A 72089-nucleotide genomic window follows, 5' to 3' on the forward strand; every position below is an offset into this window, starting at 1 on the left:
AATTAAGAATGTTTTACAACAAAATTTCTAGGCTCTTTGTTGGTAAAGTGATTAGCTTCTTCTTGAGAGAGTTACAAGATTTTATATCTAAATTGTTACAACTGACTAAAGGACCAGTGTTAACTTTATAATTTAGTTAACTGTTGGTTTACACAGTGTACAATAAGACATGCTATTAGCTTTAGTAAACTGTCATTGTCATTTCCATTTTAGGAAAAGTGTATCTTCTATTTTTGGCTTAGCATATCTTAGCATTCTGTGTTTACTTTGACCTTCTTTTGTCAATTAATCTTCACCATTGGTCTTGCACATCCTTCAAGCTGCTTTTTGTAGACTTGTCAATCCAGCTGTTTGGATTGTTTGTTGATTTTGAATCTTGGATATTGAACTTGTCTACAAATTGTACTTTGAGATTTTACCTCGAGATCTCCATTTGGTCTATAGAGAATTTGACATCTCGATAAGTATATTGTATTATCGAGATCTCTAATACTCCATAGTTAATTTGACTTGTAGAGGTCTCTGAGTTCTTTATAAGAGAATTTGGCTTGTCGAGATCTCTAGTCTTCATATCTTCACTTTGACTTATAGATATCTCTGAGTTCTCTAGTGGTTTATTGACTTATCGATAACTCAGAGTTCTCTAGTCCAATTTGACTTGTCGATACCTCAGAGTTCTTCAGTGAATTTTGGCTTATCAATATCTCTGAGTTCTATAGTGGAATTTGACTTATCGATAACTCATAGTTCTCTAATGAATATTGACTTGTCGATAACTCTGAGTTCTCTAGTGAAGAAATGACTTATCGATATCTCCAATCCTCATGTCTTCAGTTTGGCTTGTCGATATCTCTCTATGAGTTCTCTATAAGCTTTTCTGACTTCTCTATAGGTCATTTAGAGTTCTCGAGTGACTTCTCTATAACACTAAATCTGTGACTTGTACAGATCTTTGACTTAGAATATTTTTATCCAAACAGATTTATTCAATTCCAAGCTTCTTCATAATTCTTCTGAGGCGTGATCTTCTTGATCTTCATCCAAATAGAATCCTTAGGCTTGATACTGTTTAAACAAAAAGACTTCAGTCCGCTCTTTTACATTTTTACAGACTTTAAATGTTACAAGTACAAATACAAACTAAGATTACAATATAACTTACTTAGGGTTGTCAATTTGACTTAGTCTTGTTAAAGTACAGGCATGTCTTGCACAACATAGGGCACGAGTCTTTGGCATCTCAAGTGAAATTACTAGCCACAACTGGAAATATATATAATCCTCTTTTCTTACCATTGGAGAAACATGAGTTGGAGTTAAAAATGGTCATTCGTTCAGTCATACATCTAAATCATCGTTAATAAAACATAATTTAGGTGTTAAAGGTTCCCCGGCTTACTAATTCTCACACGGAGATGTCAAATATTTCTTATATAAATTCAGGGCAATCAAATTCAATCTCATCTTATGGTGAAGACTTTACTTAGTCAATAATCTTATATGAATACGTCTTAGTATCTAGATCAGAGTATCCTTGGTATCAATATCCAAGATCTTGTACTTACTTAAAGGGTCATTATTAGAACTAGACCCTACAACTTCTCAAGAAAAACTAATCTTAACCTTATCACCGATAATGTCACGATATGGTCTTTAATAGATACAACATAATATATCTTACTGAGTCAGGGTTATCAATTATTTAGCTTATAATTCACTTTCGTAATAATAATATTAATATAACGATACTCATCAACTCTCTCTTAATTATACTTTCACTTTATATTATATCCCTAGGGTTCACGTAATCCTAGAAATATATATAACTACAGCTCTGATACCAACTCTGTGACGCCCCCAAATCCGCCTCCCGGAGAATCTGAGTCATTGCGGTACCATCTGCTGAAACCTGTATAAATACATAAGATAATCTACAGTGGACTAACACTCTACAGATCACAGAATCGATTTCACACTCTCACATAATTTACATCATAATAAAGTACTAGTACTAACTAAAGTTGGTTAATTCCAGTCTTATTATAGCTCCGACAAAGCTCGTAACTAGCGCAAGATCATCCATCGAGCAAGACGAAACTAATAAATTTCAATCCTGATAAGGCCCTTTCCCTTTTTTATCTCACTACTGCCCTGAACGATTTTTCTCTTCATCTTTGACTGTGAAAAATATTCATAATAGAAAGGGTGAGAATCTAAATGCTCGGTAAATTTATCTCGTGACACAACGATTTGTAAAAAAACTTTAAAATGTTCAAAAATAATAGAGTGCCAAAACAATTTCAATATTTTAAACTGAAAATAATTTCACATCAAAATCATATTTGAGTTGCTATATAAGTAAAAGAGAAGCAAACTCTTATCTAGCACTTGATTCCACAACGGGCACGAGAATAAACTGGTTATATTTCACCCTGGTACATCAGTGATGCGATCAACTACCACAGTGTGTCGTCCTCCTGTGTGTCTCACGTTCACCCAATCACGGCTCGTCGTAAGAACGTCCAACACAAACTTGCTAGCATTGAGAACGAGTTCTACCTTGAACCCACGGCCACACACGAGCCGATAAACAATCTCTGCATCTCAGATAAATAATAAATAAACCATGGGTATTCCCATGTTGATTAGTACAGATGAAAGAATCCTCCGATGATTAACCACATTCATTTAACATGAAGTTTTGAAAGAATATAAGGAAAACAATTTTAATCTGGTTTAAACAATAAACCATTTATGAAGCGAAATGAATTATCGACACGAATAATGTGTCGATCATGTGATTAGTAATGGTGATTTTTCTCGGATAAGTGAGAATAATCGAGAATCAAGCGAAAGTTGGGTCTCGAATAATAAACAACCCCTTAATTACTAATCAACCATAAAAGATCGTTAAAGCGAATAAAATTTTTTGTTGTTAAATAAATCAATTTTGGTGAGAAAGTTTTTTCAACGTGGGTAAAAGAATTAAACGATTTGAAACTTGAGGCTCAGGAAGATTACTAATGAAATATTTTTATTTTTAAACATATTCAATTCATAAATCACATTCACAAATTTTAAAAGTATAAATAACAGGCAGAGTAAGGGAGAGCGGAATAAACTTGCCTCTGATCTCATGTACACGCGATTTACAACAAAATTCCAATATCCCAAGATTACCAATTTCTCGACTTAAGATTCTAAATAAGAATCAATAATAAATATATAGAAACTCAAATAATATTTAAATAAAGCTTCATGTCGAATCATCTCAGAATAGTTATTGAAAGTCATTCATATCTATTTAATTACAATTCTAACAATTTAAGTAAATATTCCACATTTAATCAAGTATTCTCAATAATAAGAGATTAAAATATTTAAATATTCAAAAATATTAATCTAATAAAGCAATAAGTAATAATTATTCGGCAAAACATTATAATCAAATAGTATTATTGCCTAGCCTACTAAAATTATCATATTTAAATTAGTTCATATCTTTTTACTAAACTTCTAGTCAATTTAACAATATTGAGCTAATAATGAATCAATTAAACTTCTGAATTTGTTAATTCAAACATTAAAATAAAATATTTTAAATAAATAACAATTCTTTCGATACATTTATTTTTATTATTTATAACTTTTGACTAATAATATTTTAAATAAATATCTTGCTTGCATAAGTTCCAAATAAACACCTTTTCATTCCTTAAAAGAGTAAATGTTGAATTTAAAATTCGTAGTTATAGGAAAATCTTTTATTTATCCATCAATAATTGTCATTACATTACTTTAATTTTATTTATTAAAAATATTCACCTCTTAATCTTATTTGCAATCACTATCTCTTTTTTTCTTTTTCTTTTTTTATTCAAATAAGAATTTTATAACCCAACCGATTAAATTAAATCCAATATTTAATTAACTTTATTTTCCGACCTCATCTCTTTTATACCACTTCCATATTGTACTAATTTTCCAACACCCATTTACTTTATTTAGCACAAATTAAAACCCCATCTATTAAATTACCAAAATATCCAACCATATTCTTCACCAATCATCCTCTTCCTCACATACACAACCACCATCAACAATGGCAGCAGCCGCCGGTGATTACCGTCTGACCGGCGGCCGATCAAATTCCGGCCACCCCCCAAACTAGATTTATTTATCGATTAAAACTCACAACCTCCCGATATATCTAACTACCCAAGCCATTTTTTAGAATTCGAAGCCAAACTAAATTTCCGGTGAACTCCGATCAACTCTCTCTCCCTTCTTCGATTTTGTTTCCTCCGTGCTTGCCATAACCACAATATTTGGTGGTGGCTCTCCGTTTTTCCAATGGAGCCTCGATGTAATGCCCTCCAGACCCGGGGTATAAGTCTGGGGTTACTAGCTAATCATCAAACCTGTACAATCTAATTAATAAATAATAAAGAAATGAATCTAAACCCCTTTAACAGTAACCAGGAATCTTTTTAGGTTGAAGTATGAAAACAAGAACCACTAACAACTTATATTACAAACCAAATTCAAAATCCCACAAACTCACTTTATTACATACCATTTTCTAAACAGTTTTAAACTAAGTTCATCTTTTATTCAAAAACACACACACATTAACTATCTACACTCCACCTGTTCGGGCAACTCAAAGCTTTCTTCCTGGATTGGGATTAACACCTTGGGTATGAGAAAATCCCGAGACTTGACCCGCTTCTTTACCACTCGAGTCCTGATGGGTTTCATATTCCTTCTTAACTGAAAAAATAAGGTAAATAACAACAAAAAGGGTGAGCCAAAAATTGCTCAACAAGTCCGCAAAATATAAACAGTGTTAAAGCAATTTAAATAAAACCGTAACCCGGGTATATCTGCAAAGATATAACCCCGCGAGAATAGAAAGAGGGCCATTACTAGCGAATACAAATGAACTAAACCGGACTCAAGTTCACATCTATACCCTGCTGATCAGCCAGAATACAGTGCAGATCTATATCTCCCTATATAGATCCCGTCGGGCAGCCAGGCACTACGGCCCATCTCAAGGATTCGGTTATGTCCCGATCCTTAGGATTAAGTAAACTTAATTCCCAAAGTATCATTATCCAGTCCCTGGAATAGCAACCGGAACAATCGGTATGCTTTGACATATTCTAATCACCAGAATATATCAATAATTGTGAGTATTAATTGGAATATGAACAATAAAGTCAGATGAAAAGGATAAGCAAGAATCGAAATGAAATATGAACAAGAGAATCAAAAGAGTGCAAGCATGATAAGAATCTGAAGAAATATCACTATTCTGAAAATAGAATAGGGGAGAAACTTGTCTTCTGCGCGACTTACTGCAAATAAATCACCTTCGTCTATCACCTACTCAACCTGCCTCGCTGGCTTAACTTCTGTTAGCAAAAATAGACTGGTTAAGTCATTTCGTACTTCAATTGCATGTTGAATCGACTTCACATCGTTCTTATTGTCTACCCATACGCTTATGACTGACTCGTATATTATATATTAACAAATAAGACTCGATTAATCACATAATACACATAAGAACATAATCATTTTTATAGTTAAAATAATTTTTAGAATTAAAATCGACTCGCTGATCGCTTCACTGATCATCATCTGCCTTGTTTCCCATTTTTCTGAAATTTTTCGGACTCTTCTCGGCACGCATTTCGACTGATAATCAAACAAATAACAAAGTCAACTAATTTCTAGAAGAAATTAGGTCTTAACTTTATTTTTAATGAAAAGAATTCATTTTTCTGAGTCAAAGGGCTTTCGTTTCGCTCAAATCGGACTAAATAATTAATAAGTAATTATTTAATAATTTAAAATAATTAATCCCTAATTATTAGGATTAATTACAATTTATTACAAACATTTATAATTTACTATTACTTGCTCGATTAGATCGACTATTTATAAATAAATAATCGGTACAATTAGCTGTTACGTTATTTATCGAATTAGTAAGTTATTATTCGAATCATATTCCAATTCAACAATCAACTACTCGTATAAATACGAGTTACTCGCATTCCTCATATAATTATTGAACTACTACGATTATTATTACGATTTAATCGATTATCTGTATTTAATTATTTGATTAATATTTGATTAATTTTAATCCTTAATCCTTAATTAATTACTTAATTACTAAATAATAAATAAATAGATAAATAATTAGATAAGTAATTAAATAATTAAGTAAATAAATAAATTCGAATTTCTAAAATAAAATAATTTAGGAATTATTAATAGTAATTATCAAAATTTAAAACTGATTTTTAATTGATTTTTAGAATTAATAAAACTGATTTTTAATTTTTATAAAATATAATTGAAAAAAATAAAAATTCTAGAAACAGTTGTCAGAAAATGGCTTCTGACAAAAACGGATCAAAACCGGGTTCTAATCCAGGTTTTGATTCGGGTAAACGGGTTGGAGCATGGGTCGGGTCTTCAAGAACACACCGGAATTTTTCCAGATTCCGGTGACGTTCCCGGAGTCCGGCAACCCTGAAACCCTGTCAAACACGCATCGTTAAGCCTTGTTTTTACGGGGTTTTCATTCCTCATCGGCCCACAACACGATTCCAGCCATCAAATGACCAAAATCATCCCTGAAATTAGTTCTCCGATCCAAACTCAAGGTTTTCCGGCCAACTATCGAATTCACATATTTGTACATGAAATCACGAGATTAATAGCTCAAATCAAAGCTTGTTAAACACAGAATCAAAGCCCTAACACCCTATATACCTCAGCTTTCTCCAAATCAAAAACGTACAATTCAAAATTGACTATAAACCCTAGATATCGTTCTATCAATTCAAGAAATCGTCAGTAAAATTAATTAGCAGGAATCGATCATAAATCATCAAATAAAGTTATTTACAACATCAATTTCAACAAATAACCTCAGAATCAAAAAGTACTAAATCGGGAATAAACCCTAGAAATCGAAATTGAAAATTAACACATCAAAACATGATTTTAATACCAGAAACTGAAAGAATAGATCGAGAGGATCGATTTGGATACTCACATCGATCGATTTGATGCTCAGAAATGTTCAAAATCAGTGGTTGATTCTCGACCCAAAATCCGACCCGAATTGTTCTTCAGAGAATTTCCAGAAAATTTGCAGAATTTTAATGATTAATTTATTATAATTAAATAATAATTAGGCTATTTGTAGTGTGAAAATAATACCCCTAAATAAAATTAAGGGGCTAATTATACATCTAATAAAAATATTTGGCCATAATTTTTATAATTTTTGAGTATTAAAATTTAATTTATAAATATTTTATATATGCAATATATATGCCAAAATTTCCCAAAAATTGTGAATAATGCAAAAATACAAAGAAATGGTATAAATAAAAGTACTATAATTTTATAAAAATAAAAATGTGATTTTTGTAGGGTTTTTAACACCCAATGGGGCCCGGAAAAGTCATTTTTCGCAAAATGAGAAAATTTATAAAATATCTAGATGTTCAGAATAATGCGATGGTAAAAGCCGTTTGATGAAAAATAAGGCCCATTATTTTATTTGAAATACTGGCTTTGAAATCATGGTTTAGGTCGTAAAACGTTTGAAATGAAACTTATAAATGCAAAATAAAATATCTGAAAAATATCTTTAAAATACTGGAATAACACAGAATACACGTAACACGTAGCAATTAGGGTTTGACAGGTAATTACACATAATAACACATTAATACACATAATTTATTATAAATATGATATAATACAGACGTAAATTTCCCAGACGTTACATCCTTCCCCCCTTAATAAGATTCTGTCCTCAGAATCTCATTATGGAAACAAATGAGGATATTTCTCTAACATTTCACTCTCAAGTTCTCAGGTTGATTCTTCAACCATAGGGTTTCTCTACAAAACTCGTACTAAAGATACCGTCTTATTCCTCAACACTTTCTCTCGCCGATCTAAAATTCTTATCGGCTGTTCTACAAAAGACAAATTAGGTTGGATATCTACCGGTTCATATTCTATTACATGCCTAGAATCAGGATTATATCGCTTAAGCATCGACACGTGAAACATATTATGAATATGTTGCATATGAGGCGGTAAAGCTAATTCGTACGCAACCTTCCCTACTTTCTTCAAAATTTCAAACGGTCCAACGTATCGTGGTTTCAATTTACCCTTGTTGCCAAATCTGGTCAATCCTTTCCATGTCGATATCTTTAGTAATACGTGTTCTCATTCCTGGTAATCCATATCCTTCCTTGCTTGGTCTGCATATTTGCGTTTCCTATTTTGCGCTGCGTCTAATCATTTCTGAATAAGTTCTATCTTTTCTTTAGTCTGTTGGATTAATTCTGGACCCAAAATCTTGTGTTCTCCCACTTCATCTCAATGTACTGGTGATCTGCATTTTCTTCCGCATAATGCTTCGTACGGTGGCATTCCAATGCTTGCATGACAATTGTTGCTGTAAGAAAATTCAACCAAAGGTAAATGCTCATCCCAACTGCCTTCGAAATCAATCGCACAAACTCGTAGCATGTCTTCAATCATTTGAATAGTTCTTTCACTTTGCCCATCGGTTTGCGGATGATACGCGGTACTCATATTTAATTTAGTTCCAAGACATTCTTGAAATTGTCTTCAAAATCTTGAATTGAAACGGGGATCTCGATCAGACACGATAGATATTGGAACTCCATGTCGCATCACAATTTCCTTGAGATACAAGTGCACTAGCTTGTCAAGTGAAAATCTTTTGTTAATGGGTAGAAAATTTGCCGACTTCATTAGTCTGTCAATGATTACCCATATCGCATCATGATTAGCCTTAGTCCTTGGTAGTCATACCACGAAATCCATCGCTAAATGTTCCCATTTCCATTCTGGAATATCTAACGGTTGTAATAATCCGCTCAGACGTTGATGTTCCGCTTTAACTCTCTGGCATGTGTAGTATTTACTTACCCATTCTGTTGTTTCCTTCTTCATATTCGACCACCAAAAGTTTTCCTTCAGATCGCGATATATTTTTGTACTTCCTGGATGAATGGAATACTTCGAACTGTGCGCATCTCGCAATATTTCCTTTTAATTCTGTCACATTAGGGATCCAGATTCTCGATGCAAAGTGTAAAATTCCTTCATTATCCTTCTGAGTTGTGATTTCTTCTCCGGTTAAGTCGTCATCCTCACTCATCACTTCTTCTTGACAGTGGCGAATCTTCTCTAGCAACTCTGGTTGAAAAGTCATAGTGTAGATAGCTTCTGTAGATTCATTAGGTACACGAATTTCAATTTCCAACTTATCGAATTCCTTGTCTAATTCCTCGCATTAAGTTAACCAATTCAATCTTTCTTTCCTGCTTAGCGCATCAACCACAACATTTGCTTTCCCTGGATGATAACTGATCGTAACATCGTAATCTTTAATCAGTTTCAGCCATCGACGTTGTCTCATGTTCAGTTCCTTTTGCGTAAAGATGTACTTCAGACTTTTATGATCTGTGTAGATTTCGCATTTCTCACCATAGAGATAGTGTCTCCAAAGTTTCAATGCAAATACGATTGCTGCTAATTCCAGGTCATGCGTAGGATATTTCTGTTCATGAGGTTTTAACTGTCTTGAAGCATATGCAATGACGTTACCGTGCTGCATCAATACACATCCTAATCCGCGATACGAAGCATCGCTGAAAATGATGAAATTCCCATACTCGTCTGGTAATACGAGTACCGGTGCGGTTACAACCGATTCTTCAGTTCTTGAAACTTTCTTCACATTTGTCATCCCATACGAATTTTTCACTTTTTCGAGTTAACTTGGTCAAAGGCGTTGCTATTTTCGCAAAATCTTTGACAAATCTTTTATAATATCCTCCCAATCCCAGGAAACTTTGAACTTCTGTCGGTGTCTTTGGTCTTTCCCAATTTAACACAGCTTCAATCTTCGCTGGATTAACTTGGATGCCTTCCCTACTGATGATGTGTCCTAAAAATTGTAGTTCCTTTAACCAGAATTCACATTTCGAGAATTTTGCGTACAGTTGCTCTTTCCTCAAAATCTCTAAAGCTATCCTCAAGTGCTCAGCATGCTCTTCTTCCGTCTTTGAGTAAATCAAGATGTCATCAATAAATACGATCACGAATTTATCCAAATATTTCTTGAATACTCTGTTCATCAGATCCATGAATGCTGCTGGCGCGTTAGTCAAACCGAATGCCATTACAAGAAACTCATAATGTCCATATCTTGTACGAAATGCAGTCTTGAGAATATCTTCAGATTTAATTTTCAATTGATGATATCCTGATCGCAAATCTATCTTCGAAAACTATGCGGCTCCTTTTAGTTGATCGAACAAATCGTCGATTCTCGGTAAAGGATACCTATTCTTAATAGTGACCTTATTTAATTCCCGATAGTCAATGCATAGTCGCATACTACCATCTTTCTTCTTCACGAACAATACCCGTGCACCCCATTGGGATACACTAGGTCGTATGATGCCTCGGTCTAGAAAGTCTTGCAGTTGCATTGATAATTCCTTCATCTCGACTGAAGCCATTCGATATGGAGTTTTCGAAACTAGTTCTGTACCTGGTGCTAGATCAATCGTGAATTCAATTTCTCGATCTGGCGGTAACCCTGAAAGCTCGTCTGGAAAGACGTCCAGAAACTCACATACAACTGGAATATCTTCTAGTTTAGGACTTCTTTTTTCAGAATCTAACACGTAAGCTATGTACATCTCACATCCTTGTCGAAGCAATTGTTTGGTCTGCATCACTGTCAGAAATTTCTTTCGTTGTTTTTCGTCTTTGAACATTATCGTTGCATTTTCCGCAGTTCGCAATTTGACTTTCTTATTGATCTGAGCATTATGATAAGCTAACCAATCCATTCCCAAAATGACATCAAACTCTCCTAACTTAAAAGGAATTAAATCTACAGAAAAATGATGTCCAACTATCTCTATATCGCACGCAGGACATACTCGATCTACTAGAACTTGGTCGTCATTCGCTAATTTTATAATTAATGTCTCACCCAACCATTCGATTTCGCAGTGTAATTTATCAAGAAATTCTTCAGAAATAAATGAACGGGTAGCTCTAGAATCAATTAATACTTTTGAATCTACGGAATTCACCAAAAGCGTACCTGCAATACACTCGGACTCTGTACTGCTTCTTTCATTGTCATGTTGAAAGTTCTTGCTCTGGGTTGATTAGGCGGCGGTGGCGGAGGTAATGCCAATACTTTAGGAATACCAGCTGTCATTGCTGGTCCTTTACAATTCCTAACGATATGCCCTTTCTTTCCACATTGGTAGCAAGTAATTTCTGTTGTCTTTCCCGTTGGACATTCGTTAGAATAGTGCCCTTTCTGCTTGCATTTGAAACATGTCACATCCGCTTTGATACATACGCCAGTGTGCTTGCGTCCACAAGTTCTGTCGTACGACACTGGGACTCTGACAATTCCCTGCTGTTTGGGGGCTTGGAAATGATTACCTGTTTTCTGGGTACCTTGTCCTATTCTTTTGAAATTCAAATTTTTCCGGGCTTGAAATCTCGGCTTTCTGCTAGAGCGGTCTTGGAAACTTCCCTGTCCTCTATCCCTTTGAGATTTTTCATTTTCTCCTTCGATAATCAAGGCTTTCTGGACTACGGCGGTATACATTGTTAATTTAAAAACTGCAACTTGTCCACGGATCCACGATCATAATCCTTCTTGAAAATTTTGAACTTGTTTCTCGTCAGTATCCACTTGTTCTGGGACGAACCTAGCCAATTCAGTAAATTTGGCTTCATACTCTGTCACAGACATACTTCCTTGCTTCAGTTCCAAAAACTTAATCTGCATTTAATTTCTCAAATAGCGAGGAAAATGTTTCTCTAAAAACAACTCTTTAAACCTATCCCATGCAATAACAGCTTCACCCTCCAAAGCCTTTTTAGATTCCCACCAATAATTTGCTTCTCCTTTTAACAAATAACTAGCAAAGTCAGTCTTCTGGTCTTCACCTATTTTCACCAGTGCAAACGTTTTCTCTATTTCTTTCAACCAGGTAGTAACTTTAATAGGATCGGCTGACCCATCAAATTATGGAGGTTTAACTGACTGAAACTGTTTAAAAGTAACAACAGGTAGTGCTGGTGGTATCTGGGGCTCAGGACGTGGTGGCTGTTGTAACATTTATTGTTGAATCTGCTATTGTTGATGTTGCATCTATATACATCTGTATTCTGAAGTCACTGTCTCAAAACATTAGGCGGATTACGCCTCAGCTCATCCCTAAGTGTCTGGACCAAAGTTTGTGCCAAACGGAATATCCTGTAGAACTCTGCAAAAGAAGGCGGTCCCTCATGGGTCAAATCATCTAGCTCCCAAGTGGCACTCATCAAAACCAACTACAACCTCTGTCTCATATAGTAATCTGGCTGTAAGGCCGCTAACGGTCCTCTATCCCCCTGGTCAAATAAATGCATAATCTCTCGGCACTGTGCTCTCCAATACTCCACATCCTCTCTCATAACCCTGTACTCATGGTATGGTACCATATGCGGCTGTGCAACCTGACCTACTGACTCCTGTGATGGAATCCTCGGTATACCTGCACCCTGCTATGGTAATCCTAACTGTAGATCCACATCATGCTCTCCCATCCCCTCGACTGGAATCATCTGAAATACGTCCGGCTCTGGGGCATGCACTGGTATAAGAGGTAACACTGGTGGTGGTGGTAACTCTGGCTCAATCCCCTGTATAAACTGATACTCAACTGGCAAAGGAATCATCGGCTCAAAGAACTCAAATAGATCGAACATATTTATAGGGTCCTAGGCTATCCCCTGTACTGGTGGTACCGGCTCCTGTGGCAATGTTGGTGGAGGTGGTAGAGGAGGAAATATGTACTCAGATACTGGAGGTATAACTGGTGTTGTTGGCCCGGTGACTGTCCTCTCAGAAGACGCAGAATAACCTGAAGATGCCATCTGATAATATACCAAAGAAAAGAAAGGTCACTAAACAGTCCTAAGATTTATACTTTCCTATTCTAATCTGACCTAAATCCTAACACTACTCTTTCTATTTGACTATTCATATCCTATGTGATCTTCTTATCTTATCTTAACCCTAATGTTCTTGTTTTCAGGGACCAAACCTACAACTCTGATGCCAAACCTGTAACGCCCTCCAGACCTGGGGTATAAGTCTGGGGTTACTAGCTAATCACCAAACCTATACAATCTGATTAATAAATAATAAAGAAATGAATCTAAACCCCTTTAACACTAACCACGATCTTTTTAGGTTAAAGTATGAAAATAAGAACCACTAACTTCTTTTATTACAAACCAAATTCAAAATCTCACAAACTCTCTTTATTACAAACCATTTTCTAATTAGTTTTAAACTAAGTTCATCTTTTATTCAAAAACACACACACATTAACTATCTACACTCCACCTGTTCGGGCAACTCAAAGCTTTCTTCCTGGATTGGGATCAACACCTTGGGTATGAGAGGATCTCGAGGCTTGGCCCGCTTCTTTACCACTGGAGTCCTGATGGGTTTCATATTCCTTCTTAACTGAAAACAATAAGGTGAATAACAACAAAAAGGGTGAGCCAAAAATTGCTCAACAAGTCCACAAAATATAAACAGTGTTAAAGCAATTTAAATAAAACCGTAACCCGGGTATATCTGTAAAGATATAACCCCGCGAGAATAGAAATAAGGCCATTACTGGCGAATACAAATGAACTAAACTGGACTCAAGTTCGCATCTATACCCTGCTGATCAGCCATGATACAGTGTAGATCTATATCTCCCTATATAGATCCCGTCGGGCACCCAGGCACTACGGCCCATCTCAAGGATCCAGTTATGTCCCGGTCCTTAGAATTAAGTAAACTTAATCCCCAAAGTATCATTATCCAGTCCCTGGAATAGCAACCGGAACAATCAGTATGCTTTGACATATTCTAAACAGCAGAATATATCAATAATTGTGAGTATCAATTGGAATATGAACAATAAAGTCAGATGAAAAGGATAAGCAAGAATCAAAATGAAATATAAACAAGAGAATCAAAAGAGTGCAAGCGTGATAAGAATTTGAAGAAATATCACTAATCTGAAAATAGAATAGAGGAGAAACTTGCCTTCTGCGCAATTTACTGTAAATAAATCACCTTCGTCTATCACCTACTCAACCTGCCTCGCTGGCTTCGCTTCTGTTAGCAAAAATAGACCGCCTAAGTCATTTCGTACTTCAATTGCATCTTGAATGGACTTCACATCGTTCCTATTGTCTACCCATGCACTTATGACTGACTCGTATATTATATTTTAGCAAATAAGACTCGATTAATCACATAATACACATAAGCACATAATCATTTTTATAGTTAAAATAATTTTTAGAATTAAAATCGACTCGCTGATCGCTTCACTGATCATCATCTGCCTTGTTTCCCATTTTTCCGGAATTTTTCGGACTCTTCTCGGCATGCATTTCGACTGATAATCAAACAAATAACAAAGTCAACTAATTTCTAGAATACATTAGGTCTTAACATTATTTTTAATAAAAATAATTCATTTTTCTGAGTCAAAGGGCTTTCGTTTCGCTCAAATCGGACTAACGGTCTAATTAGTATCAATTAAACACTGATAATTCTATTTATTATTTAATATAAATAAATATTGCTAATTTATAAATCCTAAAATAATTTTTAAATAATTATTTAGGAAAAATCAGAGTCAAAAATAAATTTTCTATAATTTTTGGAATTAAAATGAATATGTTATGATTTATTGAAAACTGTTTGATTAATTATCAAAATAATTAATCATTTTTAAATAATGAATAAATAATAAATAACTAGTAAATAATTAATAAGTAATTATTTAATAATTTAAAATAATTAATCCCTAATTATTAGGATTAATTACAATTTATTACAAACATTTACAATTTACTATTACTTGCTCGATTAGATCGACTATTTATAAATAAATAATCGATACAATTAGCTGTTACGTTATTTATCGAATTAATAAGTTATTATTCGAATCATATTCCAATTCAACAATCAACTACTCGTATAAATACGAGTTACTCGCATTCCTCGTATAATTATTGAACTACTACGATTATTATTACGATTTAATCGATTATCTGTATTTAATTATTCGTTATGAATAATTATTCTGATATCCTTGGAATATTTAACTATCGCTCGAATAATAATAATCGAACTTATCGTTCAATCCCTCGTATTATCTAAGGAATTATCGAATCTTTAAATCATAATATTCGATTAATTTTAATCCTTAATTATTAATTAATTACTTAATTACTAAATAATAAATAAATAGATAAATAATTAGATAAGTAATTAAATAATTAAGTAAATAACTAAATTCGAATTTCTAAAATAAAATAATTTAGGAATTATTAATAACAATTATCATAATTTAAAACTGATTTTTAGAATTAATAAAACTGATTTTTAATTTTTATAAAATATAATTGAAAAAAATAAAAATTCCAGAAACAGTTGTCTAGAAAATGGCTTCTGACAAAAACGGATCAAAACCGGGTTCTAATCCGGGTTTTGATTCGGGTAAACGGGTTGGAGCACGGGTCGGGTCTTCAAGAACACACCGGAATTTTTCGAGATTCCGGTGACGTTCCCGGAGTCCGGCAACCCTGAAACCCTGTCAAACACGCATCGTTTGGCCTTGTTTTTACGGGGTTTTCATTCCTCATCGGCCCACAACACGATTCCAGCCATCAAATAACCAAAATCATCCCTGAAATCAGTTCTCCGATCCAAACTCAAGGTTTTCCGGCCAACTATCGAATTCACATATTTGTACATCAAATCACGAGATTAATAGCTCAAATCAAAGCTTGTTAAACACAGAATCAAAGCCCTAACACCCTATATACCTCAGTTTTCTCTAAATAAAAAACGTACAATTCAAAATTGACTATAAACCCTAGATATCGTTCTATCAATTGAAGCAATCGTCAGTAAAATTAATTACCAGAAATCGATCATAAATCATCAAATAAAGCTATTTACAACATCATTTTCAACAAATAACCTCAGAATCATAAAGTACCAAATCGGGTATAAACCCTAGAATTCGAAATGGAAAATTAACACATCAAAACATGATTTTGATACCAGAAACCGAAAGAATAGATCGAGAGGATCAATTTGGATACTCACATCGATCGATTTGATGCTCAGAAACGTTCAAAATCAGTGGTTGATTCTCGACCCGAAATCCGACCCGAATTGTTCTTCAGAGAATTTCCAAAATATTTGCAGAATTTTAATGATTAATTAATTATAATTAAATAATAATTAGGCTATTTATAGTGTGAAAATAATACCCCTAAATAAAATTAAGGGGCTAATTATACATCTAATAAATATATTTGGCCCTAATTTTTATAATCTTTGAGTATTAAAATTTAATTTATAAATATTTTATATATGAAATATATATGTCAAAATTTCCCAAAAATTGTGAATAATGCAAAAATACAAAGAAATGGTTTAAATAAAAGTCCTATAATTTTATAAAAATAAAAATGTAATTTTTGTGGGGTTTTTAACGCCCAATAGGGCCCAAAAAATTCATTTTTCGCAAAACGAGAAAATTTATAAAATATCTAGATGTTCAGAATAATGCGATGGTAAAAGCCGTTTGATGAAAAATAAGGCCCATTATTTTATTTGAAATACTAGCTTTAAAATCATGGTTTGGGTCGTAAAATGTTTGAAATGAAACTTATGAATGCAAAATAAAATATCTTAAAAATATCTTAATAATACCGGAATAACACAAAATACATGTAACACGTAGCAATCGAGGTTTGACAGGTAATTACACATAATAACACATTAATACACATAATTTATTATAAATATGATATAATACAGACGTAAATTTCCCAGACGTTACACTCGACATAACCGAAACACACCCCTTGTTTCCCTCGTTTCTGTTGGTTCTCTCCACCAAAACGACCGTATCGATCTCCTCATTCGATCTCTTCTCTTTTCCCCTTCATCCCGTCGCTAATTACCCCTTTCCCGCTACCTCCACCGTCACCGGAAACGAACGAGGTGGTGACCCTCGTTCCGGTGACTTTCCGGTAGCAAAACACCCATGGTTCCCTTCAGTTTTTAATCCTCAAGCTACTTACATCAATAATTTTACCAATCAATTATCAAAACAAAAAGGCCCAAATTTGGGCAATACCTGATCATAAACCAATTGGGTCGAAACCCACCCAATCAACCAATTGAAATAACCATTTCCAAATCTTTTATCAATAACACCCAATTAATTAATAGCCCTAAAACTTGTATTACTAGGCGCAAACTAACAATTTTCATATTCATAAAAAATATATAGGCGTACTCTTGTTTACCAAATAAATAAATCACTAATTAAAAGAGTACAATCTTCTTGATGATCATTTGCTTAGCACCATAAAGCCTCTTGAAAATACTTCATTGCTAAACTTCAATTTGTAGCAAAAATATTGATAGAGAAAACTTAGGAGAATATGTGTGTGTTTTTGTTGTGTGATATTTTTATGTGAGTGAAAATGTGGATTTTGGTTTCACCAACATATTTATACTCTTAAAAAAAGATAAGTGTAGGGGTTTCTAGATTCTTCTATCCAAATCCAAAATAAAATAAAGTAAATGTAAACTTCTAGAATGGTCTCCCCCGACTTTCTCTCTTTAATAGAAATAAAAATAAAAATAAGGATTGAATAATTCTCCATATTTATTGAGAAATAAAATCTTGCAAATCTTAAAATAATCAAGCCTCTAAAAATAATTATCATTAATTATAATATCAACGATAAATATTTATATATTTTAAACCGAATTTATCAAAAAAAAAGGAACGTGAATAAAATGCTAAAACGGAAAATTAACATACTCATATAAATTTCCCATTTATTCGTAGCAAGACCAAAAATTAAATTAATGATATTATCGAGTACAACTTATTAACACATTCTAATCTTTTAACCTCCAAACTAATTCGCACACCGAAAGCAAGGAAAATAGTAATACTAATAACGATAAATAATTTATTTATTTATTAGCATATTATTGTTTTTATATATATTGCGGTCCTTTCACCAAGTTATGAATAAGTTAATAAATTACCAAAACCTCAAACGTAACCAATATCAAATACCACATTTCCTTCATAAATAATTTAATTGAATGATATATTCATCATAATGATAATCATAACAATAATAGTAATAATAATAGGACTATTGGGTCACCTTTTGCTACAAAGCCACTTTTAATAAAAATCTAATATCGAAATTACTTGCAAAATTCTTAGTGCGTTCTACGATTCAAAAATTTATTAAAATATTGATATATTCAACAATCCACTTAGATTAACGAAATAAATTTAACTGAACTATCGAAATAACCTACTTAAAAATTTGTGGTCGGTACATGCTTCCTTATTTTTAAATTTCAAGACCAAATATATGTCCTCACATCAATTATCCTCGCACTTGTAAGTTGGAGCATAACTATTGCTTGAATTTCAAAAAATTTGAGTTTACATTTAATTTTTAATTTAAAACTTTTTTAGAAGGTTCAAAAAAATTATTATACTAGGCCTACAGTACATAAGAATCGGCCCGATAAGGTACAAGCTAAGAGGTAATTCGACGAATTAGAGACAAGACATAATGGGTTATAAACCCGCAGGACGTTTAAAAGGGCAGAATAAGAAAGACAAGGGCATGTGAATTAAAAATTAAATATTTTCTAAATATGTTAAAACTTGAGATAAATTTGGTAAATTTTACTTGATAGCTAAATACACGATTTTTCACCTTAAACAAAATATATGGATGAGTGAATAGATCATTAAGCTCGAAATATTTGTATAATGGATGAGTGAATATATTATTTAAACTGAAATTTATACAAAAGAAGAATATTGAACTGTTATAAGGTGTAATTTTCATAACAACCAAGTTTCTATATTTTGAACTTACCATAGTGTAAATTAGCCGGATAACTTAAACAGGCATTAAAAAATTAACGAATTCCTTTACAAAATCTTCATATTGGGTGAATATGCACACAACAATTTTTTTATAATAATTATGATATATTTTTTATAGGTCCCGCGAGTGGGTTCGATAAGCTAGAAGGGGGGTCTGAATAGCTTATCACCTTTTTAAAATTTAAGAGCTTGGCTTTTTGAAATTTCTTTTCTCCTCTTTAACGTTAACTACTTGTAAGCAAGCTAGTTAAGTGCGGAAAATAAAGATACGAAAAGAAGATGCACGACATGGTCGATTTATCCGGGTTCGCGGTGGCTAACTCAACAAACGGAGTCCACTCACCCCTACTCCAGTCCCCGAGCTCCTCCCCGAACTCGAGATTTTCTCTACTATAAAGAACCTCCTCTATAGTAGGAGGAAAAACCTTTACAAAGTAACCACTATTTAAATGTCTTGGAACGTTACACACACGTAACTTCCTCAAAATAAATAGCAACCCTACTACAAGACTATCTTGGAGCGTAATAACCTAGTCACCTCCTCAAGCACACGCAAATCCTTTTTCGTAGCCTTCATCCTTCTTCTTCTTGGCGGGTCTCGGATCTAGGTCTTAGATCTCGGGTCTTTCCTTTGCCTCATGGTGCAAAGGCTACTAACTCCCCATTAGTACGCCTAAGACTTGGGTCTTAACACAAGGATCACCTAACTTCACTTCACCTCACTGTAAAGAAAAGAAGACAAGCTACAAGCACACAAGCAAACAAGCAATATATATTTCACGAGAAAATATATAAATCGACGCTATTACGTGTTAAACTATTCGGCTTTCGCCATGCTAATACGCGTTACACTAGTGCGGAAACTATATAAAAGATTATCGGGATATGTCACGCAAGGGACAAATCACACAAACAAAATGCAAGACAAGCAAATAAATATGAATGCAAGTGTGTGCTCTATTCGGTCAAGGATGAACACGGAACACGTAAGGGCCGAATGAACAATTTATAGGCTCGTTCTTTAAGTCCTTTCAAGAGATATAATTAAAGGGTCAAGGACTTAAGAATACAAGTCCATACCTTGCTAATTGCACTTGGTAAATAGATCGAAACTATCGAAATGCAACCAATGTGCCTAGCAAAACTATTCGACCAAGAATACTGAAACCGAATGCTTTTCCGTCTCGTTTCTTTAAGTTATTTCAAGAGAAAGTATGAAAGGTTCAAGAACTTAATAACACAAGACTATAGATAGCTTAGTGCACTTGTTAAAGAAAGAAAAACAAGCAAGAAATGTAAGGCACTAGAGCTTTTGTATTCGGCCGAGTATAACAACTCGTATGGTCGAAAATTTGAACTTGCTTCTTCAAGTTCAAATGACCTAGTTTGTTATGTTCTTGTTCAAGATAACTCCTCTTGATAATCAAGATTTAAATAAAAAAATCAAGACCAAACTTAGACAAGATTTCGGTATTCAAAAACCAAGAATAAAACCACTTACGGTTTATGCTCGTTTAGGGACGTTGGTTTTAACCGAAAATCGTCTAAATGCCTTTAATCACTTCAAGCTCCTAATCTTGAGTGAAAGGAATTGAAAGTCAGTAGATATTAGCTACTAACTATTGGTATGTTCCTAATAAGACTCCAAAACACACTACACGAATAAATCAAGAACAAGTGCGTTTTTATGCCAAAGTTCACGGAACTTACACCAAAGTGTATCAAATGGTTGGATCTAACAAGGAAGGTTCAAGTACACTCAATACACTTAAAATAAAATAATCTTATCACTCTTGACCTTACAAAGGCTCAAACTCCTCAAAATAGAGAAGAAGACTACAAGAGATACGAGATGGTGAAGCCGAAAAACACACAAAACTAGTCGCCAGAAAAGTCACCGGAAAAATGGCCGAAGGGTGGCTTTGGCTACTGACTTTTCAAGGCTCAAGTGGTCACTCAAAGGCAGAAAAATAAGCCCAAGAAACGTGCCTAAGAGAGGGGGCCAAATGGGTGTGTGTTTGGGTGAGAAAGGGTGATAAAAACCCAAGCCAAAATCAAGTTAAAACATGAAAGAAGGAGGGATTAATTTCTAGAAACGTGTTTGCAATTTAGGAGCAGAAGAGAGAGTATTTCTAGAGTGGTTTTATCAGCATAAGGTTGGCTCACCAAGGGCTTGGGGAAAGAGGAGGGTTAGGGGTCCTTTTATAGGCCAAATATTAAGGTTTTTAGCTTTAGAATAAAGCTAACACATCTTCCAAGGCAAGGAAAAGTGGGGGTTGGTCCATACAACTCATTTACAGCTGTAGGAATTCAAATTTTCAGGCCAAAAAGTGGTTTGACACGTTTTTGTATTATTTAGACAAACCTGAAAACGTTCCGCGCGCTTACCGATGACCAAAATTGCGTATTTCACTAAAAATTGAAAAATCAATGAAATATTATGAAATTTTGGGGATCCTATAGAAATAATATCTTAGGATCATGGTCAAAATTTTACCTTGAAATAAGTTGACCATCTATGACTTTTAAGCGACCGATAAATCAATTTGGTATCGTTTTAGGGGTCCCAGAAAAAAGTCATGCTAAAATCACGAAAATAATATATGTGAAAGAAGAAAAGATACTAAAGAAAAATCCCAAGTTTCAAGTCTAAAAGACATTTGGAAGTATTGTTCAGGATTTTTACGAATGTTAAAACAGCCTTACGGAGCGCTCGGAAAATACATTTATCTTTACCGACGAGGCATACAAAATTTTGACTTAAAAACTATTCAATAATAATATTCCTTATAAAATAATGATTATGAGTTCCAAGGAATAATTATCTTTGAATTTTATATAATTTTAACCGGATAAATAAGGATTTAAGGGTATTTCGGAATAAAATCTATTTTGGGTCTTTTGGCATGGCTTTTGGCACTAAAAATTTGAACATAAATATTCAATAAATATATTAAATATACTTGAGAGTAAAACATTTAAGTGTGACATGATTTTAAATAATTTGATCATTTTTTGTTCGTAAAAGCAGTGTTCGAAAGTTCTCGGTTCCTATGCCTTTAGCCATAAGCCTAGGTTTGTTTGACAAAAACAACCTGATATAGAATATATCATTGAGTTGAAATATCTATCCCAAGTCATGTAATTTGAAGATGTGTCGGAAAGCATTTTAGTACGATTTATCCAAAATGACTTAGTTCGACTTGATTCCGGTAAGTGCCTCACATAAAACCCTAAGGGAGGATTCTACGTGACCTAGGAATCTAATTTAATTCTCACTTTTACTTTTGACAAATCACCAAAACCTAAAGGGTAAAAGCGTTCACCTCTCAGTTTTAATACATAATCCTCCTAAATCGGGTATAAATTAAATATAAAGATTAATTATACAAATTATTGATATGATATGAAAGGTTCATTAGTTAAGGGTACAATTTGATTGATTAATGGCATGATATGTTTTTTTGTGTATATGTACATAAATTAACAAACTTATTTGCACCATTCGGTTAGATGTTTATGACATGGCAATAAATTAGTAGAGATAATCTAAAAATTTATTGAACGTGTAAGGTTATTTATTCTGGTGGAGTTGGATATAATAATTGGCTATATTTTCAAAAATAGTATGTTTTTATTATTTCGGGTTGTTATAAATAGAATGTATAATTTGAATGTGGTAACAGATGATGTGTAATTATCAGAAATGTTGAAGTTGCATAATTGAAGCTGAAGATGAACAACAAAGTAATGAACAAAATAATATTCAGCTTAGCTTACTTGGTACAGAGATGATGTATTTATACTAGTCTAGATTCAGCTATACAATGTCTGTGTATTTATATTTTCTAACCGATTCTGTTACAGGAGTGAGATGAGAGATGCAAGCTTGCTGATGTGGTTGCTAGGCTGTCATTTCCTTTTCATCCTTATCCTTTGATATAAGACTTATATCTGTAACAGTAAATTTACATGTTGTTAGAGGTTGAACAAATATAGCTAACATAAAGAGATTGACTAAATTTTCTAACTAAAGGGAATGCACCATTAGAGCGAATAATTTTTTAAATAATATCTAAAATATATATATTTATAGTATATTTCACATTTTTAGCTAAGGACTTATAGCTAATGATATTGAAGATATTGAAGAAAGACTGGGAAGACTTCTCTAAAATGAAATTGTCATAAGTATCTTTTACATTTTAAAGTTTGTTTAGAGGTATTTTTGTAAAGACTCTTAAAATTAGTAGAATTTATTAACATACTTTTTTAAATGAATCATTCCAATTGTAATTTCATTTGTATCATAGTGTATGCAGGTGTACATAATGTACATGGGATTACTGATAGACGACACGTGAACACGATACGAAATGACACGAATAATTAATGTTTGGGTTTGAAAATTTGATACAAGAACACGAAAGTACACGAATACGAAAAAATACAAATATAATTAGTGTCGGGTTTAGGTTTTTAATATAGGTACACGACACGGAACGAAAGTACACGAATAAATAATTAATTAAAATTTTAAAAATATATAATATACATATATGTACTAAATACCAAATGTGAATTTTACCCATTCGAAATAACATATATATAATTGTAAATACTAAATTATATTTTATTGTTCCTTCAATACGTGAGTGAGCACTTCACCGTTTAATTATCTATTGCATTTTTTAACAATTAATATTTTTTTCGTATATAATCCGTGTACTTTAGTGTACTAAAACAGGTCAACACAAATATATTAGTTCCGGATTAGTGTCACCAAATTGGTATACGAATGCCAATCCGGGTCGGGCTCGGGTTTAAGATTTGGTACACGAAAACACGAAAGTACACTCATCATCTAAAATGGTTATTTATAGGTTATTAGTAAAATATAAACTCGTTATTTATAAGAGTTTTCTAACAACGGTATGTAACATTTATAATTGTACTTCTTTCGATCACCGGAAGGAAATACATAAACTATAGAAAATTTTGTTAATTAACAATACCAATATAATCTTGATCATTCAAGAATATAACCTTTTATCTTGGAAAGATATGGGAAGATATCGCTAATATTATATATATATATTTAAATTATCGGGAACACTTTTATATTTTTTATATATTTTCAAATTTACATGATGAAAGAAAATATAAAAATTTATTTTAGGGCAACGTATCCCATCCTCCTATGTCTCCATTATCCCTGATTAATTGCAAACGAAGGAATTGATAGATACTTGTTAAAAATGAAACTAAATTAACATATTAACGTTTTCATGTTGACCAGTAATCTTGCGCAAGCATCATTACTTTGGATCTACACGAGGAGTTTTAATGGCTTTGCTGTTTATCCCACGATCAGGAGCATCAAAAGATAGCCAATAACCGCTAATCTCTCACTATCTTCTAAATAAGTCATACTTCATATTATTAATTAAATATACTTTTATCATGTCAAATTCCAGCAAGGAGACCTACATACTTGCATCTTTAAAATTTAGCTTAACTTTAAAATTTAAATATAATGCTGGACAACAGACAAGTATTATAGCAGAGAGGAAGTAGCTAACCCCTAAACATGTTTATTCAGAACATAAAGCAGTGGTGTCAGTTTTTATAAGTAGGACACTCCATACACAAAAAACAAGGTCATGGGATTTCACGGGCTTTACTGAGAAGGTGCATCGAAACCCGAGCTATGAGTCCAATGTCATCATCGGCCTTATCAACTCAGGAATTTGGCCTGAATCAGAGAGCTTTAGTGACATAAACTTTGGCCCTGTACCCACCAAATGGAAGGGAGCATGCATTGGAGGAAGAAATTTTACTTGCAACAAGTATCTTACAAAATTTATTTTGCTTGTCTAAAATTTACTTTAACACAAAGCTATTTTACCAGTTTATCAAATATATATATATAAATATATATTTTTAATTTTGTAACATTTGTAGAAAGTTGATTGGAGCATTGTTATAACCACAATTTTCATTAACGACTTGACATGATGAGAAAACATGGACGTAAAGGCAAAGGAAGGTGTCTCTCTATTAGAAATAGTAGATACGACATCGGTGCTTAGATATCGGCATGTAATGCACCCGATGTTAAAATGCAGTTTAATATCGGTTTTGTAAAAAGCGATGTTGAATACAAATACTGACATCGGTTTCACTTAGTAGCCGTTGTCTATGTTCAGAAATTAAAAAGGCCACAAATATGCTTTTAACTTTGACATCGGTTGATTTTGTTAACCGTTGTCTATGGCCTTTTTAAAAAAAATAAAAATTACTTGTCTTCCCCCCCAGTTTCAGTACACTTTCCCCCCTTTAATTTTAACAAAAAATTCACTAACCTTATTCCCCCCTTTTCCAAAATAACTCCCGCGACCCTCATCTCCCCCCCCGACCCTCATCTCTCTCGTCTCTCTCACCTCTCATATCTCTCTCATCTATCCCCTAGTTCTCTCTTAGTCTTCTTACCTCTCATCTCATCTCTCATCTTCTCACCGTCTCTTCTCTCTTCTCGCCGAAACCCTAATTTTAGCCCCAATTCTAATTCAAGATTTGGAGCTTCAAATTAGAGCAAATTAAACTTGTAATTGAGCATCTGGAGGTTGGAGCATCTGAAGGTAGACGCTTTGGAGCATCTGGAGGTTGGAGCATTGCGGTTTTGGAACATTGAGGTTTTGGAACATTGAAGAGCATCTGGAGATATATTCTTCTTTACGGTTTATCTCCCTCATTTTTACGTTTAATATCCTGTTTATCTTCTTTGTGCATGTAAATGTTTTATGTTTGGGGGGGGGGGGGTTTAGGGGGGTTTTATGTCCTGTTAAATATTTTAGGTACATTGATGTAAATCAATGTTTCTGTTGATATCATGTAAATGTAAATGTAAATCAATATTTTAGGTACATTGATGTAAATCAATGTTTTAGGTACATTGATGTAAATGTAAATGTTTCTGTTCTGTTTTTGATTATGTATTTTCTGGGGGTTGTTCATACATATTAGTGTGTTTTGGGGGGGGGGGGGTTTGGGGGCTGCATTTGAACAAGTCTCTGATATGAACAAGTCTCTGCATTTCTTGTTTTGTATAATAGTCATTTCTCTGATATGAACAAGTCTCTGCATTTCTGATATGAACTATCTGTTACCTGTATTGTATAATAATCATTGTTTTGTATAATTATCCTTCTCCTAGATACAACAAGTAATAGATAATTTTAATTTATTTATTTATGGGCTGAATTTGTTTCAATACTCAACTCACTGGGTTTTATTTTTGTGAAGGAAATTTAACAATTGTCTGGGCTCCGAATGTTGGAATTATTGGTTTTTAATTATGTGATATTTTCAAATTTTTTGGTTTAATTTATTTTAAATATCTTGGTTTAATTTAGTCTAGTTTATAAATTTAGTCTAGTTTTGTAATTAATTGTGTATATGTGTAGGATCTTAGAGTAATGAATTAGTACTATAAATTATTAGGATATCAAGGTATTTACTCCTTTCTAAGTTTATATAATTAATCCCTATAGTAACCAACACAAATTTGATATACCTTTTATTAAATAATTATAAATAGGTATGTTTTGGATTTTTAATATTTATAGTGGCTATCAGGTAGGGAAATTTGATGGATAAGACATGGATTTTGCAAGATAGGGATTCTTTAGCATTTGAAATGGGGGTGGAAAACTTCTTGATATATGCTGAAGAAAATTCTGAAGATCGTAACAAAATTCCTTGCCCTTGTGGACGATGCGCCAATTTTAAAAAATTTTCTGTAAAAACAATCAGGGGCCATATCTATGACAATGGCTATTGTCTAGGTTATGCGCATTGGGTTTGGCACGGGGAGACTGCTTCTACGGGTCCTAAATCTTCAGGTGCTAGTTGTCCACCTGAAGAACAAGCTCCAGAGCACCTCCTGAGCAAGCCTCTGATGAAGCGTCAGAGCAAGATCAGGAGCATGTCGCTACTTCGGAAACTGTTGATGTTTGTGAAGCGGCATATAACTCGGGTCAATATAATAATGATTCATATTAATTTAGGAGGTTCGTAGCCGATATTGAGCAACCTCTATATATGGGTAGTGACTGTACTAAGCTAGAGTCGACGTTGAAGTTGCATAACTGGAAATCTAGGTTTGGTATTACCGATAGTGCCTTCACTAACCTCATTTCTTCTGTTGGGTCTCTACTTCCCAAAGATAATGTGTTACCTAGTAATGCATATGAAGCAAAAAAAAACCGCCTCCAATTTAGGTCTAGAGTATATAAAGTTCCATTCATGTCCGAATAACTGTGTACTGTACAGGGGTGTACATGCTAATGCAACCAAGTGTCCTAAGTGTCGACTTTCTCGGTGGAAGTTGACAAAGAAAGGTGAAGAGAGGGTTAATCTTCCAGCCAAAGTCATGTGGTATTTTCCAATAATTTCTAGATTTAAACGTATGTTTAAATCACCTTCCACCGCTGAACTATTGTGTTCGCATGCACAACAGCGGACACAAGATGGTAAAATGCGACATCCAGCTGACTCTCCATCTTGGAAAAATATAGATTATAGGTAGCCCTACTTTGGTAGTGAACCGAGAAACCTTCGCTTGGCTTTATCGGCGGATGGTGTAAACCCGCACAATAATGGCCTATCTAATAGATATAGTTGCTGGCCATTCATATTGGTGACTTACAATCTTCCTCCCTGGTTATGTGTGAAAAGAAAATTTATGATGTTGTCGATATTGGTCCCTGGCCCGCATGAGCCTGGTAATAACATCGACATTTACTTACAACCGATGATTGATGATTTGAAAAAGTTTTGGGAGGAAGGGGAACCAAATCTGTATGACGCGTATAACAAATCATTTTTCACTTTAAAAGCAGTTTTAATGTGGACGATAAATGACTTCCCTGCTTACGGAAATTTATCCGGCTGCGTCAATAAGGGTTATAAGTGTTGTCCAGTTTGTGGAGATGACACCGTAGGTAAATATTTGACTCGTAGTAGGAAAATGTGCTACCAAGGGCATCGCCGATATTTGCCTCTACATCATCCTTATAGAAGAAAAAAGGCTGCTTTTAATGGACAACAAGAGTTTGGGCAGCCGCGTCGAACCCTATCTAGAGAAGAAGTGTTAGCAGAGAAGGAACAAATAAAATTTGAATTTGGGAATAAAATGAAGAAGGCAAAGAAGGTTGAAATTCCATGGAAGAAAAAGTCAGTATTTTTTATCATATCCGGGATATGAATATTATGTGATTATTATATGAATTTTGGTAATTATCTGTGAAGTGGTATCTGTGTTTGGATATGCAAATATGATATAATTTGAGTATTTTAATTTTTATATGTCCAAAATAAAATATAGACAATTGTCATATTTTCCTATTTATTTTTATGATGATTTATGATTTTATTGGACATTTATGGATTTTATAATTTCTTTTTCTGAGTATCTATAAACTATTTTATATAATCGGGAACCAACCCACGTCACCCGTTTTTACGTTTTCATAACCGAAACTCTTCTAAAAACTCCTTCTTAACCTAATTGCAATATTCCGAGCATTTTCCATGTTTTGACTTTTTCGATCCGGCGTACGGTTTTTCCCGTGCGGGTCCCGGCGTAATATTTTCGATACAAAATTCGTTTCGGTGAATCGATAAAACCCGTATTTTCGATAAACGGGATCTTTTTATTAAACTATTATAATTATCACCTCGTAATACGTGTAACCAGGCGCTGAGACCAAGACCGCAATATAAATTGTACAGATTTGGATAATTATCTCGAAAATCGATACCGTTTGGATCTGTTTTTATAAATAAACGTACTATTTTATATCCGGAATGATCCAAAGGGATACTAATTTTCCGTAATTATAAATAGCCTTTACCGTATTTTATTTCGTACCAGAAATCATTTGCAAACAGTATTTACAGAATTTTTACAGAGAAAATAATGTAATTATATTTTGTTCTGCGTAATCAAACTCAAATCCGGAGGCGTTATCGATATCGGATTTTGGCGTGCTTATATTCATAACGAAGCTGTTGATTTGACCTTTCAGAATCTTTCATCAAACCACTGCAGAATCAAGTGGTAATTCTCTATAAACTATTTTTAATTCAAATTATTAATGATTTAAATTACGAATTTTTGTACGAATGATTGTTTGAATGATTTGATGCTTGCATGTTGTAGAGCTTGTTTTCCTGATGATTTTCATATGTCATACGACTGATTTGGAGTTCAATAACATGCTTAATTTTAAGTTTGATTTTTGATTTTCAGAATTAGGGTTTATATTACTTTGGATGTTTTCAATTCGATTTAGGGGAATCTTTGTTAGGGTTTTTCAGTTAATCTTGATGGGTGCTTTGTGTTCCTTATCAAATTTGCAATCAAACCATGTATTCACACATCACAAACGATTCCTGATAAGTATGGAGTTAACTTTTGAAATTGTCACCGGATTTTGTTCGGGTTTGGCTGAAAATTTGACTGAGTGATTGTCACGGGTGGATTGTTGAATGAATGAGTTTCTGGAAGCGATTAGAACTATTTTGCAGCAAAGAACAGATCAAACACAGTCGATTTGGATCTTAATTAAGGTCACCGGACTCCGGGAAGAGTCACCGGAATCTGGGTTCATCCGGTGTTCTTCCCGACCCGGCAACCCGGATTCTGACCCGGTCTCTGACCCGGTTTTAATCCGTTTTTACTCTGAAAATCTTTTAAAATCCTGTTCTTGCACTTTAGCCCCCAAAGTTTCCAGAACCTTACAAATTATGGATTCTTGTTTTGAATTCTTTCAAAATTCGGATTTCTTTTTATTAATTATTTTCAAAATTGTTTTTAATTTCCGAAAATTCTAAAAAATCATTATTTTAAATTCTAAAAATCATTTTTAATTCAAAAATAAATCTAAATTACTTAATTAATTAACTTTAATTAATAATTAATTAATTAATTGATCAATTAATTTAAATATTAATTGGTTAATTTGTTTAATTATTTATTAATTGATTTTAGTTAATTATTTAATTAGATTTTTATATTTTTTAATGATTTAAAAATTCCGAAAAATAATTTCGAGTTTTAAAATATTATTTTAAATTGTTTTCACGGCTCGATAATTATTATAAAATTATTCTGAAGCCAGATTTGGCCAACCGAACCCTGTTTATTGCTTTAAAATTGATCCAACGACCCGTTTTGACTCCGAAAAATGTTTTAAAAATTGTATTAAATATCTGAAAGACTGTTTATGACTCGAGACTTCCTTACAAATGAAATTTCATTGATTGTTTGACGTGTTATGTGTTATATGTGACTCGTTTGTTTGATTTTCAGACTATGTGATCAGTGTTTACTTGTTTTTAACATAACTTTTAATCCGTTAATCGGATTTGGGTGAAACAGAGGGTAGATGAAACCTTATAACATCCATATGGCGATTAGAATAATGTGAGATGAATATTGATAGATACTTATGATGCCTAGCAGAGTAGACAAGGCGTAGAAAAGGGAAACAGGCGATCAGAAAATGGAATCGATGCGTAGAAAATACAACATGTGTTCAGTGAATAGAAGCAAGGCATAGAAAAGTAGACGAGTGGTTGTTGAATAAAGTCATTAGACAAGTACAAGTGAAGTTGGAATCGATTGTGATAAGGCAAGTATTTCTAAGCCTTTCTCAAAATATGGTGCAAATATTTCTAAACTCTCTCGTGACATATTGTTAAGTATTCAAAATAGCTATATTTTATATTGTAAGTACTATTGAATCATCCAGCCTTGAACTTGAGCCACATCATTTGATCTTTGAACCGTAAGCCTTAGTCTTTGTGAACCATTTCTTGTTGAATTTCCAGATACTAACCCACAAAAATACGATACTACCCCACAAACATATATATTCATCATATACCAAACACTGGAACATAATTGTTTAAACATACCGAAACTTTTATACTCAACCATACCCTGTGACACCAAAGAACTAAACCTTGTAAAATCATTGTTCATCTCATACCCGATTCTCCTACAGGCTGAAGGCCATTTCCTATATATACTTTGTTATTCCCTCGGGATACTCATGCATTGTACCATGCTTTTATACAAATGTTTTATTACTGTTGATTATGATCTTGTTTTATTAAGTTATATTGTTTATTATATTGAACTGCTTTAGAATTGGATAGTTTTCTTTAGATGGACCAGATTCGTGGTCAGACAAGGTTCGTGGTTGAATTAGGCCAATGTGTGCCTTGGTTCTAGTTCATAGAGCAGAGCTGTGTGCCTTGCTCGGGGTTAGTGCGTGACTGATCAGCAGCCTAACCTTGTTTTTTTTTTAAAATTAAAATGAATATCCAATTCTAATGATTGTTTAACAAGAATCTTAATTTCCTCTGAATCATCCCGTTTGATCATTAATTAACCTCAGTTATTGTTATTGTGACTTGCTGAGCTAGTTAGCTCATTCTTGCGAATCTTTTTATGTATTCTACAGTTAAGAAGGATACGATTGTTAGCGAGGTTTCCCAGTTCAATGTACGAGCTAGGATTCCAGATTGAGTTGGATCGAGTTAGCAGGAGCTTGCTACGGTAGTGAGATAGTAAGATTGTAAGAATAATTTCATTATCAGTTGTAAGTTAAATTAGTTGGGATTTGGTACGTTGTAACAAAAGTTAAGGTTGTGGCTTGTTTTCATACTTTAACCTGTTGCGATCCGTGGTTATGTAAAGCAGGGTCATTGCAAATAATATTTCATATACAGGTTTATATATTGTGTATGTGTTGTGGACCCCAAATTTCTAACCCGAGTTTGGAGGGCGCCACAGGTTGGTATCAGAGCTACATGTTATAAGTCACTGAAACAAGCCTAGATTGTCGGGATTGGGTAGACGGTTGGGATTAGGAATAGGAAGTAGAAAGATAAGTCATCGTGAGTTTGAGTGCGACTGTATAGTAGGTCTCCGGCATGGTTCGTGTTGCGATTCGGGATTCTTAGCTTGCGACGTGATTTCCAGATAACGACAATGGCAAATCCTGATTTCCCTTATCATCTGATCGTTTGGAGCCTTCCGTTTGAGGATCGTCATCTTCTTCCAGATTTGATTTACACTTTGTTCTTCCATCGGTATTAATGGTATTACCTTCTGTTATGACAGTTGCGCCTCTCCAAGTTATTCTACATTATTCTATCACCTCTAGATACGAGACTACCTATTCAAGAACCTCCATTTGCTTATTCTTGTTCTTCTGTACTTTCAACTATGAATGTATCTTTTCAGTTTACTCTACACCATGTTCTATACCCTCAGTTTTAAAAAAAAAATGTCTTATAGAACAACAGTATTTACGAGAAGGGATGCGATAGCTACAGTAAATGGTAAGTACATGAGATATTAATAAAGATGAGAAGGAGTTTCGAAAGAAGATTCACGTGTTTCGGAGGATAGCTGTTACCAGATTAAATGGAGCACAAAAGGAAATCCAGCAGAAATTAAAGTTATTTTGAATGAAGAAAGACCAAAAGCACCAACAAAAGTAGGAAGTTTTATTATTGGCCAGTTATTATCGGAAATTTGTTCAAGGACTCTTAAAGATTACAACACCTTTAATGAATTTTACTAGGAATAGCGAGAAGTTTATATGAAATGGTAAAGTGTGAAGAAAGTTTCGCGGAGTTAAAGGAGAGAATGGTCACAACCCCTGTTTTATCATTTTGAAAGTATCAAAGAGATTTGGTAACTGGTAGTGATACTTCTCATAGGGGAATAAGATGTGTGTTGATGCAGCACAATAAAGTTATTGCATATACATCCAGACAATCGAAACCTTATGAATAGAAGTACCCTACTCATAATTGGGAATTAGCAGCAATAATAATATTCACTTTGAAAGATTGGGAAATATTATATGTATAGAGGAAGATGTGAGATACATACGGACCTTAAGAGTTTGAAGTGTGTATTCACAAGGAAGAACAAATGTAGTGGTAAACGATAAGCGAAAAGGAGAGAACAAACATGGAGACTGCACCAGAAGGATTATCTATGGAATTTTAGAAGTTGGAATTGGAAGTCAGGGTTCATGATCCAAAAGGAGCAAGAATGGATAGTATGACCTTTCAGTCGAAGTTGTTAAGAAAAGATAAAAAGATATCAAAAGAAGATGATGGATCGGGATATTAACAGTTAGCAAGAGAAGATAATGGATCACGATATTAACAGTTTAATAAGAGGAAATTTATGCACTTAAAAGAATGATCACGGTATCCTCAGATTTCTTTCAGAACTTGGATGCTACAAGTGGCAGAATTAAGGAATGAGATCCTAAAGGGAAATTTACAATCCTAAGTATTTAATTCGTTCAAGAAATATCAAATTATACAGAAATTTAAAGAAAAATATTGATAGCTGGATAAAAAGGGAAATTTCACAACGGATCAGGAGGTGTTAGGCATAATAAATAAATAAGGCAAGTGTCAGAGGCCTAGTGGATTATGACAACCATTAGAAATACAGAATAGAAATAGGAGTATATTAATCTGGATTTTATAGTCAGATTACCAAGAACGAAAGCAAACCACGATGATAATTAAGTTATGGTGAGCGAGTTGGCTAAATCAGCTCATTTCTTGCCCATTAATGAAAGATATTTACTGGATAAGTTGATTCACATGTATTTGAAGGAAATAGTAATTTTTCATGGGGTCCTTGCATCTATTGTATAAAGTCAAGATCCACGATTCGATTCAGGATTTTGCAAAGGTTTTCCAGAATGTTAGGCACCAAGTCAGATATGAGTACAGCTTATCGTTCGCAGACTGACGGCCAAGAGCGAGAAAATGATCCAAACAATTGAAGACATGTTACATGTTTATGCCATTGATTTCAAAGGAAATTGAGGCGAGCATTGCCCTTAGTAGAATTTGCTTACAACATGTATCGTGTCAGTATTCGGATGTCGCCATACGAAGCTCTTTATGAACGTAAATGTCGATCACCAGTATATTGAGATGAAGTTGGCAAACGTGAAATATTTGGACTAGAGTTGCTACAACAAATAAAGAAAGCTATTGAGATTATTAAGAAAAGGATAAATGCCACCCAGGATTGTTATAGAAAATGTGTAGATCAAGCTAAAAAGAGTACATAATTTAAAGAAGAAGATTTAATATTGTTAGCAGTGTTACCATAAATAGAGTCCGAGATACGTCAGACATTTTGAAATTTCGAAATATATCAGTGAAATAGTATACGAATTGGCGTTACCCATCATGGGTAGCATATTCATAATGTTTCTATGTGACAAGATTAGAAAAGTACGATATAGAATTTTAGACATGTGATAGGATGTGAGCCGATAGAACTTCAGGCAGAATTGTCCTATGTTGAGAATCCAATAGAGACTATAGAAATGAAAGAGAAAATATTAAGAAAGAAAGTTATAAAGTTAGTAAGATTATTGTGGAAACCAAAGGGTTGAAAGGATAGCCCAAGGTTTAGAAAGTGATATAAGTGAAATACTTCCCTGAGTGATTTGCTTAAGTGATTCTGAGGACATGATCCTTTTAAGAGGGGAAGGATGTAATATCCAGGATATGACGTGTAATTATTTTTGTTAGTAATAAATATTATGAGATTATTATATGAATTTTGGTAATTATCTGTGAAGTGGTATCTATGTTTGGATATGTAAATATGATATAATTTGAATATTTTAATTTTTATATGTCCAAAATAAAATATAGATAATTGTCATATTTTCCTATTTATTTTTATGATGATTTATGATTTTATTGGACATTTATGGATTTTATAATTTCTTTTTCCGAGTATCTATAAACTATTTTATATAATCGGGAACCAACTGACGTCACCTGTTTTTACGTTTTTATAACCCGAAACTCTTCTGAAAACTCCTATCTAACCTAATTTCAATATTCCGTGCATTTTCCATGTTTTGACTTTTTCGATCCGGCGTACGGTTTTTCCCCTGCAGGTCCCGGCGCAATATTTTCGATACAAAATTCGTTTCGGTGAATTGATAAAACCCGTATTTTCAATAAACGGGATCTTTTTATTAAACTATTATAATTATCACCTCGTAATACGTGTAACCGGGCGCTGAGACCAAGATCGCAGTACAAATTGTACAGATTTGGATAATTACCCGAAAACCGATACCGTTTGGATCTGTTTTTATAAATAAACGTACTATTTTATATCCAGAATGATCTAACGGGATACTAATTTTCCGTAATTATAAATAGCCTTTACCGTATTTTATTTCGTACCAGAAATCATTTGTAAACAGTATTTAAAGAATTTTTACAGAGAAAATGCTGTAATTATATTTTGTTCTTTGTAATCAAACTCAAATCCGGAGGCGTTATCGATATCGGATTTTGGCGTGCTCATATTCAACATGAAGCTGTTGATTTGTACTTTCAGAATCTTTCATCAAAACCACTGCAGAATCAAGTGGTAATTCTCTACAAACTATTTTTAATTCAAATTATTAATGATTTAAATTAAGAATTTTTGTACGGATGATTGTTTGAATGATTTGATGCTTGCATGTTATAAAGCTTGTTTTCCTGATGATTTTCATATGTCATACGACTGATTTGGAGTTCAATAACATGCTTAATTTTAATTTTGATTTTTGAATTTCGGAATTAGGGTTTATATTGCATTGATTTAGGGGAATCTTTGTTAGGGGTTTTCAGTTGATCTTGATGGGTGCTTTGTGTTCCTTATCAAATTTGCAATCGTACCATGTATTCACACATCACAAATGATTCCTGATAAGTAAGGAGTTAACTTTTGAAAATTTCGCCGGATTTTGTTCGGGTTTGGCCGGTTTTTGGCCGAAAATTTGACTGAGTGATTGTCACGGGTGGATTGTTGAATGAATAAGTTTCTGGAAGCGATTAGAACTATTTTACAGCAAAGAACATATCAAACACGGTCGATTTGGACCTTAATTAAGGTCACCGGACTCCGGGAAGGGTCACCGGAATCTGGGTTCATCCGGTTTTCTTCCCGACCCGGCAACCCGGATTCTGACCCGGTCCCTGACCCGGTTTTAATCCGATTTTACTCTGAAAATCTTTCAAAATCCTATTCTTGCACTTTAGCCCCCAAAGTTTCCAGAACCTTACAAATTCTGGATTCCTGTTTTGAATTCTTTCAAAATTCGGATTTCTTTTTATAAATTATTTTCAAAATTGTTTTTAATTTCCGAAAATTCCAAAAAATCATTATTTTAAATTCTAAAAATCATTTTTAATTTAAAAATAAATCTAAATTACTTAATTATTTAACTTTAATTAATAATTAATTAATTAATTGATCAATTAATTTAAATATTAATTTGGTAATTTGTTTAATTATTTATTAATTGATTTTAGTTAATTATTTAATTGGATTTAATTATTTTTAAATGATATAAAAATTCTGAAAAATAGTTTCGAGTTTTAAAATATTATTTTAAATTGTTTTCAAGTCTCGATAATTATTATAAAATTATTCTAAAGCCAGATTTGGCCAACCGAACCCTGTTTATTGCTTTAAAATTGATCCAACGACCCGTTTTGTCTCCGAAAAATGTTTTAAAAATTGTATTAAATACCCGAAAGACTGTTTATGACCCGAGACTTCCTTATAAATGAAATTTCATTAATTGTTTGACGTGTTATGTGTTATATGTGACTCGTTTGTTTGATTGTCGGACTATGTGATCAATGTTTACTTATTTTTAGCATAACTTTTAATCCGTTAATCGGATTTGGGTGAAACGAAGGGTAGATGAAACCTTATTACGTTCATGTGGCGATTAGAATAATGTGAGATGAATATTGATAGATACTTATGATGCCTAGCAGAGTAGACAAGGCGTAGAAAAGGGAAGCAGGTGATCATAAAATGAAATCGATGCGTAGAAAATACAGCATGTGTTTAGTGAATAGAAGCAAGTCATAGGAAAGTAGACGAGTGGTTGTTGAATAAAGTCATTAGACAAGTACAAGTGAAGTTGGAATCGATTGTGATAAGGCAAGTATTTCTAAGCCTTTCTCGAAATATGGTGCAAATATTTCTAAACTCTCTCGTGATATATTGTTAAGTATTCAATATAGCTCTATTTTATATTGTAAGTACTATTGAATCATTTAGCCTTGAACTTGAGCCACATCATTTGATCTTTGAACCGTAAGCCTTATTCTTTGTGAACCATTTCTTATTGAATTACCAGATACAAACCCACACAAATACGATACTACCCCATAAATATATATTCATCATATACGAAACACTGGAACATAATTGTTTAAACATACCGAAACTTTTATACTCAACCATACCCTGTGACACCAAAGAACTAAACCTTGTAAAATCATTGTTCATCTCATACCCGATTCTCTTACAGGTTGAAGGCCATTTCCTATATATACTTTGTTATTCCCTCGGGATACTCATGCATTGTACCATACTTTTATACAAATGTTTTATTACTGTTGATTATGATCTTGTGTTATTGAGTTATATTGTTTATCATATTGAACTGCTTTAGAATTGGATAGTTTTCTTTAGGTGGACCAGATTCGTGGTCAGACCAGATTCGTGGTCAGACCAGATTCGTGGTCGAATTAGGCCAATGTATTCCTTGGATTCAGTTCATAGAGCAAAGCTGTGTGCCTTGCTCGAGGTTAGTGCGTGACTGATCAGCAGCCTAACCTTGTTTTTTTTAAAATTTAAATGAATATCCAATTCTAATGATTGTTTAACAAGAATCTTAATTTCCTCTGAATCATCCCGTTTGATCATTGATTAACGTCGGTTATTGTTATTGTGAATTGCTGAGCTAGTTAGCTTATTCTTGCGAATCTTTTTATGTATTCTACAGTTAAGAAGGATACGGTTGATAGCGAGGTTTCCCAGTTCAATGTACGAGCTAGGATTCCAGATTGAGTTGGATCGAGCTAGCAGGAGCTTGTTACGGTAGTGAGATAGTAAGATTGTAAGAATAATTTCATTATCAGTTGTAAGTTAAATTAGTTGGGATTTGGTACGTTGTAATAAAAGTTAAGGTTGTGGCTTGTTTTCATACTTTAACCTGTTGCGATCCGTGGTTATGTAAAGCAGGGTCATTTCAAATAATATTTCATATACAGGTTTATATATTGTGTATGTGTTGTGGACCCCAAACTTCTGACCCGGGTTTGGAGGATGCCATATTTTTCGAGTTAGAATACTGGAAATTTCATCATGTTAGGCACTGTATTGATGTCATGCATGTCGAGAAGAATGTATGTGATAGTCTGATTGGCACATTACTAAATATACGCCATAAGACAAATGATAGTGCGGCAGCCCGTCGTGATATGATGGAAATGGGTGTTAGATCTGATTTGGCTCCCCAAGTAGGAGTAAAGAAAACCTATTTTCCTAATTCTCCCTTTACTTTGTCAAAAGCAGAACAAAAGACTTTCTTGTCATCATTAATGTCGATGAAACTTCCATACGGACATGCATCAAACATAAAAAATTGTGTTTCCATGCCTGATTTGAATATTTACGGGCTGAAGTCACATGATTTCCACATCCTTCTCCAATAATTTCTCCCGGTTATAATACGCTCCGTTCTTCCGAAGCATGTTAGGGTCACAATTATTAGATTATGTTTCTTTTTAATGCTTTGTGCAACAAAGTAGTAGACGTGTCAAAACTGGATAAGCTACAGTCAGATGTCATACTGACCTTGTGCGATCTAGAAAATGTTTTCCATGCATCATTTTTTGATGTAATGGTACATATAGTAGTCCACTTGGTTCAGGAACTATGCTTATGTGGACCAGTATTTTATAGGTGGATGTATATGTTTGAACGGTTTAATAAAGTACTAAAGAGTTAATCGGTTGAAAGAGAGTAGTCCCTATCGCATGTACTTCATGCCACATAATCATAAGTAAGTATTTTTAATTTAGACATGCTTTTAAAAATTAATATATTTAGGTAGTTTTTTAAAATTTTTTGACTTGTGCTTTTCTTTTTCTTTTTTTATAAACATAGTTGCCACTGGATTTTGGTTGTAATTTGGGATGACGACATTTATATTCTGAACCCTCTGCCACATCCAACACATTTTGACGAGTTGGAAAAATCATTAACAGAGTAATATATTTATATTTACTATATATAAATTTATATATATAATAAATATTCTCCCTTTTGAAAAATAATCATGTATGTTATTGTTCTTCTGTAATGTAGAGCGATGAAATCCTACAATGCTCAAACTGGAAGGGGAAATAAAGCTCCTCAGATAAAGAATCTTCTTGTAAGTTTTTTCTATTTTTTTATCACTTTGTAATTTTAATTAATTTCTGGAGCTAATTCAGATTTTATATTGTAACAGGGATCTCCCAAACAACCAGGAGGGGTTGAATGTGGCTACGTTATAATGCAATACATGAAAGATATCATTGCTGATAAGGAGCTTTCTTTTACTACCAAGGTATATATGCAAATCATTTCCGATAGATGGCATGTAGAATTTTTTTGTGTAGTTTTTCAGAACAGATGAAATATGAGTGCCATTTTTAATATCAGTTTTTATCTTTAGTGATTTCCAGATGGATCTTGTTTTTATTATTAGTAATGATAGATAACCATTAGTGATAAGGAACTATCTGATATAGTTTTGGATTGACGAAAAAAATTACGGTTAAATATAGAAAAGGTCCTCTTCTGGTTAAATTATAAATAGTTGGTTCTGTTTATATTTAATTATACATATGGCAATTCTGGTTAATAATATTATTGTTGCTAATTTTTACTTGTGTTATTTAGTGGGCAGCCAAAACTCGAAAGTCCTACACAAGGCAGGAGCTGGATGAGGTGCGGATGGAGGTGCTTGAATTTATCTAAGACAAGATGTAAAAATGCTAAGTATCTATATATATAGCTTTCCTCTGAACTATGTGAATTGATGTTATGTTTGCTGGTGGTTGGTGGTTAACTAACGGATGTTTGGTGACAATTACATCCATCATTCTGATTTATGTTTGGAATTGTCGAAATTTGACAAGTGGTACATATTAACTAGTCAAATATGTTTAGAATATTGGATGTAATAACTAGCGAATTTGGGTTTTATTATTTTTGGTTGGGATGTTTATTTTAGACTTGGAATGTAATGTCCGAATTGAGCTCTTATTGGATTGAATGTTAGTAAATTTGGTATCAATGTACCTCTATGTTTCTACAAATTTAGTTGGATGTTTTTTGTTGGGATGTATTGCATATTGTTGGTATTTTTCTGGTTGAAAATGCAATTTACAGTACATTAACATCACAATGGCAATTTAAAACCGATGTAAAAATGAACAAAAGACATCAGGTGAAACAATATTAAAAGAAAAAGAACTACAAAAACCAATGTCAAATAGTCATTTGACATCGGTTCTGTAAAGAAATCAATATATTTTAAGCCAAATAACATCGAATTTTCAATAGACGATGTCTTAAATTTTACAATATTAAAGATTAAACATCGGTTAGAAAAAAACACTGATGTTAAACAAAAGGATTTAACATCACCAAATAAAAGAAACCGATGTCTAACTCAGTATTTTACATCGGTTGATAAAAGTACCCGATGTCTGATGGAGCATTTCACATCGGTCAGGTAACTTAACCAATGTCTGATCTAGACTTTCACATCGGTTTGTTTGAAAGATTTTTAAAAAAATGCCTTTTAGAGCTTGTAGGTTTCATGTTTTAATGGATAATTACTCCATAATATACTCATATTCACCTAGAAATACTGTAATATAAGCTGAAATTTATTGCAAAGACATCAGAATTATTCTTAAAACTGATGTATAGCACTGTAATAGACATCGGCTGTGAACCGATGTCAAAGGCTGATGACATTTAATATCACACGTGAAGACATCGGTTCAGTTTTTTTTAACATCGGTTCTGAACCGATGTCTGATCCCATATATCTAGTAGTGTCTTGACAATATGTAGCAGGATAGAAGATTGACGGATAAGGATGAGACTTAGTCAGTGGACAAATATTTAAGTGATAAGTATGGAAAGTAGTTCCTATTTGCAGGGATAGTGGATTTGAATAATACGTTAGCTAGTTGAGGGGTGATAAGGAGACTTTTTTAGGAGATTAGTTGGAAAACATGTATATAAATATAGATGAATCATGTACAAAGTGGCACCACCACAGATAACTAGAATAGCAGCTCTACATTGTATCCGCATAAAAGATAGTGAAACATTTTTGGCTGGGATAATACCCACCCGCGATTTTTTCTTCTCTTTAGAAGTTTTCCGCATCACCACCTCTCTTAGCATTACTATTTGCTTTATTTTATATGTTTATTAATCAATTATAATCCATTTAGAATTAAACCCTAAAAAAATAACCCAAAACAGTTTGGCGCCATCTGTGGGAATTTTTCTAAAGATTGATTGATTGATAAACATGGCCGATGACACCCCACAGCAAGAAGGAGACTCATAACAGGAGGATAACATCGAATTACTGGCGGTTGTAAAGAAGTTGCAAGCAGACATGGAGATACTGAAATCTGTAAACAACAATTTGAAAAAAGAATTGATGATGATCAAATCTCACAATAAAAGCAAGAGCCGACTAAAGAGTAAACTAGTTGTGCCACGGCTGTTTGATGATGATAGAGGCGAAGAAGATCAAGCAAAGACTAACGAAGTTATTGTAATGGACAAAGACGGAAAGACCTTAGAGGTGCCCATTGACATTGATCAACAAGAAGAAAGTCATCACGACAAGCAATCTGAGAAGAACAACGATAAAAGGAAATCAAAGAATAGAAAGTCCAGATCAAGGACTGAGATAATTGAGTTAGTCAAGAAGTAAAAGATATGATTCAAAGAATTCCTGGTGTTTCGAGACCTCTCGAGAAGGCAAACCCGATGAGCTATATCGATTCTCCTTTCGCAGAACATATCCCCCTTGTCGAGATTCCGAAATAATTTATGGTACCTCACATGAAATAGTATGACGGGTCGACGGATCCTCAAGAACATATTGTTGAATACAAACAATGAATGTTTACGGTTCCATACCTGGAGTATAGAAAGCCTTGTATATGTATAGGCTTTGGATCGACATTAAGTGGACCAGCTTTACAATGGTTCATGGGGTTACCAAATGGGAGCATCAGGACATTTGCTGGATTGGAGGTCTCGTTTAATTTACAGTTCGCAAGTAGCAAAAAATTTGAGAAGACTACAAGTGATTTATACAAGGTTTATCAGAAATATAGAGAACCCCTCAGAGACACTTGACCAGGTTTAATATAGAAAAGGTCACTATAACAAAATCTGACACTCCTACGACAATTGAGGCATTTAGGAGAGGATTAGAATAAGGTTCACCACTTTACGACGAATTAACAAAATATCCATGCAAGACTATGGACGACGTCAAAGCTAAAGCTATGGCACATTTACGTCTAGAGGAAGATAAGAGGGAAAACGAGGATAAGTATTATCGGCCAAGCAGGAAGGTGACAACATCGAGGCTTAAAGACTACAAAGCAGATTATAAGCCATATTCACGTAGCTCGAGGGAAGAACAACATGTGAACGTGTCATAAACTCGAGCCGATTGGAGAAAAGATCCTAATTTGCCTCCCACATTTGACAGCTATGGATTCAACGTGACGCCTGTAGTATTGGTTAAAGAATTTGGGAAGTTGGGTAATGAAGTCAGATGGCCACCAAAGACCAATAAGCCCAAGTCAAATCCAGATTCAAAGTTGTGGTATGAATTCCACGGAGACTACGGGCACAGGGTTAATGATTGTGTGACACCGAGAAAAGAAATAGAAACCCTAGTCAAGAAGAGATACTTAATAGAATACATGTCGACGCAGAAGAGTAACCATGTTCGGAGAGAAAGAACGCCTACAAAGCTACCACCTCCACCGCCCCACCACAAAGTGATTAACTACATTGCTGGTGGATCTGAAATTTGTGGAGTTACATATTCTCAAGCCAAAAGGATAGCTGTAGGAAAAAAGTTACAAGTCTTAAGAGCCAACATCATGACGGATGATTCAATTATCCTGTAATTTGGTGAATCAGATATGGAACACGTCGTAGCACCCCATCATGACGGTTTGGTGATCTCACTACCCGTAGAAAACTGCCTCATAAAAAGAATATTAATGGATAATGGAAGTGCTTCTAATATAATGATGTTCGACACGTTACGCCAAATGGGATTAAGTGAAGTAAACATTGAGAAAAGATTTACAACACTCGTTGGCTTCAGTGGTGAGACAAAAAGAACTATATGGGAAATTTATCTACCTACGTACGCTGGAGAAATCAATTTGCTTCATAGATTTTTGGTGATTGACGGACGATCTACCTATAATATAATTTTGGGACGAGCGTGGATTCACAACATTAAGGCAGTCCCGTCAACACTACATCAGGTGGTAAAATTCCCTACACCTTGGGGAGTACAGAAAATTCGTGAAGATCAAGCTATGGCACAAGAATGTTACAAAACTTGTTTAAAACCCACTGTACAACACATTCAAAAGAAGCCACCTACCATTGAGTTAAAGGGACCAGAAAATCTAATAGAAATGAAGTTGACAAATGAAGACAAAAAGGTCTTGATAGGAGAAGACGTGTCACCTCACATAGAAGCCAACCTGGTTGAATTCTTAACTACAAGACTTGACGCGTTTGCATGGGGACATGATGATATCACTGGAATCAGCCCAGACATCATTACACACAAACTAAACGTTGACCCCAACTATGTTCCAGTTCAACAGAAAAGATGCAAGTTTGGACCAGAATGAAATAAGATAATTAACGAAGAAGTCGATAAGTTATTGAAAAATAGAATGATTCGCGAAGTCGATTACCCAGAATGGTTGGCAAACGTAGTAATCATACAAAAGAAGAACGGCAAGTGGAGAGTGTAAGTTGACTATACGGATCTGAACAAAGCCTTCCCTAAAGACCCGTATCCATTTCCACACATTGGCACGATGGTTGATTCTACAGCAGGACATGAACTGCTCACATTCCTTGACGCGTCAAGTGGCTTTAATCAGATTTGAATGGAACCGTCAGACGTAGAGAAAATAGCCTTTGTGACGGATAGGGGTATATATTGCTACTTGGTAATACCTTTTGGGTTAAGAAATGCGGGAGCAACTTTTCAACGATAGGTGAATAAAATATTCAAGGAATAGATAGGCAATACAATGAAGGTGTATATTGAGGACATGATGGTAAAGTCAAAAAATGCAGATGATCAAGTCCAAGATTTGAAGCAAGTATTCAATTAATTACGAGCGTACAATATGAAACTTAACCCATCCAAATGCAATTTCGCAGTGTCGTCAGGGAAGTTTTTAGGACACATGGTGACTAGAAGAGGAATAGAGGCGAGTCCGGAGCAAATAAAAGCTCTCTGAGATTAAAAGTCCGAGATCTGTTAAAGAGGTACAAAAGCTGACAAGACGAGTTGCAGCGCTCAACAGATTTATATCACGATCATCAGACAGATGCAAACCATTCTATGACGTACTCAGAAAAAATAAAGGGTTTGAATGGGAAACAAGGCATGAAGCGGCCCTGGTAGAATTAAAAAAATACTTGTCTACAGCTCCACTCTTATCTAAACCTATCCCGGGTAAAATGTTATATGTGTACTTGTCGGTAACAGATCATGCCGTCAGCGGTGTTCTTGGGCGAGAAGAAGATGGATCACAGTTTTCAGTTTACTACGTGAGTTAAAGTCTACTAGATGCAGAAACTAGATACACATCCTTGGAAAAATTGATATTAGCCCTGTCCATGACTTCAACAAAGTTGAGACACTGTTTTGAAACATACAAGATATGTGTCAGGATGAATTATCTATTGAAGAATGTGTTGAGCAAGCCAGAGCTGACAGGATGAATGGAAAAATGGTCAATACGTCTGAGCACGTATGATATTACTTACGATTCCCGAATAACCATCAAGTCTCAAGCATTAGCTGATTTTGTGGCCGACTTCAGTCCTAACCTGTTATGTCAAGTAGATCAGGAACTTCAACACTTGATTTCTACTATAAAGGTAGAACCCTGGTCACCACACATAGATGGCTCATCTAACGTCAATGGGACATGCCTAGGGCTAGTACTGAAGTCACCATAAGGGGACACCTTGGTATATTATATATGTTGTGAATTTAAAGCAACAAATAATGAGTCTGAATATGAGGCATTAATAATTGGGATGACGATAGCTCTGGACCTGAACATAGTATATTTAGAAGTCAATTGTGACTCTTTACTCATTGTGAATCACGTAAAGGAAACTTATGAGTATAAGGATTGCAAGATGATGGCATACCTATAAATTGTCAAGAAACTATAAAGTAAGTTCGATTCTTTCACTATACGACAAGTTCCAAGGGAACAAAACGTTCAGGAAGATGCCTTGGCAGGTGTTGAAGCAGTATCTCGACAAATGAAAATCATGAATATTCCCATTATTCACATTTTGAAACCAGCTATGGAGAGAAACGAAGAAAAACATCCTGTCATGGATATAGAGGAAGGAGAACGTCATGGTTGGATGACAAAGTACAAGGAGTTCCTCTCGAAAGATATCTCTTTTAACAACAAAACTGAGGCTCCGGCATTCAAGATGAAGGCGTCCAGATTCTATTTGATTGATGGTTTATTTTTCGAAAAATCTGTTAGTGGTCTATTACAGAGATGTTTAGAGAAAGTAGAATATGAACATGTCTTACGTGATGTACACAAGGGAGACTGTGGTAATCACACGGGAGGAAGGAAATTGTCATGTAAGATTCTTAGAATGGGGTACTACTGGCCTACGGTAAAACAGGATGCTATCGAGTATGTTAAAAGGAGTGATGCCTGCCAAAAATATGCACCAATCATACATCAACTGTCGGAATTACTACATCCTTCCATCCCGTCTGGGAATTCATGAAATGGGGATTGGACATAGTAGGGAAAATGCCCCCAGCTCCAGGACAAAAGGTGTTCATGTTGGCAATAACGAATTATTTTTCAAAATGGATCCAAGCCGAAACATTCAGGAAAATTAAATCTAAAGAAGCAATCTCGTTCATCGAAAATAATATATTGTGCAGATTTGGTATTCCTTCTGAAATAATTTATGACAACGGCTCGCAATTTATCTGCAACAAGACTAAAGACTTTTGTAGAAAATGGAACATTAACATAGTGAAATCTACACCAAGGTGCCCACAAGCTAATGGGCAAGCTGAGTCTAGCAACAAGATTATCATCAACAACTTGAAGAAGAGACTGACATCGCACAAAGGGAAATGGGTTGAACAACTCCCTTTAGTGTTGTGGTTAGACATGACAACACCTAAAATATCAACCAAACAGACTCCTTTTAGCCTAGTCTTTGGGACGGAAGCTGTCATGCCAACTGAAATCATTTCACCAACAGCCAGGTACGGTTTGGCAACTACAGAGACGAACTATGACGAACACATACATGATCTAGATGTAATTGACGAGCTACACGACAGGGCCAAAATCAGGATGTCATCTTATCAACAAGCAGTAGCTAGAAGTTACAACAAGAATGTACGTCTCAGGACATTTGCAGTAGGCAATTTGGTGCTAAGAAAAGTATTCCAAAACACTATGGACACGATAGCTGGAAAGTTCGCTGACACTTGGGAAGGCCCATACTTGATTGATGACATTATTGGATGAGGGGAATACAAACCCTCGACTCTTGAAGGCGTCCAAGTTCCAAGAAGTTGGAACGTGTTGCATCTTAAGAAATACCACATGTAATCACTTCACCATTCATTTAAAATCTATTTTCCTATTTGGTAGTAAATAAGTCGTTAGGATAAGTACTTGGTATTATGGTTCATTGGATTATTTAGGATTTGGTTCGTTTCGTAGTTGATTGATGCTTTCCTTTTATGTTCTACATTATGAATAAATACATGTGGTTCTTAGCTCATTTTTATTTGCTCATTTACTTACACTTGGTTTAATGTTAAGGGTTTAATATCTCGGTATCCTTTACTTACTTTACAAGTTTGCCATATTTGAATGATAAGCATACATGGCGAATTATACAATAGTTGAGAGCCTTAGATTCTCAACTCTATTACTATAAGAGGGCTGATCACCCCACGAAGTATCAAGGGTCAACCTTGATATTACAAAAAAAATATAAATATAAACAAGGCAAGTATGGGGCTTAGTATCTTGAGATTTGCCAACAAGAACCTTTAATCAAACTGACTTATTTCAAGAGGGTTAGGCCTCTTAATAAGGCATGATGATGCATGCATTAACGAGTACGGATTACAAAATAAGTTCGACGAGGAAAAAGCAAAGTAAATTGGATAACAATATATCCAAATAACAAAGAAGGAGAAATGCAACATGATATAAAGATAAAACAAGGAACATTGAAATAAAGATAATTGTTCACGGCAAGTGATAAATAACTTAGCTCCCCACCATGACAGGTGAAACAGGAGTCAACAACATAATCAAAGTCTCAAAAGAAAATCCAATACGATAAGATTCATGGTTTCAAAATAAAAGAAAATACAATCCACTTACATGAAAGATGTGGCCTTTTGTATCATCTAGGATTCTTTCAATAGGTTTAGAACTTTGGCTTTCCATAGACTGGGGCAATAATATATCTCCCAACAGATGAGCAAAGGAGGAAGGCTTAACCCCCACACTATAATAGTGAGCTACAAGGGGCATAAAATAATTCATATCTCCAAATGTGGATACGCTAGAGGGGTTAGTTCTAACTTTCTTAGCAGAAGGACTAATAACAGGGCTAAAAATCACCGGGGCTTTCGAATTCTCAGTCTCAACAGATTTATCCACATGTGCTCTCTTAAAAAGATCTTTACTAGAGATAATCAACAGCTTGATCACTGGTGGCTTAAATTCTACAACAAGGAAGAATGGGTCAATAATTGATAAAAGAACTACAAGAGCACTAAGAAGAATGAAAAGGCACAACAAGTGGGAAAGCACACGACAAATACCTCTAGCATACTTGCGTCCAGAGCTCATCTCAATATCATTCAAGGGTTTGGGACTCTCTCTAGATTCGGAGGAAATACTTTGTATGGACAAAGAAGGCTTAGGAGAAGGAGATATGAACTTACTTCTAGTTCTAGAGGAAGCACCTTTAGTCGTTGTAACTCCGGATGGGAGACTGGCATCTCCTTTTGTCGTGACTTTCTTCATGGAGGCAACGAACTCATCCACATCGATCGTTGAAGCATTCCTGATGGGTCTATTAAGACAATTCAGCCAAATCCTCTCGGCAACTGGTAAAGCCATAATCTTTCTAGTAATCTCCTTAGCAACATCATCATCCTCTTTTGCTTCAAACTCAACACCTAAGCAAAAAATGAGGACGGGTACAAAAAGAGTTAATAATTATTCAAGCGTCAAGACGTGTTGGGCCAACAAGTACAAATATCCTCAAAATAATAACGACATATAAAGCCACGGTTGTAACGAATAACATACGAATAATGAACAAGGAAAAATGGTGAAGAAGCAAGATCTAAAACCCGAACAAGGGTAAAATAATTTGGACGATTATCAAGAGACATTAAGAAAAATAAAAAAGAGGAGAACTGAAAGAGTAAAGTTACCATCTACGTTCCATTACTCCGGTAAGTAATCAACATCATCACCAAGAGTCGATTTCTCGGCATAAAAATATTCTCCCTTCCAACCACGATCATTCACCGTATCATTGTTTAAGATCAAGGGATTATGCTTATCCCTATTCACAAAACTAAATCGACAATTACTGAATTTCTTGATGGAGTAAGAAAACTTAACTACATTAGCATTAATTTTCAAGTTGTGTTTTTCTTTAATGAAGTCAAGACAAGCCAAGGTTCTCCAAGTGAAGGGCATCAATTGTGCGGGGGACACATGCAAAGTATTAAAAACATCCTAACGAGATCGGAGTAAGGAAGAGACAAACCGATGCTAAAATGGTAGAAACAAAAGCATATATAGCCCTCGCGGTACCAGTCAGCCAGTTCATCAAGAGAAGGGAGCACCATGTTGAATTTATCCTTAAATAAAGCCATAGCTTCAGCAATCCTGTCGTCTTTCCAATTTTGCTTGCCATTATCTCGAGGATCAAGAATATTGGTGGGAACCCATTCGATTTTTTCAATCGGTTTAGTCATTGATACAGTTTAGGCATGGATATATGAAGAGAGGAGTACGAAAAGTGATATACACAAAGTTGGGAAGATAAATTAGTTTTTCCTAATAAAGAGGAACGTGAATCTAGAGGAAAGGAATGAGAAGAGACCGTGACTTATCAATTCAAGATTGCATTACACTTCTACACGCTTCTGGAAGATTAAATTAATAAAATTTATCTCATTAATTAAATGGGGCAAATGTTATGACCACAATTTTCATTAACGACGTGACATGACGAGAAGACATGGACGTGAAGGCAAAGGAAGGTGACTTGATGACATGTAGCAGGATAGAAGATTGACGAATAAGGATGTGACTTAGTCAATTGACAAATGTTTAAGTGATAAGTATGGAAAGTAGTTCATATTTATAGGGATAGTGGATTTGCATTACTATTTGATTTACTTTATATGTTTATTAATCAATTATAATCCATTTAGAATTAAACCCTACAAAATAACCCAAAACAAGCATGGTACTATAATTCAGAAAATTCGATGGATTCTGCAAGGGACACAAATGGTCATGGAACTCATACAGCCGCAATAGCTACTGGAACCATGTAGAAGGTTCTAGTTTTTTATGGGCTGGCTCGAGGAACGGCTAGAGGTGGAGTGTCACTTGCAAGAATTGCTGCATATCGAGTTTGTGATGGTGATGGTGGATGTAGGGTAGCAGATATACTGGGAGCATTTGATGATGCTATAGCTGATGGAGTCTATTTTTACCAAAATTTGTGGATTAAAAGCTAAGTTTAATATGATTTAATATTTAAATAATTAAATCAAGAGAGTAAGAATAAGAATGATAATGTAATCGACACAAGCATATGGTGACGTGGAAAACCCCCGTGAAAGGGTAAAAACCGCGGGTAGGACGATACCCAACCGAAATGATTCCACTAAGTTCATATCAAGATGATTACAAGTGATTACAACCAATGGAATAAAAAGGAAACATAGCGATAAGCTCCTTCTTCAAGTTTGTAATATGGACGTGTCGAACAGCAGTTTGAACGTGTCGAGTGTGTAGTTTGGACATGTCGAATGTGTTGTTTGGACGTGTCGAGTGTGTAGTTCCTACTCGTCATCGGTGCATGTATTTGTCGGCTGTGTAGACCTTCTCGTCGGCTGAGAGAAAATATAATATAAATGATGTTGCAAATGATCACCATCAATAAGATACTAGGGAAAGTAGTGTAAAACTTCTCATTTTTGTGTTCCAAATTCGATGTGGATAGAGAGAATTTTTCTTGAGGTTGATGTGTATGACGTGTTGTACAAATTTAGATTGTTTATGGGATGATTATCAAGAGATATTATAAAATACATATGTTAAGCTAATAACTGAGGTGAGAAGTTAGGTAGTACAGAGAGAGTATTAGAGTTTTTGTGTAACTAAAAGTGTATAAGTTATGGATATATGTAAATAATGTATGTAGATTATATATAAGATTTGAGTAATGTAGAGAGTGGGTGTAGAAGATGAAGTAGATTTCTAATCTCAGAAGTGTGTATCATTTATGTAGGTATAGATGTTGATCAGGGAAATAATAAGAGCGTGTATATTGAATTTTCTAGTGGGAGGCTCAATGAAAGTAGAGATAATATATTTGTATCTGTGGAAACGTGTAGTCTCTGGTGTATATGTAGATCATGAATGTATATATATTTTTCCTTGTTTAAAACTCCTTCCCACATCTCTCACGGTTTCTAAAATTAAGCCATATCCTTGTTGCATGTTGCTAGAAAAGAGGGGATATAGCTTAACCTCCCTCCTATTTTTAAGGTTGTTATTTGACTGGGTTTTGATATTTGTAACATTCTTTTTAGCTTAAAATCCGGCACCAACAATTGCCCCTAATTTTATTGTGAGTGTTCAACACCCAATGAAATTATCTTCACTTCATGTCCATGTCAATTATGTCTTTCGTAGTACCAGATTCGAAGGATAATCTGTTCTCAAGCATACTTCAGTCGATTCGAATGCAGATTTGTTCATTAACTAACCGGGACACAAAACACTGCATGTCCACCTGTTGTCAGGTTATCACATAAAACTTCCATACTTGTTGATTCGTACGATAATGAAGTATTAACTTCTTTGCAGTAGTGTTGTCTTCAAGATCTGATTTGATAGTCCATCTCTTCAGCTTATGGCTCAAGTCATATATGTATTTTATTGATTTATTGTTATAATATCTTGATCTTCCTAGGACGCGCAATGGTTGTTTTGATAAGTCTATACCCTCTAATTGACTTGTTATCTTGATGAAATAATCGAATCTTACCAAGTAGACTTGTAGGTTGATGTACTTGTTGTTATCTAGTTCACCATTGACGGATTATCCGGCCATCGTATATGTCTCTCCATGATGTTCTTGATCTCATTTATCGGGAGTTGCACAAAGTTGCATCCAAGTCATTGTTAAATTGTGATATTTATAGAATAATAATGTATATTTGTATGATTTTAGACTCTTCATTTGTCATAAATTATCGACCGGTGTACTTGTTGCCTGACCTTTATAGTCTTCATGATGTTGATTATTATACTCATTTTTGTCTCATATGCGTATGTTATTCAAGATACTTTACTTGCTCGCCATGTTCATTAATCTCATTTGAAGGAAATCGTTGCTATTCTGGAATCACATATTGAATGCGTGTAACAACTTCAAGATGATGCACGCTTACACTTGAGGTCCGAATGATGTTCTTTTGCCAGGAGATGTCGATAATGACAACAATGCTCAATAGTTGTCTATGAATGATGATGATGATGCCGAGTAGCTTTTTCATTGTCGTTAGTTCCATGACTTATGTTTAATAGTATTTGATGACTCAGAATCTTGATAAAATCTCAACCGTATATGTATATTTGTTTGTAAGTGTCGGAATGACATTAACTTGTTAAAAGGCCTTTCCCTCATGAAACAAACTTAGTAATATGCCATTTTCGTAATTTAATGACGAGGTTCCTAAATGTCACCGGTATTGCCCCTTGACATATTTGTTAGTGTATTGAAAAACAATGTTTCTCATATGTAGTTTTCGTCATTTTATGTAGGTGTATGCAATTTAGTAAGTAGTTAAAAGGCCTTTCCCTCTTGAAACGAACTTATTATTATGAATCTTATGTTTACGAACTTGGGATACTTTGTCCCTTGTCCGTCGTGTATATATTTAATTTGTAGAAACAAGGCAGGCCCTTGTCACATCATAGGATGATCAGTCCTCTCAAAGTAATAGAGTCGGGATATTATGCCCCTCGTCTATTGTAGTAATCGTAATAATCGTTGTGCATGCATTATATTTCAAAATATTCACATTTAGGCACACAGTATATACATAAAAAGACAATATTGTTATGACAACTAAACTTATGCATGTCATTCATAATTTGCACATGTCATTATATAATAACCAAGGGCATATGTTCGAATTAAAGAAACTAAACGTAAAATATAGTTGTCATGTAGATAATAAAATACGTTCACATACATGGATAAATAGCTCGAAAAGAAAGCATTGAAATTTGCATATTATTCGATGCATAGTTCAAGGAAAAACAAATTAGTTCTCAAGTTAAGAAGTAAAAAAGAAAGTTACACCTGATTAGTCTTCAAATGGATTGCAATTCAGCTTCTTAAAGTCATTTATCATCCTTTATCCTGAGATAGTAAGCTTCTTGCCCATCTATGTTGTCAATCACAAGCTCCCAGGGGTTATAAATTTTCCAACACTTGTATCGAGTGTATTCAGGATTTTTTTTAAGATGAGGCCATCTTGTTGGAATTTCTAATTCACACGTTATTGTTGTAACCCTTCGACACTTATTGTAGGTACAAAGTTGCTGGTATTTTTGTCATGTCATGTTGGATATATTTGAGATGTCATGTTTAATATGTTTCATGTTTAGTTTTCAGATCTTAACTAACAGGAAATATCAGTTCTAACTGGAATCAGGACTTACTGGAAGTCAGGACTTAAGGATATCAGAACTTAGATTATCAGAAGATAATATCAGAAGATGGATATCAGAACTTAACTATTGGAGGACTAATAGTTAAGGAAGGAAGCTGATTTACAGGAAAGAAGATCGAGACTAATACAAAAAGAAGATATGTATGGAAAGAGTTAGAGGACTAGAAGAATTATATAAGATATCTGATTGATATATTTTAGGAGACAGAATTATATTCCATATCAATTAGAAGTTATCTTGTAACTATGTGTCTATATAAACACATACATAGGTTTACCTTAAAACAGTTACGATCATCGAGAAGATCATACATTGTAACCTAGCAGCTCTCGTGATATTTGTTCATCACCGAGAGAGGACAGTTCTATTGTAACAGAGTTTATTATATTGAATACATCTGTTTTCTGTTACTTGTGCTTTAAATCAATTTGATTATATTCTACACTTTATTCAACCCTCTTCTACAGTGTTGTGTGACCTAACAAGTGGTATCAGAGCCTCTCTGTTAAAACACATACAGTAAAGATCCAAAACAATCATGTCTAAAGAAGCAGAAAATCCAACCAAGCCCGCCAAACTGAAGAAACATTAAAGACTCAAACCCATAGTCGATATCAGACTATCAGGATTCCTATGCTGAGACCGTCTGAGTATCCCATATGGAAAGTGAAGATGGGTATGTTTCTGGAAGCTACAGATCCAGAATACCTTGACAAAATTTATAAAGGACCGCATAAGCCAACTAAGCTCTCTGTTGTAGTTGCAGATCAGCCAACAAAGACCATATCAAAGGAGAAAATTGAATACATAGCTGAAGATATCTCATTTATTGCCAAGGATGCAAAGGTAAGGCATTTGCTGCATAGTGCCATTGATAATGTCATGTCAAATAGGGTAATTCAATGCAAGCCTGCAAAGGAGATATGGGATGCTTTGGAGACAAGGTGTCAGGGAACTGATGCAATCAAGAAAAATAAGAGGACTATACTCACTCAAGAGTATGAGCACTTTGACTCAAAAAGTGACGAGTCATTAACTGACTTATATGACAGGTTTGTCAAACTCTTGAATGATCTGTCACTGGTGGAAAAGGAATATGACATTGAAGATTCAAATCTAAAATTCCTTTTAGCTCTTCCTGAAAGTTGGGATTTGAAAGCTACTATTATAAGAGACAACTATGCTCTTGATGAAACTACTCTTGATGAAATTTATAGAATGCTCAAGACTTATGAACTTGAGATGGATCAAAGAAGCAAGAGACATGGGAGAAAGTGAAGGACATTTGCTCTTAATACTGAGAAGGAATCCCCCAAAGTGGCTGTATCAAAGAAAGGAAAAGGAAAGGCTCTCATCATAAAGTCTGATTCAGAATCATCAAGTTCTGATGATGATGATTCAGAAACTGAAAGTCTACCTGAAGTAGATGCTGATGAAGAGATGATGAAGCTGTGTGCTCTTATGGTGAAAGGTATCACAAAGATAGCCTACAGGAAATTCAGAAGGGGAAAGAAGTTTTCCAGGAAAGGTAGAAATTCTGATAAGAAGGGCTTCAGAAAATCTGAAGGCAAAGGAGGAAAGTATGACAGAGGAGATTACTCAAATGTCAAATGCTACAACTGTGGTGAGAAAGGCCACATATCTCCTGACTACAAGAAATGAAAGAGTGACAAAGGCAAGGCTCTTATCACAAAGAAGAAAAACTGGACAGACACTTCAGATTCTGAAGATGAGGAGAACTATGCCTTGATGGCAAATGCCGATAGCAGTTCTGATGCTGCTGAGTTAAAGGTACCTCAAACAACTTATGCCTTTCATACTGATGATATTACTGAGTTGAGATTATATCTTAAAACCATGTTTATTAGCTATAGAGATGAGAAAAGTGAAAAGGTACTGAACAAGTTAAGCCAATTATTGTTAAACAGACTACTAAGACAAAGGTAAATCTTGTTAAATTTGTAGCTAAAACTGTAAAGTCTAATTCTAAAAAGATGAAAGATATTGAGACAGAAGTGATAGCAGAGTCAACTTCTGACAAATTAGAACAGGATAAACCAACTGAAGTTAACATAGGCTTAATGATAAAGAAGCAGCTTAAACATAAGCTGAAAGAGATTACCAGTGTAAACAAGGTAAAGGTAGCTAGGAAAAATAGGAATGGAAATGAAGGTGTGAATAAAAGAAACAATTATATGCCTGTTCCTAACGCTCCTAGAAAGAAATGCTATAACTGTGGAAACTCTAACCATCTGGCTTCTTTTTGCATGAAGAATAAGAATATAAACTCCTTACCTTCTAAGTCAGGAGTTAAGAGTCAGTCTGTTAGGTTTAAGCCACAAAATCCTTGTTTTCATTGTGGTAGTATATGGAATTCCATTTATACTTGTAAGGAATATCATAGTTTGAACTATGATTATTATCAGATAAAACCTTCTTTGAAGAGAGTTTCTTTAATTCCTTCTAGTGTAAAGTATGATGCAAAGTATGATATTGTTAATACTGATAAGAAAAATGTTAGCATAAACTCTAATGTTAAATCCGCTGCAAATGTTAACAAACTTAAAAAGGCCAAAGGATCCAAGCAAGTCTGGGTCCTTAAAACTAATCATTAGTGGTCTTTGTGATTGCAGGGCAACAAGAAGAACATTCTAGTTCTGGACAGTGGATGTTCAGGATATATGACTGGAAATAAAGCCCTGATATCATATTTTGAGAAGAAAGCTGGCCGAGGAGTTTCTTATGGAGATTGCAACATTGGAAAAACTCTGGTATATGGTGTAACACCCCCAAATCCGGGGTCGGGGATCCGGGTTGTCATGAGTTCCATTTCCATTAATAACACCCAATCTTAATAAACAACCAACTACTGCGTACTGTGACCCCACAATAAACACACACACCACAAGTTATAGTCTCAGAGATGAACATCCAAAAATAACACAAGTCATTTTATTCCAAAATTATAAGCCATTACACCTCAAAAGGGTTTCTGAATAAATTTACATTTTCTTTGCCATTATTATAATTCATAAATATACATAAGTCTGGTACATCAAAAGTTGAAATCCTAGCCTATTGGTAGTTCCTACCTTAGCTACAGCGACATCAACGCATATAGGAAACTGCGGAACGTTTCCTATCCGCTCGCGAATTGGGAGCTTGGTCCTGTTCATCTTGTCTATCTGATGTTGTGTGATGAAAGAAGAAAGCAAGGGTGAGCAACAAGCCCATCAAAATAATATGTATAATAATTTACAATATATGAGCATTCTCATAGTACTCAAGAAAGTCTTGGTCAAGAATAAATGAACCAAGTTGATCTCTTAACGTGATCAAGTCGCAAAATATTCAGTATATACATATATACTTTTCAAAATCTTTGAAATACTCTGCCATGCATAATACACACATAGTTCCAGTTTATATCATTGCAAGGTGATCTCATATATATACCCTTGTCTCAACATTTTTTCTGAAAATCTTTGACATGCATAAGATAATCATTTACTAGATATAAGTTTAAAAGATGAAGTTACAAGATACTCCAATATACTTATATCTTTTCCAAATACTACTTGAACTACCACCGTTCAAGTTATAATCAGTTTTAAAATTTCATCACACTGATGAGACTACAAGATAAGACTTGAATAGATTCAATCTTTGAAATATCATTGAATGAAATAAAGTTACGAGATACTTCATTAAGTCCCGATATATATATATATATTCATATATATCTCCCATACATTTCCTGAAAACCTCTGTCATGTAAAGTATGAACAGAGTTTCAATATCCAATAAATTTGGAAAGAAAAGAATTTTGGCATAAACCCGATATCTTGCTGATCAGGCAAAGATACCAATAAGTAACCTTTTCTACTATAGATGGATGAATTCCTCGCTGATCATCACCCTGGCCGCATTAGGACCTTGTGCTGGACCGCCACCCGGCCTCTTACGCGTTGATGGACTGCCACCCAGCTACTTACACTTTGATAGACCGTACCCCGGCATGTCGCTTATGCCGACTCAATTAGATGGGCTTACTTCCCGAACGTGGGGTAAGTAATCAATTCATTTGTCAAAACAACAACCTCGTTGTGAATATAAAATACACCACAGAGCCGGATTCCTCAGGTTTTGAGTGAGTATTTAAATCCCCTTCGAAAGGAGGATCTTAAATATAAAAATGAGTTTTGGGATCCGCCCTAACTTTTAAAAATCATTTTGAAGACTCGAAAACATTTTTAAGAATGTTTGGAGTAATGTTGATTTAATGAAATAAATCAGTCCAAATATATTTAGAAAATATATGAATATTATTATTTAAATAATATTCCCATAAAGAATAATCTTTATAAAAATAATTGAAGTAGAAGTTTTAAAACTCATACTTGAAATGAATATTAATAACCAAAGATATACTTATACGAAAGTATGATCTTTATTTGAATAATCGAAAATAAGTTTGATTATCGAAACATTATTCTTTAATAAAATAAAGAATATTATTTAGTAAATAAGCGGAGTCATAAGTACTCGAATGAATATTCAAAATAATATTCATTAAATAGAATAAACAGAGTCGTAAGTCCTCGAATGAATATTCAAAATAATATCATTAAATAAAATAAATGGAGTCATAAGTCCTCGAATGAATATTCAAAATAATATTTATTAATAAAAATAAACTTATCGAATAAACCTTATTCGATTAATAGTTTTGAAAACTATATCAATATATATATATATATATCAATATATATATATATATATATATATATATATATTATACTCGGAAACATCGACTCCCGGTTTAGAAAATGTTCACCTTTGGGTCCCCGATACTAAGGGTATACGCAACTACTGCTTATCTCTAGCATAGGTATTATGCAACTTATAAGCATTTGAATCAACAATTAGATATCAAGATTACGAAACAAACATGTATATATACCATATCAGCATGCTCCAATATATCGCAAAATTTGCTAATAACAATTATGCACTTATCACAAGATAATGCATTTACATATATTTACATCACAACAACAGTATAACGAGTAGAAAACTTGCCTGAGTGTTCCCGGATAGACTTAAGCTTAGAGTGGGTCCGATAATCTATGAACAATATATAAGTTGGAATTAAACCAAAGTCGCTTAAGAAACTAGGCTTTAACCAATTAGACTCTAACATTCGCTTTTGCGCTTAACGATTCACTTAAGTCGCTCGAGTACCCTCGGCTCCATCATTTTTAATAAATTAACTATTAAGAATTTTAAGGCGATTCTTTCGTGAGTACCCTACTAACTGCTTAATCCACTTTACATAATTGTTTCATACTCCAATTAGTCAATTAAGGGCCTTAACCAGGCTTTCAAAGTAAGGCGAGGGGTAAAGGTTCGTTCGCGAAACGTCGTTACTTAAAATGGACGTTTCTCCTAAACCGTACATCGGATTCAAGAGAACCACATATCAAAATGAAGCTTATGACATAATCTAACTAAACATGGCAAAGTCACAGATTCAATAGTTAGCTCTCTGTCCCAAACACTAAGAACAAGCAGTTGTATGAAATTGGGCATTACGACGACTATGTTTACGCGATTACCAAGTTTTAAACCACTCCAAACAACCACCATTCAACTCACAACCAACAATACAACCAACCCTCATCCAAACCTTACTACATCAGTCCCCAAATCTCAAGATTTTCCAATTTATACAACCCCACACATGAACTACTAGCTATACTTAAGTTTCATTAACTATAAACAAGATTTCAACATCCAAATCACTACAAATCAAATCCAAACTCTAAACACACAAGCATCATGCTTCTCATTTACTATAACCATCAAAACCATCATAATACTCAAAGTAAAGTTAGGGTTTGGAGGTTTTATACCTTCCTTGGAGTGATTAGAGTAGCTAGGAAGTCTTAGGGAGCCTCCTACAAGCTTGATCTTTCCAAAGAAATCAAGAACACAAAGTTAGGTTTTGAAGTTTCTAAAAGTCAGATTGAAAGAACTGTCAAAACGAAGGTCTTACCATGCTTATTTGGACGAGACTTGTGAACAAGATTCGTAGGCCATCTCAATACCTTTCCAAAGAGCTATAGAACATACTATTTGAGTGAGTATTGAAGGAGATATGGTAGTTTGAAGTTGCTGCTCTGGTTTTGGCTGAGAGCTTTTGTTCTTGGAAAGTAAAAGTCAACTTCTAATTTGTGTTTTGTGATTTGTTTTGCCTTGGCTTGGTTGCTACCTTTTGTTTGTTAATTAAATTGTTACCATGGTAAAAATTGTGTGGCTCACAATCAACCAACCAATCCTTTCCACTTTGTCATGCTCATGTCATCTGCTTATGTCATCTTGTTACACTTGTCTTCCTCTTGTTGGTCTGATGACATCATCATCCATTAACCTCTTTAATTAACCCCTAATTACTTGGCTAATGACCGCTGAACTGTTATACGGTTCGCTTAACTTTCATTTTCGTTTATCGTTTGAGGGATCATACCCGGGATCTTATTACTTTGGTTCCCTTAAACCTTTCTCAATATTTTATATTTCTTTTATGATCCTCTCTTATAATCCTTGAATTAAATCCTTTTAATCATGTTACCTTATACTCAATTCTTTCGGTATCTGATGGATTTTCGGGAAAAATCAAAGTGTTCGAATTTGGATTCTGACGATCTTTACATACACTTATTTACTTTATGAAATACTAATACGATTTTAGAATTTCCATAACAGTACTCCTATATAGCGTGGTCTGATAATTTTCCTTAATCAGCATCATCAGCAAAAGTTACTATTCATCCGTGTTTCAAAAATTCCCAAAATTGGGGTTATTACAGTCTCCCCTCCTTAAAAGGATTTCGTCCCGGAATCGGATAGAAAATGAATAGGGATGCTCTCTTAGCATTGCACTTTCTAACTCTCAAGTAAATTTTCCCACATTGTGGTTCTGCCATAACACCCTGACTAGCACGATAACCTTTCTCCTAAGCACTTGTTCTTTTTCAATCTATAATCCTTCCTGATTGCTCCATACAGGTTACGTCTGGTTGCATGTCTATGCGCTCATATGCCCCTATTTGTCTGGCATCCGAATTACACTTCCTTAACATTGATACGTGGAACACGTTATGAATTTGCTACATGTTCGGGGGTAGGGCTAGCTCATATGCTAACTTCCCAATACGTCTTAATATATCCAAGGGTCCAACAATTCGTGGGCTGAGCTTTCCTTTCTTTCCGAACCTCATCCATCCTTTCCAAGGGAATACCTATAACAACACTAGGTCCCCTACTTCCTATTCTTTGTCCTTTCGTGTCAAAACAACATACTTCTTATGTCCATCTTGGGCTACTACCAGCCGTCCTCTGATTAGATCTATTATATCCTTGGTCCTATGGACTACTGCGGGTCCGAGCATCTTGCGCTCTACAATCTTCATCCTAATATAAGGGAGATCAACATTGTCTTCCCTCAAGGATCTCATAAGGTGATATCCCGATACTGACATACGATCTATTGTCTTAAGAAAACTCAATCCGTGCTAAGTGACCATTCCAAATTCTTTCAAGTCTATTGCACAGACTCTCATCATAGCTTCTTGCATTATAGCTTTTGCTTCTCAATACCCATTCTTTTCCAGTTCGTAGTCGTTACTATCTTCCGTACATAATACTATACTGGTTACACTTTTGCTCGTTAGCGTTCTATAACCTTTTAATAACCACGTCAACCTTAGTATCACGAACGTGTTAGATTCGGAATACCACCGCACTGATACTACTCCTTTCTAGCTGCTTCCATCTTTGAAAGCTTGATCCATCGTATAGAAGTAAAAGAATTTATTGAGAGATCACTATAATCATGAATACTTGTTCTATTGCATAGTTAGTACAGAAGGTGGCCAACCTTTAGTACTTGACAAGCAATTAAACAACAAGTGGTATCCTACTAGGCTTCTATCACACAGATAGATAGTCATTCGGCAATACCTCTCATTCTGGAAGGGTTGTTCTTCTCAGCTTACATGAAATGAAAAGAAGAGAAAAGAACGAATTGAAGAGAACTGTATATGAAAAAAAAATACTGCCACAAATATCTGGCTTGGAATCTACCTCTGAACTAGAGGTTTGTCATAGGAGAACAAAACATATGTATCTATATCAATATCCAGTATTATCGCATCATATTTCACATGCTTAAATATTTTTGCTATTCCGTCCATCATTCTATGGACCCATGCTCTTCCTCAAGCTTATACACAATCACCTTTGAAACTCCCTTGACATCGAAAAATCGAATCTGTGATCTCATTCTAGACATCATCGTTACTAGAATTCTATGCTTGCACCGCAACCTTCCTCGTATAGTAATACGACTCTCTATTGATAAGAAGGAATAAATATTCAATAGGTAAATAATCGATCTAGTTTTTCTATCAAAGATAACTTATACGTCAACACGACATCCATTCCAATACAACTCTCACGGTTGTAATCGGCTCATTACTCGCAGAATCATTGCTGCATTACTATGGTCCACCAATGACCTATTGTAGTCATTCATTTTCCTCGGAATCTTAATATTTAATCATACGGAGTCCATATCTGCCGTATCAAAATCTTTTAAGGAGTTAACAACACTCCAGATCCTGACGTACATTCGTGATATGAAGCAAATAAAATTGCAGAAGAGTTTCAATCAAAACAACGATAGCAGGTTAATACCATTCTTAATCATATACCTTCAATAGAAGACTTAACTCAAAGGTTTGTTTAGTCCTTTTTGAAACATGCTCCTGGCTTATTCTCAAGATAGGACCTTCTAAGATAGATATCTCGCTCACGACGATTACATGAATTAAATCTTTACTAAACTACTATTATGGTTGAGTATCGCACAATCATCAGAAGGAATGTCAATCTTTCAAACCATAATACAACCTTCACGGCTTTAACCATCATCACTGTATTCCTATGGCACGAGAACCTATAATTGCTCTCTTACACTTAAAGTGTCGGCCACCTCTTTGGCCTTTCCTGATAGTAAAATTTTCTTACAATCAATGTCATTTGAACGATCTCCAACTAAATTTTCTACCTCATTTCCAATCACTGCTTGTGTGAAGATGTTTTCCTTAAAATCTGATGAGTAAAAAAAATATCACCATTTTTCCATAAGTTATTGACTTAGTCTTTAGAGGTTAATCATTGTCACGACTGACTCTCGATCATACTTAGGACATCTTTTATCTTAGGTCCTAATTGCCTTGAACAATTTCGACCTTTACTGGTTCGATCCATACTTTCACGTGGTTTAACACGTGCCCCACTTGGCATTATTATAATTACGTCACATTTCCTTTATCAAAATTTCTATTCTTGAGAACTTTGAATATTACCTTTTTCCTTGTAAAACCTCTAAGGTTATCCTGAAATCCTTCCTCCTGTATTCCCTAGATATAGGGCATATCAAAATACCATTTACTAATACTGGAACCATTATCAATATACTTTTGAAAAAAATTTATCCACTGATCCTTAAAGGCTGTTGTTACCTTAATCCTTTACAATTCATACTGTCAAAACTCATGCTATCCCTATTAAGGGCGAAATGCCAACCTTTATGCATTCCCCTAGGATTCATCTCAAGTTATTGAGGTTCTATCCTTAATTCCACCTTTAAAAAGGTACTTGCATCCTTCCATGGATAAATTGAGTCATAGATCCTTGATAGATTATCTTATTCAATCATTCCCACCTCGATAGTCTATACCAATTTCATAATAGTATCCTTATTCAAATTGAGGTCAACCCATATAGCCTTCAAAAGATAACAATGGTTACCCGTTTTTCGTTCCTAATTTGGTAATGACAATAGGGATGTTCTGGAAGATATTGGTCGTGTTTAACGTGAACTTCTGTTTACTAAATTCTCATTTACTTTTATTGTTTATCTCAATAGTCTTCTCAATGATGAGATATCTTTCATACCTGGCGTCTCCCTTTCTGGGTATCATGCCCCCGGTCTTACACTTCACATTCTTGAAGGTCACTTCCTTCATCCAATTTTCCTAATTTCTTACTTTCTTGTCTCCTCATTCTATCCGCGTCTCATTGTTTATCCTTCGAACTATCTCAAGGTTTCCTCTAATCCTCCCAACTTAAAGGGGTACAATATATATATATATATCTCTTTTGCCTTCAACCATCAACTTTAACTCATGGTGAATCACCCTCATCCTGATGATTACATACCTTTCTATTTCTATTACTATGAGTCTTTAGGGTTTCCTCATACCCAACTCCCTTATCATTCCTCAAACTCTATTGCCTTTATATTCCTTTCCACTTCAGTTTCTTTTTATTTTCCTTTCTCTTATAATCATTTCATGAACCCACTAATCATTTACTTCAAACATCACGTCATTTTGGGATTCGTGTCCTCAGGATGAATCTTGCCAACTTTTACAACTTAGATTCATAACTCATCATACTCGTGCGCCTTTGTTCTGGATCTAAAACTTTTACACTATCTCTATAACCTTGGGAAGTAATTTCCTGAAAACAATTGACTGAACTCTAATCGGTTTATTATAACCTCTGGCCCCGTGTCTTTCTTGACCTTTCACCAGCGGGTGGCCTCTCTCTTAGGAGGGTAAGTGACAAAAATAGTCTTTTGTGATTCGTCAATCATTTAAAATCTCAAATGATTCCTATATTTCCTTTAACCAGACTCTTGCCTCGACTGGGTCAGCTTGTTCCTTGGAACTCTGAGAGCTTAGTGACTTAAAGGTCCTGAAAGAATTTCCCACCGCATTGTTTCCTCAGGGTGGTGTTTGGGAATAAAATTATAATTTTTGTTTAAGCAGGTCCATGAATTTCCCCATAGGAGTACCATCCCGGTTCTCCCTATCTTGCTCGACTTCTGTTTTCTCAATATGAAATGTTTCATCCTTCTCCCATAATCAGGGTTATCTTATACGTAAAAATCCTTGTTTTCCATTTCATTATGTTATGGGTTCTCTCTTTCTTGATGGCGACCTCCCTGACTATCACATTCAGGGTTTGCCCTAAATCTTATTCCTCGAACTATGGCTTTCATCTAAGATCTCGTCCTTAAGCTCTTGAACGTTTGGAACCCAAATTCTGTAGTAATACCTCATTATTGCCTTATCATCTTTCTTGGTATTAATCTCTTCTCCATTTGTTGGCTCTCTACCTTCATTCATCACTTTTTCTTGGCACAATATGATCTTTTTCGATAATTCGGGCTGCATTGCAATCTCAAACAGCTTTTCGGTACCGGCTCCGGTTACCTTCACTTCTATTTCCATTTTCTCAAAATCTCTTATCAACTCTCCCAAAGACATTTTCATCTTGAGTCTCTCTTTTATACTAAGGGCATTAACCACCATTTTGGCTTTCCCTGGATGATAAAGAATCTCATAATCATAATCCTTGATTAGCTCTAACCACCTCCTCTAGCGCATGTTGAGCTCTTCCTACGTGAAAATGCACTAGAGCACTTATGGCTTGTGTAAATCTCGCACTTCTCTCCATACAAGTAGTGCCTCAAATCTTTAGGGCAAAACTATTACCATAAGCCCAAGCTCATGGGTAGGGATATCAAATTTTATATTCCCTTAATTGTCTTGACGCGTACGCGATTACCTTGTTGTGCTATATAAGAAGCACCCTAATTCCTTATGCGAAGCGTCACTATAATTCATAAAATCTCCTTTTTCATCTTGCAACGCCAACATAGGGGCCGCTACCAACCTTTGCTTTAGTTCTTAAAAACTTTTCTCGCATTTCTCTGTCCATTCAAACTTCTCAGTCTTATGAGTAAGCCGCTTTAAAGGGGCTACTATCTTTATGAACTTGAACGAACCTCCGATAGTGACCGACCAATCCTACCTCTGGTAGTTTCCCTAACCATGGTTATCAATTCCTCAGTGGTCCATTATTCATTCTTTTCAGGATCCCCCACGGGATCCTCCTCAGCAACAATCCCTTCTAGGATAACATCCTCAACCGCTACATCCTCAATATGAACATCATCCGGTCCTGCGTTAGGATGCTCTATCGGATCCACAATCTGATATCCAATAAGTAATAAAACATCATCGCGCTGTTGCTCCTCAACCTCAGGGTTCGGAGTCCCGCTACCATATACGATAACGAACTACGCTTCTATCACGATATTTATAAGGGTTTCCATAAGGGTTTTAACTGTCAGTACTACATTAGGTAGTCCGACTATGAACTTGGCAAGAGTCCTTATTATCTTAGTGAACTTCTTATCTTAACATCGCATCATCTCTGAGGTTTATAACGCTTGGCTCTGATACCATTTCTGTAACACCCCCAAATCCGGGGCGGGGATCTGGGTTGTCACGAGTTCTATTTCCATTAATAACACCCAATCTTAATAAGCAACCAACTACTGCGTACTGTGACCCCACAATAAACACACACACCACAAGTTATAGTCTCAGAGATGAACATCCAATAATAACACAAGTCATTTTATTCCAAAATTATAAGCCATTACACCTCAAAAGGGTTTCTGAATAAATTTACATTTTCTTTGCCATTATTACAATTCATAAATATACATAAGTCTGGTACATCAAAAGTTGAAATCCTAGCCTATTGGTAGTTCCTACCTCAGCTACAGCGACATCAACGCCTATAGAAAACTGCGGAACGTTTCCTATCCGCTCGCGAATTGGGAGCTTGGTCCTGTTCATCTTGTCTATCTGATGTTGTGTGATGAAAGAAGAAAGCAAGGGTGAGCAACAAACCCACCGAAATTATATGTATAATAATTTACAATATATGAGCATTCTCATAGTACTCAAGAAAGTCTTGGTCAAGAAGAAATGAACCAAGTTGATATCTTAACGCGATCAAGTCGCAAAATATTCAGTATATACATATATACTTTTCAAAATCTTTGAAATACTCTGCCATGCATAATACACACATAGTTCCAGTTTATAACTATATAAAAATATCATTGCAAGGTGATCTCATATATCTACCCTTGTCTCAACGTTTTTTTCTGAAAATCTTTGACATGCATAAGATAATCATTTACTAGATATAAGTTTAAAAGATGAAGTTATAAGATACTCCAATATACTTATATCTTTTCCAAATACTACTTGAACTACCACCGTTCAAGTTATAATCAGTTTCAAAAGTTCATCACACTGATGAGACTACAAGATAAGACTTGAATAGATTCAATCTTTGAAATATCATTGAATGAAATGAAGTTACGAGATACTTCATTAAGTCCCGATATATATATATATTCATATATATCTCCCATACATTTCCTGAAAACCTCTGTCATGTAAAGTATGAACAGAGTTTCAATATCCAATGAATTTGGAAAGAAAAGAATTTTGGCATAAACCCGATATCTTGCTGATCAGGCAAAGATACCAATAAGTAACCTTTTCTACTATAGATGGATGAATTCCTCGCCGGTCATCACCCTGGCCGCATTAGGACCTTGTGCTGGACCGCCACCCGGCCTCTTACGCGTTGATGGACTGCCACCCAACCACTTACACTTTGATAGACATACCCCGGCCTGTCGCTTATGCCGACTCAATTAGATGGGCTTACTTCCCGAACGTTGGGTAAGTAATCAATTCATTTGTCAAAACAACAACCTCGTTGTGAATATAAAATACACCACAGAGCCGGATCCCTCAGGTTTTGAGCGAGTATTTAAATCCCCTTCGAAAGGAGGATCTTAAATATAAAAATGAGTTTTGGGATCCGCCCTAACTTTTAAAAATCATTTTGAAGACTCGAAAACATTTTTAAGAATGTTTGGAGTAATGTTGATTTAATAAAATAAATCAGTCCCAATATATTTAGAAAATATCTGAATATTATTATTTAAATAATATTCCCATAAAGAATAATCTTTATAAAAATAATTGAAGTAGAAGTTTTAAAACTCATACTTGAAATGAATATTAATAACCAAAGATATACTTATACGAAAGTATGATCTTTATTTGAATAATCGAAAATAAGTTTAATTATCGAAACGTTATTCTTTAATAAAATAAAGAATATTATTTAGTAAATAAGTGGAGTCATAAGTCCTCGAATGAATATTCAAAATAATATTCATTAAATAGAATAAACATAGTCGTAAGTCCTCGAATGAATATTCAAAATAATATTCATTAAATAAAATAAACGGAGTCATAAGTCCTCGAATGAATATTCAAAATAATATTCATTAATAAAAATAAAGTTATCGAATAAACCTTATTTGATTAATAGTTTTGAAAACTATATCAATATATATATATATTTATATTATACTCGGGAACATCGACTCCCGGTTTAGAAAATGTTCACCGTTGGGTCCCTTATACTAAGGGTATACGCAACTACTGCTTATCTCTAGCATAGGTATTATGCAACTTATAAGCATTTGAATCAACAATTAGATATCAAGATTACGAAACAGACATGCATATATACCATATCAGCATGCTCCAATATATCGCAAAATTTGCTAATAACAATTATGCACTTTTCACAAGATAATGCATATACATATATTTACATCACAACAACAGTATAACGGGTAGAAAACTTGCCTGAGTGTTCCCGGATATACTTAAGCTTAGAGTGGGTCCGATAATCTATGAACAATATATAAGTTGGAATTAAACCAAAGTCGCTTAAGAAACTAGGCTTTAACCAATTAGACTCCAACGTTCGCTTTTGCGCTTAACGATTCACTTAAGTCGCTCGAGTACCCTCGGCTCCATCATTTTTAATAAATTAACTATTAAGAATTTTATGGTGATTCTTTCGCGAGTACCCTACCAACTGCTTAATCCACTTTACATAATTGTTTCATACTCCAATTAGTCATTTAAGGGCCTTAACCAGGGTTTCAAAGTAAGGCGAGGGGTAATAGTTCGTTCGCGAAACGCCGTTACTTAAAACGGACGTTTCTCTTAAACCGTACATCGGATTCAAGCGAACCACATATCAAAACGAAGCTTACAACATAATCTAACTAAACATGGAAAAGTCACCGATTCAATAGTTAGCTCTCTGTCCCGAACACTAAGAACAAGCAGTTGTATGAAATTGGGCATTACGACGACTATGTTTACACGATTACCAATTTTAGACCACTCCAAACAACCACCATTCAACTCACAACCAACAATACAACCAACCCTCATCCAAACCTTACTACATCAGTCCCCAAACCTCAAGATTTTCCAATTTATACAACCCCACACATGAACCACTAGCTATACTTAAGTTTCATTAACTATAAACAAGATTTCAACATCCAAATCACTACAAATCCAATCCAAACTCTAAACACACAAGCATCATGCTTCTCATTTACTATAACCATCAAAACCATCATAATACTCAAAGTAAAGTTAGGGTTTGGAGGTGTTATACCTTCCTTGGAGTGATTAGTGTAGCTAGGAAGTCTTAGGGAGCCTCCTACAAGCTTGATCTTTCCAAAGAAATCAAGAACACAAAGTTAGGTTTTGAAGTTTCTAAAAGTCAGATTGAAAGAACTGTCAAAACGAGGGTCTTACCTTGCTTATTTGGACGAGACTTGTAAACAAGAGTTGTAGGACATCTCAATACCTTTCCAAAGAGCTATAGAACATACTATTTGAATGAGTATTGAAGGAGATTTGGTAGTTTGAAGTTGCTGCTCTGGTTTTGGCCGAGAGCTTTTGTTCTTGGAAAGCAAAAGTCAACTTCTAATTTGTGTTTTGTGATTTATTTTGCCTTGGCTTGGTTGCTACCTTTTATTTGTTAATTAAATTGTTACCATGGTAAAAATTGTGTGGCTCACAATCAACCAACCAATCCTTCCCACTTTGTCATGCTCATGTCATCTGTTTATGTCATCTTGTTACACTTGTCTTCCTCTTGTTGGTCTGATGACATCATCGTCCATTAACCTCTTTAATTAACCCCTAATTACTTGGCTAATGACCACTGATCTATTATACAGTTCGCTTAACTTTCGTTCTCGTTTATCATTTGAGGGATCATACCCGGGATCTTATTACTTGGGTTCCCCTAAACCTTTCTCAATATTTTATATTCCATTTATGATCCTCTCTTATAATCCTTGAATTAAATCCTTTTAATCATGTTACCTTATACTCAATTCTTTCGGTATCTGATGGATTTTCGGGAAAAATCAAAGTGTTCGAATTTGGATTCTGACGATCTTTACATACACTTATTTACTTTATGGAATACTAATACGATCTTAGAATATCCATAACAGTACTCCTATATAGCGTGGTCTGATAATTTTCCTTAATCAGCTTCATCAGCAAAAGTTACTATTCATCCGTGTTTCAAAAATTCCCAAAATTGGGGTTATTACATATGGCAAGATCAATCTTGGGAATGTCATCATTGAATCAGTAGCTCTTGTCTGAGTACTTAAACACAATCTGTTGAGTATAAGTCAAATCTGTGACAGAGGTTATCATGTGGATTTCTTTGAAGAACACTGTGAAGTCATAAGTAATTCTACAGGAAAAGTGGTTCTGAAAGGATACATGCATGGTAACATTTATGAAGCCAGACTTTTAACAAATTCTGATGGTTCTGCAATCTGTCTGTTAAGTAGAGCATCAATTGAAGAAAGCTGGAATTGGCACAAGAAACTCTCTTATTTAAATTTCAACAATATAAATGAGCTTTTAAAGAAAGATCTTGTGAGAGGACTGCCAAAAACAGTATTTGCTCCTGATGGCCATTGTGATTCATGTCAGAAGGCAAAACAAAGAAAATCTTCTTTCAAGAGCAAAACTGAGTCATCAATTCTCGAGCCTTATCACCTACTGCATGTTGATCTATTTGGTCCAGTCAATGTCATGTCTATTGCAAAGAAGAAATATGCTATGGTTATAGTGGATGAGTTCACAAGATACACTTGGGTGTATTTATTGCACATGAAGACTGAAACAACATCTACTCTAACTGATCATGTCAAACAACTAGATAAATTGATCAAAGATTCTGTTAAAATTATAAGGAGTGATAATGGCACTGAGTTTAAGAATTCAATCATGGAAGAGTTCTGCAAAGATCATGGAATCAAACAGGAATTTTATGCACCTGGAACTCCACAGCCAAATGGAGTTGTAGAAAGAAAGAACATGACTCTCATTGATGCTGCACAAATAATGCTTGATGAAGCAAAGCTGCCAACCTATTTTTGGGCTGAAGCTGTGCAGACGGCTTGTTTTACACAGAATGCTACACTTATAAACAAGCATGGAAAAATACCATATGAAATGGTGAAGAAGAAGAAGCCAAATCTGAAATACTTTCATGTATTTGGTTGCAAGTGTTTTGTTCTTAAGACTCATCCTGAACAGCTGTCAAAATTTGATCTAAAAGCTGATGAAGAGTTGTCATGGAATCTATCAATGTCTCTTTTGATGATAAGAAGATTACTGGACTTGAAGATTTCGATGATCACGATCAGCTGAGATTTGAGAATGAAGATTTAATTTCTGAATCTGGAAATTCTGATGACTTAAATCCTGATCCTGTAAGTTCTGATGGATTAAGTTCTGATGTCGTTGAAACTGTGGTAACAACTCCAAAGGAAAATGCACCTATCTAGGGGGAGCAAGCTGAAGAACCTACCACATCTCAATATTCTCGAGAAGCATCGGAACCTGTCACTGGCTCTTCAAGTTCTAATTCGTCTAGTTCTGATAAACTAAATTCTGATAATTCTAGAAGCTCTGATTCAAATTCTGAAGTCTTAGAGAGCATAACTACAGGGGGAGCATCAGAAGATGCTGATGGAGACAGCATGGATCATGGGGCAGGATCCAGTTCTAGAGATCAACTTCCATCTGCAAGGAAGTGGACTAAAGCACATACACCTGGTTTAATCATTGGAGATCCTGAAGCAGGTGTCAGAACTAGAACTGCAACTTCAAATGAATGTCTCTATCATTCTTTTCTATCTCAGACTGAACCAAAGAAAGTGGAAGAAGCTCTTCAAGATGCTGATTGGGTGCAAGCAATGCAGGAAGAGTTAAATGAATTTGAAAGAAATAAAGTCTGGACCCTAGTGCCAAGACCAAAGAATAGATCAATTGTTGGTACAAAATGGGTGTTCAGAAACAAAACTGACAGTGATGGCATAATTACAAGGAATAAAGCAAGACTGGTTGCTAAAGGCTACTCTCAACAGGAGGGTATTGATTATGAAGAAACATTTGCACCAGTTGCTAGATTAGAAGCCATAAGGATCTTTTTGGCTTATGTTGCTCACAAGAATTTTAAAGTCTTTCAAATGGATGTGAAAAGTGCTTTTCTCAATGGAGAATCGGAAGAAGAGGTATATGTTGAACAACCTCCAGGCTTTGTAGATCCCAAATTTCCCAATCATGTCTACAGGCTTGACAAAGCACTTTATGGCCTTAAGCAAGCTCCAAGAGCATGGTATGAGACTTTAGCTCAATTCCTTCTGGAAAGTGGATTTCACAGAGGTAC

The 72089-nt window shown here is 34.7% G+C and overlaps 2 protein-coding genes and 1 long non-coding RNA gene across 3 annotated transcripts; all 3 read left to right on the forward strand.

Annotated features, from left to right (window-relative positions):
* Positions 1–26841: 26841 nt before the first annotated feature.
* Positions 26842–28410, forward strand: LOC141685889 (uncharacterized). The gene is made up of 4 exons (XM_074490965.1): positions 26842–27155; positions 27212–27424; positions 27477–27581; positions 27747–28410. Exons 1-4 carry the CDS (start codon positions 26842–26844, stop codon positions 28408–28410), a joined length of 1296 nt encoding a protein of 431 aa, XP_074347066.1.
* Positions 28411–39285: 10875 nt separating this feature from the next.
* LOC141682641 (uncharacterized) lies at positions 39286–39634 on the forward strand. The gene is made up of 3 exons (XR_012559872.1): positions 39286–39354; positions 39454–39520; positions 39599–39634. It is a non-coding gene; the product is annotated as an uncharacterized LOC141682641 (long non-coding RNA).
* A 3700-nt stretch (positions 39635–43334) lies between these two features.
* Positions 43335–44066, forward strand: LOC141685890 (uncharacterized). The gene has a single exon (XM_074490966.1). The coding sequence runs from the start codon at positions 43335–43337 to the stop codon at positions 44064–44066; it is 732 nt and encodes a 243-aa protein (XP_074347067.1).
* The last annotated feature ends 28023 nt before the right edge of the window (positions 44067–72089 follow it).

This window comes from Apium graveolens, chromosome 9, assembly GCF_009905375.1.
Source record: "Apium graveolens cultivar Ventura chromosome 9, ASM990537v1, whole genome shotgun sequence".
NCBI classification, from domain to species: domain Eukaryota; kingdom Viridiplantae; phylum Streptophyta; class Magnoliopsida; order Apiales; family Apiaceae; genus Apium; species Apium graveolens.

What these genes read in the sequence shown, in the direction of transcription:
- LOC141685889 (XM_074490965.1), top strand. Translation starts at nt 26,842, where the DNA reads ATGGGGGTGGAAAACTTCTTGATATATGCTGAAGAAAATTCTGAAGAT. An exon ending in AAAAACCGCCTCCAATTTAG is followed by an intron (nt 27,425 to 27,476) that starts GTCTAGAGTATA and finishes TGTACTGTACAG; the next exon opens with GGGTGTACATGCTAATGCAA. An exon ending in CTTCCAGCCAAAGTCATGTG is followed by an intron (nt 27,582 to 27,746) that starts GTATTTTCCAAT and finishes CTACTTTGGTAG; the next exon opens with TGAACCGAGAAACCTTCGCT.
- LOC141685890 (XM_074490966.1), top strand. Translation starts at nt 43,335, where the DNA reads ATGGAACACGTCGTAGCACCCCATCATGACGGTTTGGTGATCTCACTA.